The 60,948-nt window shown below is 42.8% G+C and overlaps 1 protein-coding gene across 1 annotated transcript; it reads right to left on the reverse strand.

Annotated features, from left to right (window-relative positions):
• Positions 1–3,992: 3,992 nt before the first annotated feature.
• On the reverse strand, positions 3,993–57,964 carry LOC139275756 (uncharacterized). The gene is made up of 13 exons (XM_070892955.1): positions 57,824–57,964; positions 54,123–54,536; positions 51,750–51,980; positions 44,478–44,549; positions 39,077–39,136; positions 33,743–34,009; positions 31,387–31,490; positions 25,826–26,807; positions 24,118–24,387; positions 22,509–22,889; positions 19,947–20,114; positions 12,336–12,583; positions 3,993–4,849 (listed from the first exon to the last, which is right to left on the reverse strand). The coding sequence occupies exons 2-13, from the start codon at positions 54,463–54,465 to the stop codon at positions 4,811–4,813; spliced, it is 3,165 nt and encodes a 1,054-aa protein (XP_070749056.1). The 5' UTR covers positions 54,466–54,536; positions 57,824–57,964; the 3' UTR covers positions 3,993–4,810.
• Between the last annotated feature and the right edge of the window lie 2,984 nt (positions 57,965–60,948).

Raw genomic sequence — 60,948 nt, forward strand, 5'->3', positions numbered from 1 at the left:
GAACCAACTAGGGGGGAGGCCATCTTAGACTGGGTGTTATGTAATGAGAGAGGATTAATTAGCAATCTCGTTGTGCGAGGCCCCTTGGGGAAGAGTGACCATAATATGGTGGAATTCTGCATTGGGATGGAGAATGAAACAGTTAATTCAGAGACCATGGTCCAGAACTTAAAGAAGGCTAACTTTGAAGGTATGAGGCGTGAATTGGCTGGGATGGATTGGCGAATGATACTTAAGGGGTTGACTGTGGATGGGCAATGGCAGACATTTAGAGACCGCATGGATGAACTACAACAATTGTACATTCCTGTCTGGCATAAAAATAAAAAAGGGAAGGTGGCTCAACCGTGGCTATCAAGGGAAATCAGGGATAGTATTAAAGCCAAGGAAGTGGCATACAAATTGGCCAGAAATAGCAGCGAACCTGGGGACTGGGAGAAATTTAGAACTCAGCAGAGGAGGACAAAGGGTTTGATTAGGGCAGGGAAAATGGAGTATGAGAAGAAGCTTGCAGGGAACATTAAGACGGATTGCAAAAGTTTCTATAGCTATGTAAAGAGAAAAAGGTTAGTAAAGACAAATGTAGGTCCCCTGCAGTCAGAATCAGGGGAAGTCATAACGGGGAACAAAGAAATGGCGGACCAATTGAACAAGTACTTTGGTTCGGTATTCACGAAGGAGAACACAAACAACCTTCCGGTTATAAAAGGGGTCGGGGGGTCTAGCAAGGAGGAGGAACTGAGGGAAATCCTTATTAGCCAGGAAATTGTGTTGGGGAAATTGATGGGATTGAAGGCCGATAAATCCCCAGGGCCTGATGGACTGCATCCCAGAGTACTTAAGGAGGTGGCCTTGGAAATAGTGGATGCGTTGACAGTCATTTTCCAACATTCCATTGACTCTGGATCAGTTCCTATAGAGTGGAGGGTAGCCAATGTAACCCCACTTTTTAAAAAAGGAGGGAGAGAGAAAACAGGGAATTATAGACTGGTCAGCCTGACATCGGTAGTGGGTAAAATGATGGAATCAATTATTAAGGATGTCATAGCAGTGCATTTGGAAAGAGGTGACATGATAGGTCCAAGTCAGCATGGATTTGTGAAAGGGAAATCATGCTTGACAAATCTTCTGGAATTTTTTGAGGATGTTTCCAGTAAAGTGGACAAGGGAGAACCAGTTGATGTGGTATATTTGGACTTTCAGAAGGCGTTCGACAAGGTCCCACACAAGAGATTGATGTGCAAAGTTAGAGCACATGGGATTGGGGGTAGTGTACTGACATGGATTGAGAACTGATTGTCAGACAGGAAGCAAAGAGTAGGAGTAAATGGGTACTTTTCAGAATGGCAGGCAGTGACTAGTGGGGTACCGCAAGGTTCTGTGCTGGGGCCCCAGCTGTTTACACTGTACATTAATGATTTAGATGAGGGGATTAAATGTAGTATCTCCAAATTTGCGGATGACACTAAGTTGGGTGGCAGTGTGAGCTGCGAGAAGGATGCTGTGAGGCTGCAGAGCGACTTGGATAGGTTAGGTGAGTGGGCAAATGCATGGCAGATGAAGTATAATGTGGATAAATGTGAGGTTATCCACTTTGGTGGTAAAAACAGAGAGACAGACTATTATCTGAATGGTGACAGATTAGGAAAAGGGGAGGTGCAAAGAGACCTGGGTGTCATGGTACATCAGTCATTGAAGGTTGGCATGCAGGTGCAGCAGGCGGTTAAGAAAGCAAATGGCATGTTGGCCTTCATAGCAAGGGGATTTGAGTACAGGGGCAGGGAGGTGTTGCTACAGTTGTACAGGGCATTGGTGAGGCCACACCTGGAGTATTGTGTACAGTTTTGGTCTCCTAACCTGAGGAAGGACATTCTTGCTATTGAGGGAGTGCAGCGAAGGTTCACCAGACTGATTCCCGGGATGGCGGGACTGACCTATCAAGAAAGACTGGATCAACTGGGCTTGTGTTCACTGGAGTTCAGAAGAATGAGAGGGGACCTCATAGAAACATTTAAAATTCTGACGGGGTTAGACAGGTTAGATGCAGGAAGAATGTTCCCAATGTTGGGGAAGTCCAGAACCAGAGGTCACAGTCTAAGGATAAGGGGTAAGCCATTTAGGACCGAGATGCGGAGGAACTTCTTCACCCAGAGAGTGGTGAACCTGTGGAATTCTCTACCACAGAAAGTTGTTGAGGCCAATTCACTAAATATATTCAAAAAGGAGTTAGATGAGGTCCTTACTACTAGGGGGATCAAGGGGTATGGCGAGAAAGCAGGAATGGGGTACTGAAGTTGAATGTTCAGCCATGAACTCATTGAATGGCGGTGCAGGCTAGAAGGGCCGAATGGCCTACTCCTGCACCTATTTTCTATGTTTCTATGTTTCTATGTGCACTGATCCCTGCGGCACCCCACTAGTTACAGTTTGCTGACTGGAAAATGACCCATTTATCCCGACTCTCTGTTTTCTGTTAGTTAGCCAAGCCGTTATCCATGTTAATATATTACCCCCAACCCAGTGAGCTCTGATCTTGTGCAGGATCACTTTACTGGGGTCTGGAACCACCTGAACATTTATGGAGTGGTACCCTTCGGTTTAATCTGTGGAATCCTGATGGCCATGTGGGTTCCACCTATAATGTCCAGACACTAGGAACGTCTGTCAGGTAGTAAGGATTTTGTGTGAGTAATTCTTTTCCACTCTAAAGTGATAATGCCTTTTCCTCTGGCAAACATGGCAGTTATTTATGCAGGGATGGACTAATTTATACAGACTGATTTATCTGACAGATGGCCTCGATGGATCCTGCTGCATAGAAGCTCAATGCCTCAATGATTAGCGAAGAACTGTCCCAGTCCTTGAAGTTATCAGTAAATCAGACTGCAGCAGGTGACATTGCTCGGTTACTGCTTCTCAGTCAGCTTTCCCGTCGAATACCAGTTAAGAGTGGCATGGTTTGTAAATGCAAATTCTTAAATATCGATGACAGCGATTATACCCTTTGAGTTACCCTCATCCAATTGATGCAATGAAATGGATTCTCATCCTCACAACTTGATTAGCTGCAACTTGTACTGCAGCAGCTGTTGTAAAAACTCTGAAGGTTTCAGCAAAAAGGCAAAAATATTGAAGGAAATAAAAGTGCGCAAAATGTTCAGTGCAAATCTAGAGAAATACTCACTGGCCAAAAAAAGCATTCAAATGAAACAACAGCAACCTTGCTTTAAGAAACAGTCCAAAGCTGGCCAGGCCTCTTTCCCTGTCCAGTACCGGGGGCAGAGCTTTGACTGAATTCATGAAAGTACACATGGAGTAGGATTTAAATGCTATCTTTGATGTGGGTTTTGTTTGCCAGTAGCACTGACTCGTTATTCTACCCAAAATTGCATATTGGAAAATTGGGCAAGATGTAAATTGGACGTGCGAGGTCAGGAGCCCAACTTTCTGACATACGCTCAACACCAGCAAGGCTTTGTGCTGCCAGACTAACCTCAGCAAATCAAGGCTTTGGTATCTGCGTCAGCAACAGATCTGATCTAACACAGATTACATAAAGAAAGTATTTAACTCTGTCCCAACAATTTGACATAACAACAGTGAGAAAGGGACTCCCAAGGACACCACTCTCAATGTCCCATTTTATACATTGCACATAACTGTGGCCTCGAAGTGAGACTATAAATTTAGTTGAAAATTTTGCTGTAGTTTCTGTTCCACTCTTGTACTCACAAGGGATTGGGCTGAAAGTCCCCAATTTATTTCTCATAAGGAGACTTACAGAGAGAATCTTTCACTCAGAATTCTGGGCTGCTTTCAATCCTAAGGGGTGGAATTTAACTTTCATCGGCAGGTGTTAAACCCAGCATTGTGAATCGGCCAGTTATACACCCCACCGGATTCCCTTTTCCATTGACTTCCGATGCACTACCATCAATTTCCTACCTTGGACAATGTTGAAAATATGTTAAATCACGTTAAATCACTGCACCATCCGTTTTAATCTGTTATAATCCATTTTACAATAATCATACAATATAAAGTGCGATTGCATTGTAACACGACCTAGGTTCAGCTCAATGTCACTTCACCATTTTGCAACTATTTAGTACTTAGAAATATGTTTCTAGTAAATCACTTTTACATACCAAACATAAATGAATAATAAATTGAACACTGATGAAGCATATTAAAGATTGTACTTCATTGGCTGTGAAGTGCTTTGGGATGTCCTAAGATCGTGAAAGGTGCTACAGAAATGCAAGCCTTTCTTTTTTTTATTATTAACTTTTATTGTAAATAAAAAAATTACAAGACTGGAAACAAATAATTGTCATTAAAAAAATTGTAAAGTTAATTCTTAAATTGTGATATTATACTGGAATATCAATCTTGAAAAAATGTATATAAATATATATAAAATCAGTCGTAGTGGATTTCACTACATTGCTGAGCTGTTATTATTTTAGAGGAAGTGTAAAATTTCATGTTAATAGCTGCAAATTTGCAATGTTAAAGTTGTGCAATCTTCCTGTCTCTTACATAGTCTCATACATATTTATGGCAATATATTTTATAAAAAAATGTTTAAGAGCATCAGAGTAATTCAGGTTGGAGCAAAAGTATTACTTTCCCACTTTGTTTAAAATAAATAGCTTTCAAGCATAGATGAATGCAATTGTATGCAATATATTCAAATTTCTGTTTAGTTCCTACTTGAAAAATAACACGTTGATTGTATTGAGTCACTAATGAATCCCAAGTCAGCAAGTCTGAATTCCAGGAGTTACAGATTTGAAGCAGAATCCATTTATTCTGTGGGAAATCCGAGCCTTAGTTCAGTTTGTACCTGTAGTAGAGGAAAATAATAATTTGATAAATTGTTAGTACACATAGATACTTGTCTCAGGTTCTGCAATGAGATGTAAGGTGTCATTGGTATTAGCATAGACTCATAGAAATTTACGGCACGGAAGGAGGCCATTCGGCTCATCATGCCTGCGGTGCTCAAAACAGAGCTATCCCGCCTAATCCCACTTTCCAGCTCTTGGTCCGCAGCCTTGAAGATTATGGCACTTCAAGTGCATATCCAGGTACCTTTTAAATGTGATGAGTGTTTCTATCACTACCAAACTTTCAGGCACCCTCTGCGTGAAAAAAGTTCTCCTCAACTCCCATTTAATTCTCCGAACAATTACTTTAAATCTGTGCCCCCTAGTTATTGACCTCTCTGCTAATGGAAACAGATGCTTCCTATCCGCTCTATCTAGGTCCCTCATAATTGAATACACCTAAATTAAGTCTCTCCTCAGCCTCCTCTGTTCCAAATAAAACAACCCCAGCCTATCCAATCTTTCCTTATAGCTGAAACTCTCCAGTCCTGACAACATCCTCATAAATCTCTGTACCCTCTTTAGTGCAATCATATCTTTCCTGTAATGTGGTGACCAGAACTGTACACAGTACTCCAGCTGCAGCCTAAGTAGTGTTTTATACCGTTCTAGCATAACCTCTCTGCTCTTATATGCTATGCCTCAGCTAATAAAGAAAAGTATCTTGTATGCCTTCTTAACCACTGTATCAGCCTGTCCTGCTATCTTCAGGGATTTGTGGACATGAATTTCAAGATCCCTCTGTTCCTCTCCATTTCTCAGTAACCTACCACTTATTGTTTATTCCCTTGCCTTGTTAAACCTCCCCAAATGCATTGCCTCACATTTCTCCGGATTGAATTGGGGAGTTCGAGCGTCGTTGGGAGGCAGAGCGGGGAGATCAAGGAGGCCCACAAGAGGCCCAACGTCGGTGAGCAGAGTCGGGAGTTTGAGCGTCATCGGAAGGCCAGCCGGTGCAACTGCAGCAGGGAGGCAAAAAAGTAGAAAGAAATCGAAAGGTGACGTCACAGCCAAGGGGGTAGGTGATTGGCTGGTGATTGGTAAGTAGTTTTTCTTTTTCCTTTCTTTATCAGTAAGTAACCTTTAGCATTGTTGTTGCCAAATTAAGTTTATCTAAAGGTTAAGTCATGGCAGGAGAGCTCAGACACGTGTTATGCTCCTCCTGTACTATGTGGGAAGTCAGGCATGCTTCCGGTTTCCCTGACGACTACGTGTGCGGGAAGTATATCTGCCTGCAGCTCCTGACGGACCGCATTGCGGCACTGGAGCTGCGGGTGGATTTACTCTGGAGCATCCACGATGCTGAGAATGATGTGAATAGCACGTTTAGTGAGTTGGTCTTACCGCAGGTAAAGGGTACATAGCCAGAGAGTAAATGGGTGACCAACAGGAACAGCAGTGCAAGAAAGGTAGTGCAGGGGTCCCCTGCGGTCATCCCCCTGCAAAACAGATACACCGCTTTGGGTACTGTTGGGGGGGATGGTTCATCAGGGGAGGGCAGCAGCATGCAAATTCATGGCACCGTGGGTGGTTCTGCTGCACAGGAGGGCAGGAAAAAGAGTGGGAGAGCGGTAGTGATAGGGGATTCAATTGTAAGGGGAATAGATAGATGTTTCTGCGGCCGCAACCGAGACTACAGGATGGTATGTTGCCTCCCTGGTGCAAGGGTCAAGGATGTCTGGGAGCGGGTGCAGGACATTTTGAAAAGGGAGGGTGAACAGCCAGTTGTTGTGGTGCATATAGGTACCAACAATATAGGTAAATATCGGGATGAGGTCCTACAAGACAAATTTAGGGAGCTAGGAGTTAAATTAAAAAGTAGGATCTCAAAAGTAGTAATCTCAGGATTGCTACCAGTGCCACGTGCTAGTCAGAGTAGGAATCGCCGGATAGCTCAGATGAATACGTGGCTTGAGGACTGGTGCAGAAGGGAGGGATTCAAATTCCTGAAACATTGGAACTGGTTCTGGGGGAGGTGGGACCAGTACAAACCCGATGGTCTGCACCTGGGCAGGACTGGAACCAATGTCCTTGGGGGAGTGTTTGCTAGTGCTGTTGGGGAGGAGTTAAATTAATATGGCAGGGGAATGGGAATCTCTGAGGGAGACAGAGGGAAATAGAATGGGGGCAGAAGCAAAAGATAGAAAGAAGAAAAGTAAAAGTGGAGGGCAGAAAAACCTAAGGCAAAAAGCAAAAAGGGCCACATTACAGCAAAATTCTAAAGGGGCAAAATGTGTTAGAAAGACAAGCCTGAAGGCTCTGTGCCTCAATGCGAGGGGTATTCGGAATAAGGTGGATGAATTAACTGCGCAGACAGCAGTTAACAGGTACGATGTAATTGGCATCACGGAGACATGGCTCCAGGGTGACCAAGGCTGGGAACTCAACATTCAGGGGTATTCAACATTTAGGAAGGATAGACAGAAAGGAAAAGGAGGCGGGGTGGCATTGCTGGTTAAAGAGGAAATTAATGCAATAGTAAGAAAGGACATTAGCTTGGATGATGTGGAATCGCTATGGGTGGAGCTACGGAATACCAAGGGGCAGAAAACGCGAGTGGGAGTTGTGTACAGACCACCAAACAGTAGTAGTGAGGTTGGGGACAGCATCAAACAAGAAATTAGGGATGCATGCAATAAAGGTACAGCAGTTTTCATGGGTGAGTTTAATCTACATATTGATTGGGCTAACCAAACTGCGGTGGAGGAAGATTTCCTGGAGTGTATTAGGGCTGGTTTTCTAGACCAATATGTTGAGGAACCAACGAGGGAGCTGTCCATCCTAGACTGGGTGATATGTAAAGAGAAAGGACTAATAAGCAATCTTGTTGTGCGAGGCCCCTTGGGGAAGAGTGACCACAACATGGTAGAATTCTTTATTAAGATGGAGAGTGACACAGTTAATTCAGAAACTAGGGCCCTGAACTTAAGGAAAGGTAACTTCGATGTTTTGAGGCACGAATTGGCTAGAATAGACTGGCAAATGATACTTAAAGGGTTGACGGTGGATAGGCAATGGCAAACATTTAAAGATCACATGGATGAATTTCAGAAATTGTACATCCCTGTCTGGAGTAAAAATAAAACGGGGAAGGTGGCTCAACCGTGTCTAATAAGGGAAATTAAGGATAGTGTTAAATCCAAGGAAGAGGCATATAAATTGGCCAGAAAAAGCAGAAAACCTGAGGACTGGGAGAAATTTAGAATTCAGCAGAGGAGGTCAAAGGGTTTAATTAAGAGGGGGAAAATAGAGTACGAGAAAAAGCTTGCCGGGAACATAACAACTAACTGCAAAAGCTTCTATAGATATGTGACGAGAAAAAGATTAGTGAAGACAAACATAGGTCCCTTGCAGTTGGATTCAGATGAATTTATAAAGGGGAACAAAGAAATGGCAGACCAATTGAACAAATACTTTGGTTCTGTCTTCACGAAGGAAGACACAAATAACCTTCCGGAAGTACTAGGGGACCGAGGGTCTAGTGAGAAGGAGGAACTGAAGGATATCCTTATTATGCGGGAAATTGTGTTAGGGAAATTGATGGGATTGAACGCTGATAAATCCCGGGGGCCTGGTAGTCTGCATCCCAGAGTACTTAAGAAAGTGGCCCTAGAAATAGTGGATGCATTGGTGATCATTTCCAACAGTCTATCGACTCTGGATCAGTTCCTGTGGACTGGAGGGTAGCTAATTTAACACCACTTTTTAAAAAGGCAGGGAGAGAGAAAGCAGGTAATTATAGACCAATTATCCTGACATCAGTGATGGGGAAAATGTTGGAATCAATTATTAAGGATGAAATAGCAGCGTATTTGGAAAGCAGTGACAGGATCGGTACAAGTCAGCATGGATTTATGAAAGGGAAATCATGCTTGACAAATCTTCTGGAATTTTTTGAGGATGTAACTAGTAGAGTAGACAAGGGAGAACCAGTGGATGTGGTGTATTTAGACTTTCAAAAGGCTTTTGACAAGGTCCCACACAAGAGATTGGTGTGCAAAATCAAAGCACATGGTATTGAGGGTAATATACTGACGCGGATAGAGAACTGGTTTGGCAGACAGGAAGCAGAGAGTCGGGATAAACGGGTCCATTTCAGAATGGCAGCCAGTGAGTAGTGGAGTGCCGCAGGGCTCAGTGCTGGGGCTCCAGCTATTCATAATATGCATCAATGATTTAGATGAAGGAATTGAGTGTAATATCTCCAAGTTTGCAGATGATATTAAACTGGGTGGCGGTGTGAGCTGGGAGGGGGATGCTAAGAGGCTGCAGGGTGATTTGGTTAGGTGAGTGGGCAAATGCATGGCAGATGCAGTATAATGTGGATAAATGTGAGGTTATCCACTTTGGGGGCAAAAACGCGAAGACAGAATATTATCTGAATGGCGGCAAATTAGGAAAAGGGGAGGTGCAACGAGACCTGGATGTCATGGTTCATCAGTCATTGAAAGTTGGCATACAGGTACAGCAGGTGGTGAAGAAGGCAAATGGTATGTTGGCCTTCATAGCTAGGGGATTTGAGTATAGGAGCAGGGAGGTCTTACTGTAGTTGTACAGGACCTTGGTGAGGCCTCACCTGGAATATTGTGTTCAGTTTTGGTCTCCTAATCTGAGGAAGGACGTTCTTGCTATTGAGGGAGTGTAGCGAAGGCTCACCAGACTGATTCCTGGGATGGCTAGACTGATATATGAGGAGAGACTGGATCAACTGGGCATTTATACATTGGAGTTTAGAAGGATGAGAGGGGATCTCATAGAAACATATAAGATTCTGACGGACGAGACAGGTTAGATGTGGGTAGAATGTTCCCGATGTTGGGGAAGTCCAGAACCTGGTGACACAGTCTTAGGATAAGGGGTAGGCCATTTAGGACTGAGATGAGGAGAAACCTCTTCACACAGAGAGTTGTTAACCTGTGGAATTCCCTGCCGCAGAGAGTTATTAATGCCAGTTCATTGGATATATTCAAGAGGGAGTTACATATGGCCCTTACGGCTAAGGGGATCAAGGGGTATGGAGAGAAAGCAGGAAAGGGGTACTGAGGGAATGATCAGCCATGATCTTGTTGAATGGTGGTGCAGGCTCGAAGGGCCGAATAACCTACTCCTGCACTTATTTTCTATGTTGCTGTGAATTCCATTTCCCACTCTTCTGCCCACCTGACCAGTCCATTGATATCTTCCTGCAGTCTACAGCTTTCTTCCTCACTATCAACTACACAGCCAATTTTTATATCATCTGCAAAATTCTTAATCATGCCCCCTACATTGAAGTCTAAATCATTGATATATACCTCAAAAAGCAGTGGATCTAGTACTGAGCCCTGTGAATCCCCACTGGAAACAGCCTTCCAGTCACAACAAAAACCTGTCGACCATTACTCTTTGCTTCTGGCCACTGAGCCAATGTTGGATCCAACTTACCACTTTCCCTTGGATCCCATGGGCTTTTACTTTTTTGAGCAACCTGCCATGTGGGACCTTGCCAAAAGCCTTGCTAAAATCTATGTAGACTACATCAAATGCACTATCCTCATCGACCCTCCTTGTTACCTCTTCAAAAAATTCAATTAGGTTAGTCAAACATGACCTTCTGATTATCCTTGATTAATCTGTGATTTTCTAAATGATAATTTATACGCCCTTCATAATTTTTTCCAATAATTTGCCCACCACTGAGGGCGGGTTGACTGGCCTGTAATTACTCTGTCTATCCAATTCTCCCTTTTTAAACAATGGCATATCATTTGCAGATCTCCAGTCCTCTGGCACCATGCTTGTAGCTAGAAAGGATTGGAAAATGATGGTCGGAGCCTTCGCTATTTCCTCCCTTGCTTCTTTTAACAGCCTGGGGTACATTTCATCCTGGCGTGGCGATTTATCTATTTTGAAAGATCTTAAACCTCAATACTTCCTCTCTCTCTATGTTTATCCCATCTAATATTTTACTCTCCTCCTCAACTACAATGTCTGCATCGTTGCTCTCTTCTGTGAAGACAGACGCAATGTATTGATTAAGAACCATACCCACGTCTTCTGTCTCCACACACAGGTTTCCTTTTTGGTTTCTGATAGGTCCCACTCTTTCCTTGTTTATCCTCTTGTACTTTATATATTTATAAAAACATCTTTGGGTTTTCCTTGATTTTATTTGCCAATATTTTTTCATGCCCTCTCTTGCTTTCCTAATTTCCCTCTTCATTTCATTCCTGCACTTTCTATACTCCTCTCAGCGTTCTGTAGTATTGAGCTCTTGGTATCTGACAAAACCTTCCCTGTTTTTCCTTCTCCTACCCTGTACGCTGCTTGACATCCAAGGGGCTCTAGATTTGGGAGTCCCACTCTTTTTCTTTGTGAGAACATATTTGCTCTGGACCCTCACTATCTCCAACACTGGAGCTGCAACATTGAATTTGAATATTTTAACTGTACATTTCAACTGAAAGATTTAATTGTAGATTTAATTGTCAATTACAACCTTGTGGGTAATCATGTTTTATTTAGTAAGTTAGATGTTATTGGATTAAATTTACTTGTGGATAGTATCAATAGCTACTCTGGTAAAAACTGGTTGGTTATTTCTGTTCAGTCACAGAATATTTTAGTTAATTGCACCCAGATTATTGTTAGTCCAGTTAAACAATTTGTTGTTTTTTTGACTGTAATTGCTTGTGACAGATATGCGTACAGAGGTTTCGAGTGCAACTTGTGCTGTTCATGTGACTGAATCTGATGCCTTGAGTAGTTGGATGAACACAGTAATGTTCCCACAGCAACTGTGACATGAAATGGGACACTTGTTTGTTAGTTATGTAAATAGAAAACACTTTGTGAGAATTGCTACTTCAGTTTAATTTTGGTATTTTACTTCTCGGTCAGGAAATCTCTCATAACTGATGGGCAACCACGTCTAAATTGGACTATGTAGGCCTGCTAGAGAAATACAATTTAAATAAAAGATTCCTATCAAGATTCTATTCAAAGTAGAACAGACCAACAAGATCTAGGGTAATTATTTCAGATTCCAGCTTGTGCAGTATTTTGCTTTTGAACAAGATCTAGGGAACTTGCTAACATAAAATTTCTATGATGAGGCCTATCATTTGCAGAGACTGAGGTAATCGTGGCTGCTATCATGGCTGCTGTTATGAAGCATCACTCCATATTGTCTGGTTTCACTTTGTGGGAGTGCAGAAATAGAAACAGAAATTAATTTCAATCACTGGAAAATCAGGATAACTGCAGCTTGAGTGTATTGACCCCTGCGCCTAATTCTTCGATCCGTGCTTTTGTCGAGCAGAAAGTAGAGACTGAAAATTTGCCCCATGTGCTCATGGAACAATGAAGTCCCAGTTACTGTATTATCCAGTCGTCGTGGGTCAACACAACACCCATTAGTTACAAGAACTGTTCACGAAAGTGAGCTTTTGTTACTTGACTTACCTTTCTAGTCATTTCATTGAAAGGATCTTTGTTACAGAAAATGCCAAGGAACATTCTGCAGGCATCTTCACCTTTGTCAAGCACGATTCTCAGCAATTCCCGGTTCTTTTCTTGGCAAGTTATTTTAGATGAAATGTTATTTACTTCCTCTGCATTCAGACACTTCTCAAAAAGCTTATCTACCACAGGTTTGTGAACACCGTCGCTCGTTGTCTGTACAAATTGACTAAAGTTCTTGTGTATCCAATCTGATGAGAGACAAACATGAGTACATGATAAATCAACCTCAACCAGAAAATATGAGGATGAATGTGCAGAGTGTTCATTACGCCCGCTGCTGACATTCGTGCTCGATTCTTTGATCTGCGCTCCTGTTGAACAAGACTCTGCATTGGGGGGCACAGAATTTTACAGTTTACCCTCATATTTTCAATAGACTAAATATATCAACTAACGTGGCGTGTGCAAGGAAACGTTATCGTCTGTTTGTGGTGTATGTAACTAAAGAGAGAGTAATAGCTGTTCACTATTGTCACTTGCCTGCTTCAGGATTATACATTTTTGTTAAGAAACTCAAGGAGATATTTTCATTATTGTCAAACAAATTAGGTTGTCCGTTTCTTTTTCGGGTAACCAGTGTCAGCCGGTGGCTCGGTGGGTAGCACACTCTCCGCTGAGTCAGAAGGTTATCTATGGAATTCTCTGCCCCAGAGAGCTGTGGAGGCTGGGTCATTGTATATATTTAAGGTGGAAGTGGAGCTGAGTCCATGATCAGATCAGCCATGATCTTATTAAATGGCGGAGCAGGCTCGAGGGCCAAATGGCCTACTCCTGCTCCTATTTCTTATGTTCTTACGTTCTTATGTTCTTAAGATTGTGGGTTCATTGTCCTATTCCAGGACTTAAGCACATAAATCTAGGTTGACACTCCAGTGCAGTGCTGAGGGAGCGCTGCACTGTCGAAGGTGCCATCTTTCAGATGAAATGTTAAACCGAGGCCCCATTTGTTCCCTCACATGGACATAAAAGATCCCATGGCACTATTTTGAAGAAGAGCAGGGGAGTTATCCCTGGTGTCCTGGCCAATATTTATCCCTCAATCAAAATAACAAAAAACAGATTATTTGGTCGTTATCACATTGCTATTTGTGGGAGCTTGCTGTGCGCAAATCGGCTGCTGAGTTTCCCATATTACAACAGTGACTACTCTCCAAAAGTACTTCATTGGCTGTAAAGCGCTTTGAGACATCCGAAAGGCGCTATATAAATGCAAAACTTTCTTTAACCCTTCGAGTTTTATTAATGAATGGGATGGGCTTCTTGTTATTAGTTTTGGTAGGATGAATGAATAGAAAATCTTCCAGCCTGTGGAGATCTATCGCATAGATTTTGTCCAAATTAGCAGTGAGGGTTTAACTTGAAAGGGAGGTGTAAAGGGAAGTATTTATGTTCAAAATATTCCCCCTTTTTAACAAAACAAAAATATTCCTTCAACTTTCTTAAATGCATAATATCTCTGTATATCTCATGAAACATTCTGAGCTCCTGACAACAGATCAAAAACCTTACGTCCTTGTTACACTTTTGTCACATTACTGTGCCAACTTTTTGCAATTATAAATAGTATATTAAAAAAAATCTTTGATGTGCACTTCCATTATAAATTCCCATGTGCACACTTATAATGGAGATTGCCCAGGAAACGTGTCAGGCTGTAATTTCACCCTCTGGCCTGTGGCACCTGTTTTGTGTCTCTCAGCCCCTCAGTCTGCATTGTGGAGAAACTCCTGTGGTGCAACCAACTGTATTTCTCCGCTTCTCAAACTGCAGCAAGATTTGCTATTTAACTATCAGTAACAATCTATAACAAAGTAATGTACAAAAATAAGGACAGAAGGTGTGGGAGGAATTTTAACCCCCCAAAACGGGTGGGTTTGGGTCGAGTGGGCTGTTAAAAATCTCAAACCATAACCCAACCCGCCTCGAACCCACTCACTACCGCTTTTAACGGAGGCAGGATTGGGGTGGGGGGGCAGGCGACCAATCTGGTACCAGCAGCAGGTCACTTATTTAAATATTTTAATGAGGCTGCATGTCTCAGATTTCACCTCCATTTTAAACTTAAATCTGGCCGATGGGGTTTCCTGGGCTTTAGGAAACCCGGCAGCTAAAGGGAGGTGAGGATTGCTGTATCCAGCAGGTAAGTGTCTTTCCAGCACTGCGTGTGGGCCAAGAGGTGCAGGATTATGCCCCACACCCCCCCTACCCTGCATCCCCCCTTCCCCATGACCAGCTGTTCCCACCCACGATTGTCCGGTCTCCCCCCAACACCAGCCTCCGACTCCCCCCCCCCCCCGCAACATCGGCCTCCGATCTACCCCCAACATCGGCTTCCAAGCTCCCCCCCAACACCACCCTCCAATCTCCTCCCGACACCAGCCTCCGATCACGCCTCCGACATCGGCCTCCAATCTAGCCCTGACACCGGCCCCCGTCTCCCCCCGACACCCAACCTCCCCCCGACACCAGCCTCCAATCTCCCCCCCCACCCCAACACCAGTCTCCGATCTTCCCCTTGACACCGGCCTCCGGCCTCCCTGACACTGATCTTCCCCCACCCACCCTAGACTTTCCGATCCCGCCCTCCCTCCTCTCTGCACCCTGGCTGCGGCCTGGTGCCGAAAGCCTATCCGCCCGACAGTCAGCCAGCCTCTCAATCTGGCTGGCTGTGGCCGGGAAATGGAGGCAGAAAATGTTAATCAGTTTCTGCTGTTAAATTCAGCAAGTCCTGAGGGAAACCCATTCTTCCAGGTTTCCTGAATGCAAAACTCCACAACCCCTTCGTTCCAATAAATATCAGGGCCTATGACTTTAAAATGGGGACTAAATTATATATGTATGCCCTGGTTGAATTATCTCCTCCCCTGTAACCCTGCTTCACCTGAAGACTGCAAATGGGGGTTGTAAGAATAAAAGTGTTTAATAATAAAATTGATTCTGTATATATATATCTTTATATATATATCTAAATGTTAAAAGTGTAGATTATCTCGAAAGACTGCAGTTAAAGAAACAAAATGGATAACTTCCCCAAGTTCATGTCTCCTCTGGCTGGGCAGAGCTCAAGGAAGAAAGGAAGCATGGCTTTGAAACTCACCAAACTAGAAAAGGTGTTAATTTTAAAGCCATTAACCTAATCAAGGAATGGCACCAGTATGAGGAGAAGCCATTCTGGAACGGTCCTGGAACCAAGACCCAATCCTGAGGCATTCTGAGAAACAATGGATTTAAGGGGTATAATAACCCGAGCAAAGATTGCTGGGTCTCTCTTCTCTTTAGCACATGGCAAAGCAAGAGCCTCCCTCCACAGCAGAAGCAAGGAAGAACGCCACGTGCTTGTGCTTTACCAGAGGGAAGTAAGAACATAAGAACATAAGAATTAGGAACAGGAGTAGTCCATCTAGCCCCTCGAGCCTGCTCCGCCATTCAACAAGATCATGGCTGATCTGGCCGTGGACTCAGCTCCACTTACCCGCCCGCTCCCCATAACTCTTAATTCCCTTATTGGTTAAAAATCTATCTATCTGTGATTTGAATACATTCAATGAGCTAGCCTCAACTGCTTCCTTGGGCAGAGAATTCCACAGATTCACAACCCTCTGGGAGAAGAAATTCCTTCTCAACTCGGTTTTAAATTGGCTCCCCCGTATTTTGAGGCTGTGCCCCCTAGTTCTAGTCTCCCCGACCAGTGGAAACAACCTCTCTGCCTCTATCTTGTCTATCCCTTTCATTATTTTAAATGTTTCAATAAGATCACCCCTCATCCTTCTGAACTCCAACGAGTAAAGACCCAGTCTACTCAATTTATCATCATAAGGTAACCTCCTCATCTCCGGAATCAGCCGAGTGAATCGTCTCTGTACCCCCTCCAAAGCTAGTATATCCTTCCTTAAGTAAGGTGACCAAAACTGCACGCAGTACTCCAGGTGCGGCCTCACCAATACCCTATACAGTTGCAGCAGGACCTCCCTGCTTTTGTACTCCATCCCTCTCGCAATGAAGGCCAACATTCCATTCGCCTTCCTGATTACCTGCTGCACCTGCAAACTAACTTTTTGGGATTCATGCACAAGGACCTCCAGGTCCCTCTGCACCGCAGCATGTTGTAATTTCTCCCCATTCAAATAATATTCCCTTTTACTATTTTTTTTTCCCAAGGTGGATGACCTCACATTTTCCAACATTGTATTCCATCTGCCAAACCTTAGCCCATCCGCTTAACCTATCTAAATCTCTTTGCAGCCTCTCTGTGTCCTCTACACAACCCGCTTTTCCACTAATCTTTGTGTCATCTGCAAATTTTGTTACACTCTACATTCTGTCCCCTCTTCCAGGTCATTTATGTATTTTGTAAACAGTTGTGGTCCCAGCACCGATCCCTGTGGCACACCACTAACCACCGATTTCCAACCCGAAAAGGACCCATTTATCCCAACTCTCTGCTTTCTGTTAGCCAGCCAATTTTCTATCCATGCTAATACATTTCCTCTGACTCCGCGTACCTTTATCTTCTGCAGTAACCTTTTGTGTGGCACCTTATCGAATGCCTTTTGGAAATCTAAATACACCACATCCATTGGTACACCTCTATCCACCATGCTCTTGATATCCTCAAAGAATTCCAGTAAATTAGTTAAACATGATTTCCCCTTCATGAATCCATGTTGCGTCTGCTTGATTGCACTATTCCTATCTAGATGTCCTGCTATTTCTTCCTTAATGATAGCTTCAAGCATTTTCCCCACTACAGATGTTAAACTAACCGGCCTATAGTTACCTGCCTTTTGTCTGCCCCCTTTTTTAAACAGAGGCGTTACATTAGCTGCTTTCCAATCCGATGGTACCTCCCCAGAGTCCAGAGAATTTTGGTAGATTATAACGAATGCATCTGCTATAACTTCCGCCATCTCTTTTAATACCTTAGGATGCATTTCATCAGGACCAGGGGACTTGACTACCTTGAGTCCCATTAGCCTGTCCAGCACTACCCCCCTAGTGATAGTGATTGTCTCAAGGTCCTCCCTTCCCACATTCCCGTGACCAGCAATTTTTGGCATGGATTTTGTGTCTTCCACTGTGAAGACCGAAGCAAAATAATTGTTTAAAGTCTCAGCCATTTCCACATTTCCCATTATTAAATCCCCCTTCTCATCTTCTAAGGGACCAACATTTATTTTAGTCACTCTTTTCCGTTTTATATATCGGTAAAAGCTTTTACTATCTGTTTTTATGTTTTCGCAAGTTTACTTTCGTAATCTATCTTTCCTTTCTTTATTGCTTTCTTAGTCATTCTTTGCTGTCGTTTAAAATTTTCCCAATCTGTTAGTTTCCCACTAACCTTGGCCACCTTATACGCATTGGTTTTTAATTTGATACTCTCCTTTAGTTCCTTGGTTATCCACGGCTGGTTATCCCTTCTCTTGCCGCCCTTCTTTTTCACTGGAATATATTTTTGTTGAGCACTATGAAAGAGCTCCTTAAAAGTCCTCCACTGTTCCTCAATTGTGCCACCGTTTAGTCTGTGTTTCCAGTCTACTTTAGCCAACTCTGCCCTCATCCCACTGTAGTCCCCTTTGTTTAAGCATAGTACGCTCGTTTGAGACACTACTTCCTCACCCTCAATCTGTATTATAAATTCAACCATACTGTGATCACTCATTTCTAGAGGATCTTTTACTAGGAGATCGTTTATTATTCCTGTCTCAATACACAAGACCAGATCTAAGATCGCTTGCTCCCTTGTAGGTTCTGTAACATACTGTTCTAAGAAACAATCCCGTATGCATTCTATGAATTCCCCCTCAAGGCTACCCCGTGCGATTTGGTTTGACAAATCGATATGTAGGTTAAAATCCCCCATGATTACTGCCGTTCCTTTTTCACATGCCTCCATTATTCCCTTGATTATTGCCCGCCCCACCGTGAAGTTATTATTTGGGGGCCTATAAACTACGCCCACCAGTGACTTTTTCCCCTTACTATCTCTAATCTCCACCCACAATGATTCAACATTTTGTTCATTAGAGCCAATATCATCTCTCACAACTGCCCTGATATCATCCTTTATTAACAGAGCTACCCCACCTCCTTTCCCTTCTTGTCTATCTTTCCGAATTGTCAGATACCCCTGTATGTTTAATTCCCAGTCTTGGCCACCCTGCAACCACGTTTCTGTAATGGCCACCAAATCATACCCATTTGTAATGATTTGTGCCGTCAACTCATTTACTTTATTTCGAAAGCATACCGTTTTATAAATCATTATGGTAACATCATTGTAACTGCTGTAACTAAGTAGATCCGTAGGATAGCTGACGACTGCTGATAAATGTGCATGCGTGTGTGTTTAATAAACTATTCCCAATTGTTTTAAAATAATTTGTCTTGCTGTAAATTTAATGCCAGAGATTTAGAAATCTTACAGGGGTGAATTTCATTGGGTATTCCCGCTTGTCCACCATAACTTCTGTTGTAAAGCCCTGGAAACTCCAGAAAATGAGACTGAATGGCTAAAAACGGCTGTTTCCCCAAGGATTTTGATGTTCTTCTGTCGAAGTTACAGTGCGAGATTGGGGAGAACCCCCCGGAAATTCTTTCCCCTCGTTATCTACCTCCAACTGGTTTCTCTTGCATACTATCATGCAATGTATTTTCAGCTTTTAAAATTAGGCAAAAAATTAAATACATAGCTCAAGGAATGGACATAAAAGAGTCGGAACTCATTTCCACAGAATAATGGACACAGTTGCGGGCTCCAATCCCCAAAACACTATGAAAAATCGCAAAATAACACTTTGTTAAAATGGAATTTGACTGGTTCAGTTACTGTAAATCAGTAGCACTATTACCTGCTATATGGCATAAGCACCTTCATTGTTATAAAGCAGCGATCCTGTGACTCAATGAGAATAATGCCACTAGTTTATCAAAGTTTATTTTTGTGTATCGTTGTTAAATTTCTCCCTTCCTCTGAAGATTTGGACATGCTGTGAAGCATGTCATCTTTCTCCCCGTTAGTGATGTAGAAACCCTCTTCATCCCTGGAGTGCAGCATTGCTAGGGGAGGTGGAGTGTGATCTATTGCATAGGCGAGGTGCAGTTTTTCAAAATTAAAAAAAATTCAACTTAATCAGGTAGTACAGAACCCGCTGGCCATGCTACACCAATGCAGAGTTCCAGAGCCAGCTGTAACCAGCACTGGGCTGAACGCCACAATCATACAACAACAACCTGTATTTACATAGTGCCTTTAATGTCCCAAGGCGCTTCACATGAGTAGTATAAGACAAAATAAATCATGGAAATGAGCAGGCAGCACGAAGTTCACATGCTGGCAGCAGTCTTCCAATAGGGCGCTGGTTGTTAGCGTATTGCAATCTGCGCATTCGTTTTCAGGGGCTAACGAATTTCTAGGCTACAGGCTCTTATATCTTGTGACTGAGATAAAGAGACCTGTACCAGGCTCAAACTAGACAAAAGTGCTTCATTTTTGTCACAGTGAAGATATATTACCAGGGAGATTGAAATTTACAGCAAGAGACTGTTTCTTACCTCTGCAGTGTGTGCTTTTATGGGTTGATTTTCTTGCTTCAGTTAATTTAAGTTGTTTGTTTCTGAGTGCACCAAGTTCCTTTTCAGATTCTACATAGCGTAGGTAGCTTTTAAAGTACAGATTGCTAATCGACTCCTCCAAGCATGTCTCTTTTGCACTTTTTCCATCTGTGAAACAAAATACATACTGCATGTAAAAATGAAGACTCCACAAGATGTTAGAAATAGCAGTGGTTCAAACTAAAGATTGCGTAAAGTTGATGGAATATAGGAGGGAATTACAGCTTGGGGTGTTAGGGTAATAACAGTCCTGGGTACCTGGTATTATACCGTGGGACACTGCAAGGTAATAGTTCTAATTTGCTGCAAAAAGCCAATGATTTGTGTTCTTAGATTGTTAAGTCCTGATTTTAACTCGGGACAGGAATTGGGCGGGCAAGGCTGAGGCTAGTGGAAAACCATGCTGTCGGCAGCATGAGGCCCAGGAAATTTTAACCCCTGGGCAGTATCTGCATCTCCCAATTCAGTCTCCTGTCTGCAGCCTGGCCGGCAGGTGGTAGCGCAATGTTGGCACTAAAGTAAGTCACGGGAGAGGGTTTTGGGAGGACCTTGTGATTTGGGACTGAAGCCCGGGCCAGAGAAGCCTAAACTTTCTTTGTGGGGCCTGGAGGAGCTCTTCCTGACCCCACTAGGAAAGTAAAAGAAAAATGTTAGAAAGCCTTACCTGTTTGGGCTCCTCTTCCTGCTAGACTGACCTGGCAGGAAGGGCACAACCACTTGCCTGCTCAGGCCCATCATTAAAATAGCAGTCGGGCCCCAGTGACTTCATCAGTGCCTCCCTCCCTTCCCACGCTCATCCATTAATTATAGAATGAACCCCCTCCCCGCTTTCAGCAACTTTCAGGACAATCATCAACATAACTGATTGAAATTCACCGAACAGTTGCAGAGATTGGTGAAACCCATCCCCCCTATCCAAATACAAATGGGGACTAGCGATTCAGCAACCTCCCCAAGCAAAGATTGGTCCAACCCTCCCTCCAATGAGTTTAGCTCGAGCCCTCAACCACCATGAGAAGTCTGACAACCCCCTGCTACTGAGTAGAAAGTCTGCAACTACCAGTGAACAGAAATATCACCAGAAGCCCCCATGAGCCCGCTGAATAGACATCAGGAATTAAACCCCCACCTCCCACTGAGGGCTACCCCTATCCCCAGTGAAGGCAAACTTGGCTTTTCCCGCTGTGGACAAAGACCCGCACTGAAGAAAAAATAATTCTCTTCCTCCAATGAGGACAAGCTATGCTTTCTCTCGCACACCCCCGGAGCAGAAATGCAGCCTCCTCTTTTCCTAGGAACAACTTCTTCTCCCCCACTGTGCTAAAGGTTGCTCTCCCCTTTCCCCACTTACAACAAATTGGGGTCTACTCTGGCCTCCCCTGAGCAGTAACTTACCTTCCACACAATATGAAGCAAATCTCCCGCTCCACCACCGCACACACATTGAGAAATAATTCATGTCTCTTCCAGCCCCTCATGCAGATGCAACTCAGCACCAAACCCCACCTCCCCCCTCCCATCCTAAGCCCAAAACCTATTCTCTGTAATGTTTACCTCCGCTCCCCTTTGTGAGAAGAAAAATAAAAAAGCTCTCTCCTCCCTCCATGCAAATTGAATTGGGGCCTGCCCCAGTGCAGCTCCCCCCTTCCACTGAGAGGAAAATTGCCCTGCCCAAGTATCAACTCTTCTCCATCCGCCAGCCTCGATCTCCTCCATTCCCTGTGCCCCTCCTCTTCCACTTCTCCCCTTCCCTCTCCCTGTTCAGTTAACCCCTCTGCTCCCTGTCCACCTTCCCCCCACCTTGTCTACCCCCTGCTGTCTCTGCTACTGCTGCCACTCCCCCCCCCCCCAATGTGAAGAAATGGGCCTTGGTCCAGTGCTATGCACTGTAGCTCACTCTCCTCCACCCCTCTTCCTGCTCAGTCCCCTCCCCCACTAACCATCCCTCTCCCCATTTTCTTTCTCTCCCTCCCCTCCTCTCTTCCCTTCTGCCTCTCCTGACCTCCCTTCTCCTGCCCAGGTCCATTTGCTGGACTTGGTCTTGATTCCCATTTGGAACTACATGGGAGACTGACGAAAGTGCCAATACGACTAGAACTTTTCAAGTGTCACCACTTTAGCGTGCATTTGTCTTGTTCCATAATCCTTGCACATAATCCTTGCACATACGAAAACATACAGATGGGAACAAGAAAAGCATATTTAACCAATCAAGCTGATTCCCCACTTTATTTAAACCCTCTTCCAACAGCTGCGAAGAATGTTTTTATTTCCTTCCTGTCTGCCCTGGCACCCAGCTGATATTATATTCCCTGTTAAATCAAGTAATTATCAATATGAAGTATGTCTAGTTGAAATTTCCTGCTAATAATAACACATTTGGGAAAACTCCCTGTGAGTGTTATTTCTTTATTATTGTTTCATCAGGGACGCACACACACATGCACGCACACCCAGAGTGACAGGGAGAAAGCATTGAATTGCCTCAATTAAAAGACCTACCCACGCACTTGACAAAGACCAGTTTCACAATCCAGAACAGGCGGTGTATGCTTATCGTGAGTTTCTCTGTGAAATCCTCAGGCATGATGGACTCATCTAGTATTGAGAAATCGTCAAGATGCAGGATGTCTCTTATGGCACTTTCTGGAATTCCAGGCTGAGCTTTTTCAAACATTTGGCAAGTGTCCAGAGTTTGGATTTCACTGTAGCCCGCAGGTTGGTTTGCTGTGTCCAGCATGCACTGGATAACACAGCACTGAAGGATTTCTTTTACATTATCGAGGACGTATCTCCTGCCCTCAATGGAATTGCTGTGTAATTTCCTCAGCAGTTCACACAAGTCGTTTACCAGCTCTGTGCCTTTTGCAAAGAAGTGAGCCACTATAATACAACAAAAAAACTATGTCAGGTTTCAAGAAAACCTACACCATTATCGCTAATCTATTTTCAACGATGGTTCATTATGATCAGATTTATGTTTTCAAGGGGATCATTTTGTATAAAAAATGCTGGCTACAACATACTTGAACAAAATATTTGAATATTTGATTTGTGCTTTCCCAGATTATATATCCTGAGTGTGAAAGAAAGAAAAGTACTGTATGAGTTTTAAGTCAGTTATAAAAGGCTAATAAAGCTTCTAATATCAAATATAATAGATGTGTAAAAATTACATATTTTTACTACAGGTTTTAGATGAGGATTTCTAACACTGATTCTGTACTATAAATTGTCTTTAAGAAACCAAAGGGTGCAGGTACTTATGGATGCGGAAGGCCATCTGGCCCACTTTAATGCAGCCATCTGGCCTGTTTTAATACCTTCATTCAGAACACCCCTGCACTCCCACTGTTGCTGCATTTAATTGTTTCTTAAATGATTCCAGAGTTTTTGTCTCCAGCACTATGCCTGGAAGCCCATTCCAAGTGCTGATCACTCTCTGCATGATGAAGAACCACCCGATATCAGTCGTGAAGTTACCTTTCACCAGTTTGAACCTGCATCCCCTTGTTACATAAGAACATAAGAAAATAAGAAACAGGAGCAGGAGTAGGCCATTTGACCCCTCGAGCCTGCTCCGCCATTTAATAAGATCATGGCTGATCTGATCATGGACTCAACTCCACTTCCCCGCCCGCTCCCCATAACCCTTTATTCCCTTATCGCTCAAAAATCTGTCTATCTCCGCCTTAATGACCCAGCCTCCACAGCTCTCTGGGGCAGAGAATTCCATAGATTTTGTTTTATTCCCACAGTTTAAAGAAGTATTCTGGATTAATCTTATTGCAAAGCAGTTACAATTTTCCGTACCTCTGTAGGATTCCCTCTCAGTTGCCATTTTTCCCAGCTGAAGAGCCAAGTTGGCTGATTTTAACTTTCAGTGATGATGGAATACAGGCCTCAATGGAAAGGAAAATCAGACTGGGCGTGTATTTGAATATGGACTGCTGAGGATTTGAACTCAGTCGTACTGATTATGAAATCATTCCAGCCAGAGTTTCAGACACTGTGACCCCAGGTGGTGCATTTCTAGAGGGGGAGGGGGAGTGCTGTGGGCTTTCTCCATCAGAAAATGTAGAGTTTTGATATTAAAATTCAAAATATTAACCTGGTAAAAGTTCGAGCTTTTGCCTGCATATCGCCTCTGCATTAGGCCCGTGGAATCGGTTGAGTTCTGCCAAAGCTTTTATCAGCATTCTTTCTTCAATCATATCCACCATATTTTCTGGTGTTGTATCAAATCTGATGTCAATTAACTGGTCCCTGAAGAAAATATCCATTTGTTTTTCTGGTTGATCTTCCATAAAGATCTTCACTATATTCACCACCTCCACGTTTTGTCTTATGCTGTGCCTGACCTGAAGAAAGAGTTCAATTGCTGGAAACAGAAATGAACAACCAGAAATGAACCATAAGATAAATATGCAAATACAGCATTCAATTTAATATGTAGGTGATTCATTTGTTTTGTTTCTCTCACCCACTCTCCTTTTGTTAAAGAAATTTGTAATTAAAATAGACTTTTTTTTAAATAGGAACATACATTCATTCTACTATACTTATATTTTTCTCCAAATTTCTGCCCTTTTCTCCTAAACAGCCCCAGTTTAGAGAATGAGTATTAACAGGCTATTCAATTATGGGGAGAGTCACAGCCAGGTAATCCTGTCATCCCCCAACATTCAGACACAAGGTGGTAGATCTTCACTTTGTGCGACAGTGTAAAACAGGCGATAGCGAGCTGGCAGCCCGATTTACATCTCTCCCGATTTCTATTTCCACAAAGCTCAATGGCTGCCAACTCGCGATCACCCATCTTACACTATCACACAATGTCAAGATCTACGCCAATGCACTTTTCTGTCTGGGTCAGTGTTTAAAGATTGGATAAGAGCTGGTTTTTCTCTTCCCTAGGCAATTGGTGCTGCCACCCCGGCTGACTTGAGCTAATTCAGTTCAGAACCCGGATCAAACCTGGGATCCTTCCTGGTTCAATACCATACCAGTCCAGTCAGTGCACTAAACCGCCAGGGGCACAGCCACATTCATTTACACCAGAAGTTTTGTTATAATGTCAACAATACTATATTAACTTTATTATAAACATATTCTTAAGATGTTCTCCTATTATCACAAGACATCTTCTTCCCTGCAGTAAATGATTGTGCTCAATATGTAGCTCAACTCATTCTACTGCACATGCAATAGACTCAATGTGGAGAATATTAATTGCAAATTAACTCTGCTAATTGGTAGAGAAAATAGAACAGCAATTAAATTGTGGCTTGAAATTGAGTCACTGCAAATTACTGGAGAGGTTAAGATAGAGAACAATTGGGAGGTACTACTACCAAGAGTGAGAGAGAAAAAACTGAGGTAGTAATCAGGATTGACATCTGCGTAAAGTAAAAGAGTGGATGAGATCATACTGCTAGTGGGAACCTACAGTGACAAAAACGCTTGAAGGGGTAGTGTTCTACAATGTCTCAGGTGGGATGATGGTCTGATTCAAATGTAGGTGAATAAATGGGAAGTAAAAAGATTGTTCCATTCTTCACCACTGACTTCCTTCACCTTGATATGTACAAAAAAGGATCTTAATTAAAATTAATGAAGTGTAACATAAGAATTTGTATTTTTCTTGTTAGGATGATGAGCACATTTATGGTTTTGTGCTCACAAATTATGAAACGGTCCTTATCATTCAAATACTAAATACTTATTTCACAATTTGCCTGATATATTTATTTATGGATACAGATATATTTAGTGCGCAATATTATGGAGATCGCATTAATTTATTGAATTGTTCTTACCTTTGTAGGGGCTGCCATCCACAAACAAACAAAGTGTCGGGTACTGCTTCTGCATATACTCCACAATGGAACCAACTTTATACACAAAATCATCGTGTTCAAACTCATTTTTATTCACAAGGAGTACTTTGTCATGAGTTAATTCCAGATGTATTTTATAATCGGCATTCTTTTTCTTTTCGAGTAGAACAAAAGTAGCATCCAGGGATTCAATGTAAGGCCATTCTTTTTGAAACATTGGTATCAATTCATTGAAGACATCTTTCCGGAAGGCAGTCATAACTTGATTCTCATAAAAACACAGAAATATCTCTCTCTGTTTACGCTTGAACCAAAGATGGTAACACTTGGACTCTGGATTGGCTTGCACGACTAAATTTAGGCTTTTCAGAATGTCAAGTAACTCATCCTTAAGTTTCAGTGTTTCATTCGACCAAATATATTGCAACAGGTTCTCTGAAAACCTCCCAGTATTGAGGAGGTTCATCCACTCACGTTGGATTGGAAATGGTGCAGTTTGTATCTTTGGTGGTAGCATACAGTTGATTGGAATCAAAGCAGCCATGAGATCAATAAGCCACTGAGGATCCAAGACCACGATTGGGTCGGAGTAGTAAGCAAACTTCATGCAGTTCAAAACTTGCAGTGCAGTCTGCACTTGATGTTTCTTGTCAGAACTGCTCATCTCTACACCTTGGGGGCTGCCCATTATCTCATACCACCGCAAGTACATATCCGAGCACAACAGGTATTTCTCAGTACAATGGAGAATATGATAGTACAATTTTGCATGATACATAACAATGTTGTCTTCAAATGCTACCTGCCTGGAAAGTTTGTCAATGGCTGAGCGTAGCTCTGTGTATCCGGCTCCCTGGCCATGGTCAACAGAGTTGTCAACAGCGAATTTCTGAGCATAAAGTACAGTGGTTGGGAAATATTTCTGAAGGTAACTGTAAATGGTGCTCAAAGCCTCTTCAGCCTTAGGAAAAATCAAAAAATGAGAAAACAAGAAAATTTAAACTATGTTAAATAAAATTAAAAACAACATTGAAGAACAGTACAGAATTAATTGCAATCAGATTCCGTCTGTTTCAAAAGACCTAGATTTACATAAAATTACATAGAATCTACAGCACAGGCCATTCGGCCCAACTGGTCCATGCCGGTCTTTCTGCTCCACATCAGCCTCCTCCCTACTTCATCTAACCTTATCACCATACCTTCTATTCCTTTCTCCCTCGTGTGCTTATATAGCTTCCCCTTAAAGGCATCTATGTTATTCGCCTCAACTACTCTTGTGGTACTCCACTTAACTTACAGCATCCAAACCAAGTGACTGCTTACAGTAAAATATTGCTTGAACACGGAAACAAATTATAAATCAATAACACTGCCATTTGCACTACCAGCTCTTCCACTGCCAACAAAGCACACCACACAAAGACAAGCTAAAGTATTAAAAAGCACTGAAGCCCACCAAAGTTTAAATGCAGCATGTTGTAGTGGAGGGATACTGAATTCTTGACTTCAGTGATGCTGTGAGGTGAGGCATACATCTTACCATCCCATAAAAAAGGGGGAAAAAGCAGACAAAATTGTTCCATTGGGATGTTCGCTCACAGTTATTGTTGTCAGCTAACAGTGACATTAAAGATATATGCAACGCACTCAAACACAAAGATATGTGCAACTAGGGATTGGGGGAATCTGCATCAGGGGAAACCATGGAATTGAAAAGGGGATGTATGCTACTATTGGATGGTAACATACTTCACAAAATAAAACAGTATATTGATAGAGAATTTCATATCAGCTTTCAAATGCAGACAGTAATTCAGCCTCAGAAATAGTGCAGGATCTAACAATTTACTGAGCCAGAATTCTTTGTTTGAGGGGGAGATGACTGCAAAGTGTTCGGCTCAGACAGAACCCCTTCTGGCTCCACAAGTATCACTAAAAACCCTGCCTGCCCATTTTTGGAATGACCTCCAGCTGTCCCTTTAAGGACTGGTGGTTAGGCTGCTCGATATCCGATATAACTGGGTGGAGCATGCGCAGCACATGCTCTGCCATTGGTGCTTGAAACTTCTATTAGGGTCCTACTGACGACATAGAATCCCAATTTTCCAGAACTCCGACATGAACAAATTGAACAAATTGAAGTCCTTCCTCGCTGCCGACACGTGCAATCGCAGGCCTGACCCCGCGATCTATTGTCCCCCTACCCCCCCCATTTTCTCTACCGCACTCCCAGTCCCAAGCCAGCCAGCCCCAATATCCCCTTGCACAGTACCTGTACCATCCAATTTAATGTGACCATCCCTCGTCCGCCAAAATCCCTTATCTGGCACAGGCCAGGTCCTGAGGGTGCCGGATAAGAGAAGTTCAACCTGTATCATGATTGTTCTTACTCAAGCAATGTTTGAGATGTTAACTGTCACAATTTTATATCTACACCAAAACTTTTATCATTGGAGGTGAGGATTTAAAAGATATTTCATGTGGGTTTACGTTAGTGAGCAAGCCAGAAACAATTTTATATTCAAGGCATTGTAAAATATTCGAGTGAACAACTACTGTGTAGAAACTTCATGTACATACTGCTAAGAAACCTTTACGCTGAAGTTTTTAATTAAGTTCCTCTAGCTTCCTGTCATGAATAGGATCCCCACTTCTATCTCCTGTCACTCGTTCCTCCTTCAGGCAAGGTACCAGAGCAGGGATGGGCAATTATTTGGGCTGGAGGGCCACTTACTAGTTTTGGTGAACTGCTGAGGGCCGCCCACCAATGTTCCCCCCATCGTGTGGTCCCGCGCAGGCCGCTCCCCAGCTCCTGCCGCTGGAAGAGATACCGCGCATGCACAGCTGCATAGTGGCCAACCGCGCAGCAAATTTAACGGGACCACCCGTGAAAAAAATTAGACGGAACATTGCATAAACACAAATACAAATAGTAGTCTGATGCTATCATACATAAGCAACATGGATTCGGTACTAATTAGAAATGAATCAAAGATAAAAGTTGAAAATGTTGTGGTATCTTCTGGTCTCTGTAAATCAGATCTGTGAAGTAGAACTGTACACTCTTCAGAGCCTGTGTCAGCATCAATTTTCCACTTAATTCATCCTTGCAAAGATTACTGATGCTATCCCAATTGGTGCCAGATGAGAACTTTCCTGCCGTCGTACTCTGGATACCAGGAGAGGAAAGATGCAGCACACGTCACTTTCTTTGGTAAAAGGTTTGTGGAGATGAGCAGCCATGACTTCACTCTAAAATGGATAGGGCATATTCGAGTACGCAGTGCATTCTGGGTACGGACGTCCGGCATTGAGTCCCAGAATCACAGAACGGATCCTTTTAAGATCGAGCCAGTGAGAATCGCTTTGCGAATGATCAATTTGAGTGAAATATTACTATGTTTTTTCCTTGGCTGCAGTTCGGGTCTGTCTCTGACCCATGAGAAGTGAAAGTGTATAGATGAATGTACAGCTTGAGCTGATGCTCGTGTTCTATTTCTGTCCCATGCAGCGGGCCGGATAGAATGACTTGGCAGGCCGGATATAGCCCGCGGGCCGTATTTTACCCACCTCTGTACTAGAGGCATGAACTCCTCCAAAGCACATGTCCAGATCTACTTTCTGCAGGTGTAGTTTTTCTGGGGGCAGGTTTTCCTTCCTTTTCCTCTCATTCACATGGATTCTACATCTACCAGGCAGTCTCTTTACAAATATAGTATTAGGTCCTCACATATTTATATTTTCCTTCCACTACAGATTGACAGGCTGTCTCTCCTTTCATAAACAATCTTCTTTTTTCTCTTATCTCATGAGTTGATAAGAAGAGAACAAAGCATGCAACAAGGACAGTCAGCACGGATTTATTAAGGGAAGATCATGTTTGACTAACTTAATTGAATTTTTCGAGGAGGTAACCAGGAGGGTAGATGAGGGTAATGTGTACGATGTAGTGCACATGGACTTTAGCAAAGCTTTTGATAAGGTCCCACATGGCAGACTGGAAACGAAGGTAAAAGCCCATGGGATACAGGGCAAAGTGCCAAGTTGGATCCAAAATTGGCTTAGAGGTAGGAAGTTGATGGATGTTTTTGTGATTCTAGTGGGGTTCCGCAGGGCTCAGTACTGGGTCCCTTGCTTTTTGTGGTATGATCTAGATTTGAATATAGGGGGTATGATTAAGAAGTTTGCAGATGACACAAAAATTGGCTGTGTGGTTGATACTGAAGAGGAAAGTCGTGGACTACAGGAGAATATTAATCTACTGGTCAGGTGGGCAGAACAGTGGCAAATGGAATTTAATTCGGCGAAGTGCGAGGTAATGCACTTGGAGAGGGCTAATAAGGAAAGGGTATACGCATTAAACGGTAGGCCACTTAGAAGTGCAGATGAACAAAGGGACCTTGGAGTGCTTGTTCACAGATCCCTAAAAGAAGCAGGCCATGTGGATAATGTGTTTAAGAAGGCACACGGTATGCTTGCCTTTATTGGCCGAGGCATAGAATACAAGAGTAGGGAGGTTATGCTTAAATTGTATAATACACTGGTTAGGCCACAGCTGCAATACTACGTGCAGTTCTGGTCGCTGTATTATATGAAGGATGTGATTGCACTAAAGAGGGTGCAGAGGAGATTTCCGAGGAGGCTGCCTGGAATGGAGAATCTTAGCTATGAGGGCAGATTGGATAGGCTGGGTTTGAACTCCTTGGAACAGAGGAGGCTGAGGGGAGACCTCATTGAGATGTATAACATTTTGTGGGGCCTGAATATAGTGGATAACAAGGGCCTATTTCCTTTGGTGAAGAGGTCAATAACGAAGGGGCTTTAAGATGGTTGATGGAAGGTTTAGAGGGGATTTGAGAGGAAGTTTCTTCACGCAGAGGGTTGTGTGGGGGTCTGGAATTCACTGCCTGGAAAGGCGATAGAGGTAGAAAACCTCACCACATTTAAAAGGTGATTCGATGGGCACTTGAAGAGCTGTAACTGCAGGGTTATGGACCTAGAGCTGGTAAGTGGGATTAGATTGGATAACCTCTTGTTAGCTGGCGCAGATACGATGGTAAGTACCTCAGGGAATCTAATTCGGCCAGAGTGATCTCCTGGACTAGTTTCGATTGCCTGGATGGGCCGGGGTGGAATTTTACCAGATTTTTTTTCCCCAATTGGCCTGGGTTTTTATCTGATTTTTTGCCTCTCCCAGGAGATGGCATGGCTCCGGGTGAGGTGGAGTGTAAAATGTTGCGATACGTGGGGTAATGCAGCTATGGAGGGCGGACTGGTTGGGCCGGATGCTGTTACCTGTCCACCTTTGTTCATTGTTCATAGGTTTATATGTAACCTTCAGGGCTGCTGACCGAGGGCCGTATGGCTCTTTGTCGGCCGGCATGGACATGATGGGCTGAAATGGCCTCCTTCTATGCAGTAAATTTCTATGTTTCTAACAAGAATAGCCACTCAAGCCCATTCCTTGTACAGACCACATGTGAGTTGAAGATCTGAGGAATTCAATTCAATAGCGGGGCATAAAAAACAATACTTACATTTCTGCAGGCATTGGCAAAAGTCCCAACCAGAATGACACGTTGTGTAGTCTTACTATCTCTACACAGGGAGGAAATGCACTTGATCCAGTAGTCGAGGTATTCTAAAATTAGGTGCAATATACAGTTGAATTAATATTGAACCTTTATCAACGCAATAAGAAACCTCACTTACCCCATCGAAATAATTTCAATGGAGCTGTCCTGTAAATTCTGCTGATGATAAAGGTTAGTTCTTGAAGTCCGATAACATCTCTGGGGCAAGAGATTCGGTATTGCTCGCTTTCAGGCGGTGATGGTGCCGGGCGCTACCTTTAGCACCAGGCAATGTCTACCGCCTCAAAGTGCGATATTCACTTGAATCGCCCCAAGAGGAGAAAGGAGCACTAAGAGAAGCCAACGGAGAAGCTAACGGAGCGATAGCGCAGGATGCCTACTCAAGTTTTTTGGCGGCATCCTAGCACCAGAAGATGAAAAAAAAAATCCTTGTGAAAATTTCATTAAACTTCACCCACAGTTCCTCACTCCTGCAACAATTAAATAGAAGTTGAAAAACTGAAATTTCATCACTTAACTTGCACTCCGGGTGATATCGCCCCGGCATCGATGCTGTGCCGACTGCTTTCCCCTGTCGGTCTCAGTGCTAGGCCCTACCGCAGGCAAAAGAGTGAATTTTGCAAACGTGGGACTATGGAGGCGTTGCACACTTGGTGACATCACCGAGTGGGCGGCACCAGCGAGTGCAGCGCAAAATGTCAGCGTCGCCGCTAAACCTTCCCTGAAGTTTGCGGCAGGAGCTGACAGCGCCGTGCTCGGGCGGTTGGTGTTTAGCGGTCCCTTAGCGCCTCTCTCTGGCGCTAATGGTGGCGCCAAACAACCGAATTCCTAGCCCTTGGTCTTTTCAGTTTCAGCAATATCTTTAAAATACATTTTATTCTGGTTAATTTTATTGTTATATTGAACAATTTGGGATTTAAATTATTCAGTTGAAATCACACTGTGTTATATTAGTAATGAATGGATTAATCCACTGGTAGTAAATTCCTTTATCTACTGGTTAAAAAAAAGTAACCCTGTTTATTTTAAATTAGTTAACACCCCTCTAAAAATAGAAAAGGAAATTCATACGAATGCAGTAATGCATACCCTTAAACTTAGAAAAGAGAGGGAGAAAAGTCAGTTCATATTTAAGTACTTCATTCAGAGGGTGGTGAATGTATGGAATGGACTGTCGCGGGAGGCAATGGCAACTGTTGTAGCAGTAAATTCAAGAGCGAGTTGGATAAGTACCTGGAGAAATATTTGACAGAGGAGCATGAGGGAGACTGAGTTGATAGTAATGCTATTTGTCTGTTTTTTTATTGATTGTATTTAGGTTTAAATTTACAGGCAAAACTGCAAAGCTTCCAACCTAAGAAACATTTTTTGAGCATGAAGGTTCAGCCAATTGCTGAGGCACGAGATTCAGCCAAATATGTTGGGGATTCAGGGTCTGCTTTAGGTTCCAGAAACTTTGATTTGTACAATTTAAAACTAAATTCTGATTATAACAAAATAATATAAAGCTAACCAATCTCCTGCGGCCTTGCTAACAGTTAGATGGAGGAAATGTCATATCCTTTAGCTGTCTTTCTTGGAATGAGCTGATAGATAATGGCAGCATCACCTCTGAAGGAAGTAAGAACAGGCATTGCCTTTACTATTACAGAGTCTCTCATCGATTTTAATGGATTGTGGCATTTACAGAATGAAGGTTTGTTGGTGTCTGCATTGATGCCATTCTTTATTAACAACAACAATTTTATTCAGAGCAGTATGAGAAAAATTTGAATCGTTTTTAACAATTCCATGTATTTATAGTTAGAGCGGAGGTTTTGCTAAAGTGCTTTCACATCATTTGGATATGCAAAGTAGGCCCAAGTATTTACTGAACAGAACACATGCTCCAGGAATTTCCTCATGGCTTCTCCTACTCCATAGCTTTGATGAAAGTTTAACGGAAACCCTGTTTACAGGCGTAAGTGGGTTTCCACTAAAGTTACCCCTACGAAATGGGAGGAGTCCCAAGGCAATTCCTGGCAATAGTAACAATTAGAATTGTTTAACTTCCAGAAGAACCCATTTCTTAATCAGAAGATCCCCCTTCAGGGGTAATTCACCCCAATGTTGAAAGACAAACAACAGACTACTCAAAGAAGAGAGATTGCGAATTTTTGTTTTTAATCAAGATAGCATTTTAATAAAACTTGGAATGTAAATAGTTGAAAACATTACTTATTGCTGGTAATAATTTAGTTTGTAACAATTCTGATCAGCGGCTTAAAATAATTACAGGAAGCATGACACCATAACTTACCTTTCACAGTAAATCCACAGGCGTCTATTACTTTTTGACCTCTAAGCGGCCTTTCCTTCGCTGGTACTGTATCATTTAATTCTAGATTTAGGTTAACGACCAATAGATAGACGGCATTGGTAGGCAAAAAGGGCATGTGCATCTGCTGATATTCCACATGTCCTCCAAAATCATAGTATCTAAATACTGAGAATTCTTCAGGGACTTTGCTGGTGTCTTTAACTTTCATCAGTATCTCATTAGTAAATGGTTCATTCATAACAACACCTGCCACAAAGAACAATAACAAATGTAATTATTCTGTACACTCATCCTTGCATAGTATTTCCTGGACAATGTATTTAACGGGAAGCAAAAGATGCCGTAAATCCAAAATAAAAGTAGTAAATGCTGGAAAACACTCACTGGGTCAGACAGCATCGGTGGACTTATCTGGAATGTACGCTTTTATTAAAGGTAATAGGATAGATTTAGTTACATTTGAAATTTAAAATTAGTTTGACTTTATGAGCCAAAATCCAGCTTTGGAAGCTGCATTTCCTTTCTGCATATGGTTGAAAACTTATTGAGTACTATGCTTGTTCACTGCTGATTTGCTAGTTTTAGAGATTGAATATTGAGATAAAAACTGCATCTGTGCAGATCTTCCAACGGAAGGAAAGTTTTATGAGGGTGCTGATAATCAAATGCTGAAAGCACGCATGTTGCTAAATGACAAAATAAGATGTAGTGCTGTGTACGGTGGAAAGGATTCTCGATTGGTATTACACATGTTGCATGAATTTGAAGTCTGCACTATTTGACCCTGTAAATAAAACTTTGAAAAGATTAAATGAAATGTGATCAGGTTCTTTTACACACTAATGAAGATATTGGATCTCCTGACTATCTAGCAGTGTAATATCTATTATATATTAAAAAGGCTGAGTGGAAAATTCCATCCTCAAAATACATTGAAAGCTCCTATGTCAGGCTTTTTCAATGGGAAAATCCATTTCAAGGGTCAGCATTTACCTGCAGTTATCTGTTATGCCTGTAGATGGTGCTTTGACATGAGTTTTTAACATTAAAGGGGCGAAATTGTCCCTTCTTATAAACCCCGTTAACGCCTCTGGAGGTCTCCCGGAGGTTTGGGAGGTGCTGCCTTGGCAGCGTCGTGCCCTGCGGTTAGCGGCCAGGCCCACAGCGCAAACGCGATGATGTCATTGACGTGTGCAGCAACCCCTCACCTCCCCGCGCCAACCCCTTAACGCCCCACAGGAGAAACTGCCCCATGGGTCGCAAAGCTGGCGGACATCCGCTTCCGGGGCGCTGTTTAAAGGGGCGGCCGACTCTTGGGCTATGGTGGGCCTCGTGTGGACCGTGCCGCTATCGTGCAGCTTGGGCACTCCGCTTTGGGTGCCAGTTGCTGGCCCGGTCTCACTCTGCCCTGGTGGTCCAGTGGCAGCCACCAAAGGGCCATGCAGAATGTACAGCGGCCCTCCCCTTTAATCCAAGGGGAGGGGCGTCAGCATCGCAATACCGCCCTGGGAGCGCCCCTCAAATGAAGCAGAGCGCCGGAGACAGCGCTCCACTTCCTTTGAGGGGCAGTAGGCCTAATTCCGGGTCAGGTCGGGACTTCCGGACCGGGCAATAAATATAGAAACATAGAAAATAGGTGCAGGAGTAGGCCATTCAGCCCTTCGAGCCTGCACCACCATTCAATATGATCATGGCTGATCATGCACTTCAGTACCCCATTCCTGCTTTCTCTCCATACCCCTTGATCCCTTTAGCCGTAAGGGCCACACCTAACTCCCCTTTGAATATATCTAACGAATTGGCCTCAACAACTTTCTGTGGTAGAGAATTCCACATGCTCACAACTCTCTGAGTAAAGAAGTTTCTCCTCATCTCGGTCCTAAATGGCTTACCCCTTATCCTTAGACTGTGACCCCTGATTCTGGACTTCCCCAACATCGGGAACATTCTTCCTGCATCTAACCTGTCCAATCCCATCAGAATTTTAAATGTTTCTATGAGATCCCCTCTCATTCTTCTAAATTCCAGTGAATATGAGCCTAGTTGATGCATAAGAACATAAGAATTTGGACAGGAGTAGGCCATCTAGCCCCTCGAGCCTGCTCCGCCATTCAATAAGATCATGGCTGATCTGGCCGTGGCCTCAGCTCCGCTTACCCGCCCTCTCCCCGTAACCCTTAATTACCTTATTGGTTAAAAATCTATCTATCTGTGACTTGAATACATTCAATGAGCTAGCCTCAACTGCTTCCTTGGGCAGAGAATTCCACAGATTCACAACCCTCTGGGAGAAGAAATTCCTTCCCAACTCGGTTTTAAATCGGCTCCCCCGTATTTTGAGGCTGTGCCCCCTAGTTCTAGTCTCCCCTACCAGTGGAAACAACCTCTCTGCATCTATCTTGTCTATCTCTTTCATGATTTTAAATGTTTCTATAAAATCACCCCTCATCCTTCTGAACTCCAACGAGTAAAGACCCAGTCTACTCAATCTATCATCATAAGGTAACCCCCTCATCTCCGGAATCAGCCTAGTGAATCGTCTCTGTACCCCCTCCAAAGCCAGTATATCCTTCCTTAAGTAAGGTGACCAAAACTGCACGCAGTACTCCAGGTGCGGCCTCACCAATACCCTATACAGTTGCAGCAGCACCTCCCTGCTTTTGTACTCCATCCCTCTCGCAATGAAGGCCAACATTCCATTCGCCTTCCTGATTACCTGCTGCAAACTAACTTTTTAGAATTCATGCACAAGGACCCCCAGGTCCCTCTGCACCTCAGCATGTTGTAATTTCTCCCCATTCAAATAATATTCCCTTTTACTGTTTTTTTTCCCAAGGTGGATGACCTCACACTTTCCGACATTGTATTCCATCTGCCAAACCTTAGCCCATTCGCTTAACCTATCCAAATCTCTTTGCAGCCTCTCAGTGTCCTCTACACAACCCGCTTTCCCACTAATCTTAGTGTCATCTGCAAATTTTGTTGCACTACACTCTGTCCCCTCTTCCAGGTCATCTATGTATATTGTAAACAGTTATGGTCCCAGCATCGATCCCTGTGGCACACCACTAACCACCGATTTCCAACCCGAAAAGGACCCATTTATCCCGACTCTCTGCTTTCTGTTCGCCAGCCAATTCTCTATCCATGCTAATACATTTCCTCTGACTCCGCGTATCTCTATCTTCTGCAGTAACCTTTTGTATGGCACCTTATCGAATGCCTTTCTTTCCGAGAACCAGTCTTTCCGGGAAGCCCTGGAAGGGTACAGCCTCCAATCAAGGCGTGGGACAATTTCACCTCCTAAATGTGCTATAACATCAGTTGATAAAACAATAACTGTTGTATTATAATGAAGTTAATGATAAAGAAAATTGGTTGTGTCTACGTGTAGTTACAGGCTCTGGCCACCGAGTGTTAACATAGAAACATAGAAAATAGGTGCAGCAGTAGGCCATTTGGCCCTTCTAGCCTGCACCGCCATTCAATGAGTTCATGGCTGAACATGCAACTTCAGTACCCCATTTCTGCTTTCTCGCCATACCCCTTCATCCCCCGAGTAGTAAGGACTACATCTAACTCCTTTTTGAATATATTTAGTGAATTGGCCTCAACAACTTTCTGTGGTAGAGAATTCCACAGGTTCACCACTCTCTGGGTGAAGAAGTTCCTCCTCATCTCAGTCCTAAATGGCTTACCCCTTATCCTTAGACTGTGACCCCTGGTTCTGGACTTCCCCAACATTGGGAACATTCTTCCTGCATCTAACCTGTCTAAACCCGTCAGAATTTTAAACGTTTCTATGAGGTCCCCTCTCATTCTTCTGAACTCCAGTGAAGTGTTGCTGTTGAGCAGCCTAATTCAATGTTGGTATAAATAAATAAAGGTGACAAGTAGGATTGTTTACATCTAAATGTTGTACTTTTTTTAATATTGTGCCCACTTACAGGTTTCCTGATCCCCTCACCCCTTAAGCTGGAAGCCTTTCATTGCAGCTACTTTTTGCCCTTTTTCTGCTCTCACAGCACTGCAGCCCCCAAATCCTACTGCATCCACTGAGATCCTCTCAGCACCTTCAGCCCAAGCCCTCCCCGGCTATCAGTGGCCCCATTGCTGCTGATGGTGGTATCTTGCCCCACCAACCCCCCTCTCCTCTGCACAAATATGAATTTATGTACATGTGTGAAGACAGAGTGTACATCACTGCTTCTCCCCTGAAAGGAAATGCCAGAACAGGCAGAAAGGAAGGTGCAACTCGCCAACACATCACACACACCCTCCTCCCATCAGTGGAAATTTTAGGCCCATCCCACTCAGATGAAAATCCTGGTTGTCTCTCCCTGCTTAGGCCCAGATTTTCACTGTGGGGCTTGGGGAAGCACTCCTGCTCCTCTTGGCTCCACAAAGACAGGTTTTGTACTTAGCTTTTGGGACTCCGGTTTCTGCTATGGAGGTTATACTGGTCAGAGCATCCACAGCACACACACTCCAGCCAGTAGGCCATTAAAATTGCCCCAGACTACTAACTGAGCAATCGGACCCTGATTTGCATATATTTATGAAGCGTCTGACTGAGTCAGGCAGACAACTCAAACACTTGCCATTAAAGCAGCCATGAGTCGGTATTCGAGCGGCAAATGCACTGCATGGCTCTAATTCCTGCTCTGCTCAGTTTCCAAAGGACGAAGGGAGTTAAAATTCCCCCTTATGCCTCCTATTTTAGTATCTGCAAATCTGGATACCCCTTCTTCTACCCTAGGTCCAAATCATTGATGCAAGCACATGCGGTCTCAGAACAGTACACCGTGGGACATACCTAACTACCTCCAATCACTATGAGAAACTGCTCTTAACTCCTACTCTCTCTTTCCTCCCTTATAAACAGCTTTTAATTCAATTTGCAACCATTTCCCCAATTTCCTTTTTTTTAATGCTTTTTTACAAAAACCTGCATTTGCTTCTGAGAGCCAGCCCACCAAGAGACTGTCGGACTTCCTACACCTGCAGTCATGGTATCTCAGCAGCAGGTATGGCTACTCCTGCTCCTATTTCTTATGTTGTTATGTAACGACAATCTGAGGATCTTGCATTTCATCACCCGAAAACAGGAACTGCCACAATGCTTTCATCCTCCATTATTCAGCTCTTCCTGATCTCTTCAGGGAAGAGAATCAGACCCATGAATGGCTTCTGAGTGACAAAGCATCTCCCATGGCTAATGACCTCAGCTATTCCAGCTTGACGTCTGATATTTTGCTTTTGTGATTTCGGGAACCTTGTACAAGTCTTTTAGAAATAAGTGTAAACATGTACCTTCATTAGTGCCTTTTTGTTCTTCTCCTGAACCAGTGTCACTTTGCTCTGTAAGTGTTCCTAGAAGTTAAGAAATAGTTTGTGACTCACAAGCACATTACACCTTTTTGTTTTTATACAGTTTGTCCCCAACTCTATATTGGCTCATCTACATTGAGTACATGCGGACTAAAAAAGCAAATCTCATTCAAACTTGCAGTCAGGCTCTTTCTCTGACATGGGCCAATGTTTTTCTCTGCTAATTGAGCATCTTGTGTTGAAAGTGGAATACACTTTATATTGAGCAAATTATACTGTACAGCAATATTAAAACTGCTAAAAACCAACTGCTGTTCTGCTCACTACTTTTCTCAATCTATTTAATTACCGCTCTTCCTTTGGTCCTGTTCCCTACTGTATCAAAGCCTCAGAAACAAAACCAATCAGAAATGACTATTTTGGTTATTATTGTACAGTCAGATTCTACAGAGAATTTGTTACATTCCTTTTGAAATTGGATTTGGTCTGATAAAGTGAAGATTTAAGTTGAAACATCAAGTAAGATATAACTATTGAGCAGATTGGCGGGATTCTCAGTCATAATGGTTGCCTTGCTTTTATCATGAGTACATCCCAAAATCCCAGAGAATGTTGGCTGTTCTGTGTTCAATATATTAACAAAGTGCAATGTTTAACTCAGCTTTTTGTTGTGTGTTATTTTTGTGCTCATCAAGCTGAGTGATATCAGTGATAGAAACAGAAAATGCTGGAAAGATCAGCAGGTCAGGCAGCATCGATGGAGAAAGGAAGGTGCAGTGTATTTGCTTCATGGATTCTTTGCCTAAGAATTCATAGCAACACATTGCTATTAAGAACTAGTTACATAGAAACATAGACATAGAAACATAGAAAATAGGTGCAGGAGTAGGCCATTGGGCCCTTTGAGCCTGCACCACCATTCAATATGATCATGGCTGATCATTCACCTCAGTACTCCTTTCCTGCTTTCTCTCCATACCCCTTGATCCCTTTAGCCATAAGGGCCATATCCAACTCCCTCTTGAATATATCCAATGAACTGGCATCAACAACTCTCTGCGGTAGGGAATTCCACAGGTTAACAACTCTCTGAGTGAAGAAGTTTCTCTTAAATGGCTTATCCCTTATCCTTAGACTGTGTCCCTTGGTTCTGGACTTCCCCAATATCGGGAACATTCTTCCTGCATCTAACCTGTCCAGTCCTGTCAGAATTTTATATGTTTCTATGAGATCCCCTCTTATCCTTCTAAACTCCAGTGAATAAAGGCCCAGTCGATCCAGTCTCTCCTCATATGTCAGTCCAGCCATCCCGGGAATCAGTCTGGTGAACCTTCGCTGCACTCCATCAATAGCAAGAATGTCCTTCCTCAGATTAGGAGACCCAAACTGAACACAATATTCCAGGTGAGGCCTCACCAAGGCCCTGTACAACTGCAGTAAGACCTCCCTGCTCCTACACTCAAATCCCCTAGCTATGAAGGCCAACATACCATTTGCCTTCTTCACCGCCTGCTGTACCTGCATGCCAACTTTCAATGACTGATGTACCATGACATCCAGGTTTCGTTGCACCTCCCCTTTTCCTAATCTGCCGCCATTCAGATAATATCCTGCCTTCGTGTTTTTGCCCCCAAAGTGGATAACCTCACATTTATCCACATCGTACTGCATCTGCCATGCATTTGCCCACACACCTAACCTGCCCAAGTCACCCTGCAGCCTCTTAGCGTCCTCCTCACAGCTCACACCATCACCCAGTTTAGTGTCATCTGCAAACTTGGAGATATTACATTCAATTCCTTCATCCAAATCATTAATGTATATTGTAAATAGCTGGGGTCCCAGCACTGAGCCCTGCGGTACTCCACTAGTCACTGGCTGCCATTCTGAAAAGGACCCGTTTATCCCGACTCTCTGCTTCCTGTCTGCCAACCAGTTCTCTATCCACGTCAGTACATTACCTCCAAAACTATGTTCTTTAATTTTGCACACCAATCTATTGTGTGGGACCTTGTAAAAAGCCTTTTGAAAGTCTAAATACACCACATCCACTGGTTCTCCCTTGTCCACTCTACATCCTGAAAAAATTCCAGCAGATTTGTCAAGCAAGATTTTTCTTTCATAAATCAATGTTGACTTGGACCGATCCGGTCACTGCTTTCCAGATGTGCTGTTATTTCATCTTTAATAATTGATTCCAACATATTCCCCACTACTGATGTCAGGCTAACCGGTCTATAATTACCTGTTTTCTCTCTCCCTCCTTTTTTAAAAAGTGGTGTTGCATTAGCTACCCTCCAGTCCATAGGAACTGATCCAGAGTCGATAGGCTGTTGGAAAATGATCACCAATGCATCCACTATTTCTAGGGCCACTTCCTTAAGTACTCTGGGATGCAGACTATCAGGCTTCAGGGATTTATCGGCCTTCAATCCCATCAATATTCCGAACACAATTTCCTGCCTAATAAGGATATCCTTCAGTTCCTCCTTCTCACTAGACCCTCGGTCCCCTAATATTTCCGGAAGGTTATTTGTGTCTTCCTTCGAGAAGACAGAACTAAAGTATTTGTTCAACTGGTCTGCCATTTATTTGTTCCCCATTATAAATTCACCTGAATCTGACTGCAAGGGACCTACATTTGTCTTCACTAATCTTTTTCTCTTCACATATCTATAGAAGCTTTTGCAGTCAGTTTTTATGTTCCCGGTAAGCTTCCTCTCATACTCTATTTCCCCCCTCTTAATTAAACCATTTGTCCTCCTCTGCTGAATTCTAAATTTCTCCCAGTCCTCAGGTTTGCTGCTTTTTCTGGCCAATTTATATACCTCTTCCTTGGATTTAACACTACACTTAATTTCCCTTGTTAGCCACGGTTGAGCCACCCTCCCCATTTTATTTTTACTCTAGACAGGGATAGACAATTGTTGAAGTCCATCCATGTGATCTTTAAATGTTTGCCATTGCCTATCCACCGTCAACCCTTTTAAGTATCATTTGCCAGTCTATTCTAGCCAATTTATGTCTCATACCATCGAAGTTACCTTTCCTTAAGTTCAGGACCCTAGTCTCTGAATTAACTGTGTCACTCTCCATCTTGATAAAGAATTCTACTATATTATGGCCACTCTTCCTCAAGGGGCCTCGCACAACAAGATTGCTAATTAGTCCTTTCTCATTACACATCATTCAGTCTAGGATGGCCAGCGCTCTAGTTGGTTCCTCAACATATTGGTCAAGAAAACCATCCCTAATACACTCCAGGAAATCCTCCTCCACCGTATTGCTACCAGTTTGGTTAGCCCAATCAATATGTAGATTAAAGTCGCCCATGATAACTACCGTACCTTTATTGCACGCATCCCTAATTTCTTGTTTGATGCTGTCTCCAACCTCACTACTACTGTTTGGTGGTCTGTACACAACTCCCACTAGCGTTTTCTGCCCTTTGGTATTCCGCAGCTCCACCCATACAGATTCCACATCATCCAAGCTAATGTCCTTCCTTACTATTGCGTTAATTTCCTCTTTAACCAGCAATGCTACCCCACCTCCCTTTCCTTTCTGTCTATCCTTCCTGAATGTTGAATACCCTTGGATGTTGAGTTCCCAGCCTTGGTCACCCTGGAACCATGTCTCCATGATGCCAATCATATCATATTCATTAATTGCTGCCTGTGCAGTTAATTCATCCACCTTATTATGAATACTCCTCGCATTGAGGCACAGAGCCTTCAGGCTTATCTTTTTAACACACTTTGCCCCTTTAGAATTTTGCTGCAATGTGACCCTTTTTGAATTTTGCCCTGGGTTTCTCTCCCCTTCACTTTTACTTTTCTTCTTTCTATCTTTTGCTTCTGCCCCCATTCTACTTCCCTCTGTCTCCCTGCATAGGTTCCCATCCCCCTGCCGTATTAGTTTAACTCCTCCCCAAAAGCAATAGCAAACACTCCCCCTAGGACATTGGTTCTGGTCCTGCCCAGACCATCTGGTTTGTACTGGCCCCACCTCCCCCAGAACCGGTTCCAATGTCCCAGGAATTTGATTCCCTCCCTTCTGCACTACTCCTCAAGCCACGTATTCATCTGAGTTATCCTGTGATTCCTACTCTGACTAGCACGTGGCACTGGTAGCAATCCTGAGATTACTACCTTTGAGGTCCTACTTTTTAATTTAACTCCTAGCTCGCTAAATTCAGCTTGTAGGACCTCATCCCGTTGGTTTATTAGCAACGGTTTATGAGCAACGGTTTATTAGCAACGGTTTAACAATCACACTACACATTACCAGTTCATCCAGCAGGCTCACAATCACCTGCCTCATCGTGGATCCCTTGAACCCAACTGGCTGGGGTTTTATTGAGTCTTGTGAACATCACGTGACTAGCTATGCCATTCACAACTCAACAGCTCTACAAACCTGTGAGCATACTCACAGTTGCATACATTACAGAAGGTAGAATTAACGTTACAATTCTGTGATCCTTTGTCAGCACCAGTTAATGTCTGGAGCACCACCCAGATGCCTCAGTTGCCTTATGGGGAAGTTAGTTAAATTAAATGAATAATGAGGCATTAATGAGTTGTATACACATTTTGTGTGTACAGGTTGCCACACTGGATGCATTGTACAGTATACTGAAATGAGCTGTGTATATTGGGAACATAGTAGACCTCAAGTCTTTGGGTCCAGTATTACAAGGATGCAGTGCCCAATATACATCAGTACAACATGCACCAATTAATGCATTATTAGTTCCATAGAATGTAAACAAATAACCACTTTTTGCTGTCAATTTATTGGTACATTTGTGCCTTGACAGTTCATCGTTTGCCGATTGAGCTTCCTCAATGATTATTGATGTTAAAGGCTCAAGCAATCTGAGCCATGTTTTGGGCAGTAAGGATTGAGTAGTGCTACAACTTCAGTTTTATACAGAAAGTGTTCTTTTAGGATATGGCACGGTTTGGAGCTTATGTCTATCTTCAAATAGGTAATGAAGGTTAGTATTATTGTTATTAGTGGCTACTGACCTGTTTTATCAGATGGGTGTGACCTGCATTTGTACATTTGATAATGATAATGGGAGCCATTCAAAAAGAAATTCAAGCTTTAACTCTTATCCTAATAACCTCTTCAGCAACACTGGGTAAAATAGAGGGAACTGGAAGCTTTAAAACATACAGCATCAGTATGAAAGTTGGTAGAAGATCAGGACATGTACCAGTTGAAAACAATTTCGAATGTAATCCAGGTTAAAATGCATTAAGGAAATTGTTCTAATAGCATAATCAGTACAATAATTTATTTTTAAAACATCCTTTCTATTGAAATCACTTGTTATGGTACTTAAAAGAAAAGCAATCCATAAGTACTTGCTTACCTTCAAGTGGCTGTTTGTCAGAATTTAAAACACAAGATGCAATTGCTGACGTTAAATCATCACTTGGATTATCTATACATGAGAGAAGAAAGAGATGAGATTTGAAAATGATTAAGGACATGCTTGGAAGATTATACTGTCAGATCACATCAGTTTGCAAAAGTGTTTGCTCATTCAAAGCCCCCCCACCCCCCAAGCTCAGACATTTGGTGCATTTATATCTGAATGTAGGAGCAGAAAATGAAATATTGCTTGAAGTAGAACTAAACTATTTGAAATTGGTAGCTTTCAAAAAGAAGAAAAAAAGAAAAAATATGCAAATGCAGGAATTCTGAACTTGAAACATAAAATGTTGGAAATATACAGCAAATCAATCAGCATCTGTAAAGAAAACAGATGGGTTAATGTGTCAGGTGTGAGACCATCAGGAAGAGTCTACACCCAAAATATGAACATCCCTGTTCTCTTTACAAATATCGACTGACCTGCTCTGTTTTCCTGCATTTTCTGTTTTTACTTCAAGTTTGAAGATCTGTTAGAGAAGCATTATATTTAATTTGGCTAATATTTTCTCCCTATTTTGAAAATACCTGTATGTAAAGAGAAAGTGCCAATAACATTATTTGGGGAATTAGTTTGGAGTCCTTAACTGGGATGAACAATTGCAAAGGAGTTTGATTAACATGTGTAAATACAGTTAAGAACTCTTTCAAACAATAATTATCTAACATTGTTGGTCTCAATAATTCAGGGCTCTCGTTAACTCCCATAGTGTTATCATGACTCAGGAACCTTACCAGGGTCAACAACACAACAGTCGGGTGGGAGGAAGACATGTTCCACCATGCTTACAAAGAGGAAAATCTTGTCCATAATGTCATCACAAAAAAGGGGAGAGTACTGCATGGTATCACCACAAGGAAACAGTATGCAACAATAAATAAAGAATTCTGACTGCTGTGACAAATATGATCCCAATAACCATATTCAACTGAGTACCTCATTAGACTCTGCATCCCATGCATTAATGGTGGCAAGCACCAGCTCTTTGGGAGACCAGGTCATCGAATGGGTTTTAGGATGGATTTGGAGGAGATGTTACTGCTAGCCTAAGGGTCAGTTCTAAAGCTCCAACAGCTGCTGAGGATTCAGAATGCACAGGGCTGCCTACAAATTTAGTTTGATAACTTGACATCAGAGTAATGTTTGGGGGTGTCTATGGAAGATATGGGACTAGATTGTGTTCATATGGACCAATTATTTAAACTGGATAGGTCAGGGAGGTTTACAAGTTATGTAAGGGCAAAACAACATTGGATGATAAGGGGTTTTCTTTTCCCAGAGAATAGTGGACCTGTGGAACAGGTTGTCGACATGTGCAGTGAATGCTGATTCACTGCATAAGGTGAAGAGAGAATTGGACCTGTTACTAGCTGGATCACCTCATACAAGAGGCAAGTAGCCTCTAATATCAACCAGGATCAATGTGATCTCCTGGAATACTTGCGATCACCTCAAAGGATTGGAAAGGAATTTTCTTTTTAATCTGTTTTTTTGCCTCGCCCAGGCGATTACATGGCTCTGTGTAGGTAAGAAGTGCCTGTATTGTGATGTTTAGGGCACCATAACTGTATGGGGCGGGCTAGATGGACCAATGGGTAATGTTCTGACTGCCTGGACTTTTCACACACAAATCTAAATACATCGGTTTTGCCCCACTGCTTTCCTCCTCAGTACTATAATTAGGGGATTATGTATCAAATGCTTGCATAACAACATAAGAAATAGAAGCAGAAGTAGACCATTTGGCCCCTCGAGCCTGCTCCGCCATTTAATAAGTTCATGGCTGATCTGATCATGGACTCAGCTCCACTTCCCTGCCCGCTCCCCATAACCCTTTACTCCCTTATCGCTCAAAAATCTGTCTATCTCCGCCTTAAATATATTCAATGACCCAGCCTCCACAGCTCTCTGGGGCAAAGAACACCACAGACTTACAACCATCTGAAAGAAGAAATTCCTCCTCATCACAGTTTTAAATAGGCGACCCCTTATTCTGAGACTATGTCCCCTAGTTTTAGTTTCCCCTATGAGTGGGAATATCCTCCCTGCATCTATCCTGTCAAGCCCCCTCAGAATCTTATATGTTTCAATAAGATCATCTCTCATTTTTCTAAACTCCAATGAGTATAGGCCCAACCTGCTCAAACTTTCATAATAAGACAACCCCTTCATCTCAGGAATCAACCAAGTGAACCTTCTCTGACCTGCCTCCAATGCAAGTATATTCAAGTATATTCTTCCTTAAAGACGGAGACCAAAACTGTATGCAGTACTCTAGGTGTGGCCTCGCCAATAAACTGTACAGTTGTAGCAGGACTTCTCTGCTTTTATACTCCATCCCCCTTGCAATAAAGGCCAACATTCCATTAGCCTTCCTGATTACTTGCTGTATCTGCATACTAACTTTTTGTGTTTCATGCACAAGGACCCCAGGTCCCTCTGTACAGCAGCACTTTGCAATTTTTCTCCATTTAAATTATAATTTGCTTTTCTATTTTTTCTGCCAATGTAAATAACCTCACATATTCCCATATTATACACCATCTGCCAAATATTTGCCCATTCACTTAGCCTGTCTATATCCCTTTCCAGATTTCTTTGTTCTCCTCACAATTTGCTCCCACCCATCTTTGTATCATCAGCAAACTTGGCTAAATTACACTCGTTCTCGTCATCCAAGCCATTAATATAGATTGTAAATAGTTGAGGCCCCAACACCAATCCCTGCGGCACTCTACTACTGTTTGCCAATCGGAAAATGACCTATTTGTCCTGACTCTTTGTTTTCTGTTAGTTAGCCAATCCTCTATCCATGCTAATATATTACCCCCAACCCCATGAACTTCTTTCTTGTGCAGTAACCTTTTATGTGGCACCTTATCGAATGCCTTCTGGAAATCCAAATACATCACATCCACTGGTTCCCCCTTATCCACCCTGCTCGTTACATCCTCAAAGAACTCCAGCAAATTTGTCAAACATGATTTCCTTTTCATAAAACCATGTTGACTCTGCTTGATTGAATCATGCTTTTCCAAATATCCTGCTACTGCTTCCTTAATAATGGACTCCAACATTTTCCCAACGACTGATGTTAGGCTAACTGGTCTATAGTTTCCTGCTTTTTGTCTGCCTCCTTTTTTAAATAGGAGTGTTACATTTGCGGTTTTCCAATCCACTGGGACTGCACCAGAATCCAGGGAATTTTGGTAGATTACAACCAATGCATCCACTATCTCTGCAACCACTTCTTATAAGACCCTAGGATGCAAGCCATCAGGTCCAGTGGACTTGTCTGCCTTTAGTCCCATTATATTACCAAGTACTACTTCTTTAGTGATAGTGAGTTCCTCCCTCCCTATTGCCCCTTGATTATCCACTATTGGGATGTTTTTAGTGTCTTCTACTGTGAAGACCAATACAAAATATTTGTTCAACGTCTCTGCCGTTTCCTTGTTCCCCATTATTAATTCCCCAGTCTCGTCCTCTAGGGGACCAACATTTACATTAGCCACTCTTTTCCTTTTTATGTACCTGTAGAAACTCTTACTATCTGTTTATATATTTTGTGCTAGTTTACTTTCATAATCTATCTTCCGTCTCTTTGGGCTCAATTTTTCCCAAGCCCGTTTTCTGGCGTATTGCCAGAGTTGCGTCGCTTATTTAGGTCAAGAAATGCACGAGAAAAACTTGTTGGAAGTTTCCCTGATGTTTGTGCTGTAATCTGGAACCGTGCAGTGTGGCCAGTCGCCTCGGGGGGAGTGGAGCCTGCGGTCTGCGCTGGAAAAAGGAGCCGGGCCTTCTGCGCATGTACAAGGAAAAAACCTGATGTTCTTGACGTTGCTGGAATGGCCGCGCATGCGCAGTAGTGACCTCTCTCTCCCTCCCCCCTCCCCCTGCCCGAGCACCAAGCATTCTGATCGGCTGTCTGCAACCCTCTCCGGTTCCCGAGTGAGGTGCCCTCCTGGTCTGCTGTGGTGAGTACCTTCCTGGTCCGCTGTGGCCAGTTTGCTACCACCCCCGCCGAGCCTCTCCGGTTTCAAGTGTTCTCTTCCCGGTCTGTGGCCCACTAGTGAGTGCCGCTCAGTGCAATCCCTCCCCCACCGAGCCTCTCCGGTCCCGAGTGCATGTCGGTCCAGGTCTACTCCACTTCCCACCCCTGGCCCAGGCCGAATGGCCTCCGATTTACTTACCTGCACTGATTTCTTTAACTCTCCGCAAGGGTTTTCTCGAGAGGCCACACACACTGGCCTTAGCAGAAATGGAGAAACTATCAGCTGGCCAAAGTTCCTTAAATGACCAGAATTGGCGTAGGTGGCTTGTTACGCCCCCTTTTGAGGAAAAAAAAATGTACCTAAAACAAATGTAACTAAATTAGTTACGCTGGTGCAAATTGATTGGGGAAACTGTGGATTTTTAAGTTAGGCCAGAAAAAGCAGCTTGCTCCAAAAAAAACGTGCAAATACTGGGGAAAATTGAGCCCAAAATTATTCTTTTAGTCATTCTTTGCTGGCTTCTAAAAGTTTCCCAATTCTCTGGCCTCCCACTAATCTTGGCCACTTTGTATGCCCTTCTTTTCAATTTGATACTCCCTTATTTCCTTAGTTAACCACGGATGGTTATCCCTTCTCTTACAGTGTTTCCTTCTCATTGGAATATATATTTTTTGAGAGTTATGAAATATCTCCTTAAATGTCTGCCACTGCTCATTAACCATCCCACACTTTAATCTATTTTCTCAGTCCACTTTAGCCAACTCTGCCTTCATACCTTTGTAGTCTCCTTTGTTTAAGCTTTGGACACTGGTTTGAGATGCAACATTCTCGCCTTCCAACTGAATTTGAAATTCAAGCATGCTATGGTCACTCATTCCTAGAGGATCCTTTACTAGGAGATAATTTATTAATGCTGCCTCATTACACAGTACCAGATCTAAGATAGCCTGCTCCCTGGTTGGTTCCGCAACGTACTGTTCAAGGAAACTATCCCGGATATACTTTATGAACTCTTCGTTAAGGCTACCCTGGCCAATTTGCTTTGTTCAATCAATATGAAGGTTAAAATTACCCATGATTATTGCCGTTCCTTTTTTACAAGTCTCCATTATTTCTTGATTTATACTCCGTCCAACAGTGTAGCTACTGTTAGGGGGCCTATAAACTACGCCCAGCAGAGACTTTTTCCCTTTATTATTTGTTATCTCCACCCAAACTGATTCAACATCTTGATCTTCTGAGCCAATATTGTTTCTCACTCACGCACTGATCTCATAAGAATATAACATAAGAAATAGGAACAGGAGTAGGCCATACGGCCCCTCGAGTTTGCTCCGCCATTCAATAAGATCATGGCTGATCTAATCATGGACTCAGCTCCACTTCCCCGCCCACTCCACATAACCTCTTATCCCTTTATCGTTTAAGAAACTGTCTATTTCTGTCTTAAATTTAGTCAATGTCCCAGCTTTCACAGCTCTCTGAGGCAGTAAATTCCACAGATTTACAACCCTCTGAGAGAAGAAATTTCTCCTCATCTGTGTTTTAAATGGGCAGCCCCTCATTCTAAGATCATGCCCTCTAGTTCAAGTCTCTCCCATCAGTGGAAACATCCTCTCTGCATCCACCTTGTCAAGCCCCCTCATAATCTTATACGTTTCGAAAGATCACCCCTCGTTCTTCTGAATTCCAATGAGTAGAGGCCCAACCTACTCAACCTTTCCTCATAAGTCAACCCCCTCAGCCCCGGAATCAACCTAGTGAACCTTCTCTGAACTGCCTCCAAAGCAAGTATATCCTTTCGTAAATATGGAAATCAAAACTGAATGCAGTATTCCAGGTGTGGCCTCACCAATACCTTATATAGCTGTAGCAAGATTTCCCTGCTTTTATACTCCATCCCCTTTGCAATAAAGGCCAAGATACCATTGGCCTTCCTGATCACTGCATACTATCCTTTTGAGTTTTATGCACAAGTACCCCCAGGTCCCGCTGCACTGCGGCACTTTGCAATCTTTCTCCATTTAAAGCTTGGTCTTTGATTTTTTCTGCCAAAGTACATGACTTCACACTTTCCGACATTATAGTCCATCTGCCAAATTTTTGCCCACTCACTTAGCCTGTCTAGGTCCATTTGCAGATTTTTTGTGCCCTCCTCACACATTGCTTTTCCTCCCATCTTTGTATCATCAGCAAACTTGGCTTTGTTACACTCAGTCCCTTCTTCCAAGTCATTAATATTGATTGTAAATAGTTGGGGTCCCAGCACTGATCCCTGCGGCACCCCATTAGTTACTGGTTGCCAACCAGAGAATGAGCCATTTATCCCGACTCTCTGTTCTCTGTTAGTTAGCCAATCCTCTATCCATGCTAATATATTATCCCAACCCCGTGAACTTTTATCTTGTGCAGTAACCTTTTATGTGGCACCTTGTCAAATGCCTTCTGGAAGTCCAAATACACCACATCCACTGGTTCCCCTTTATCCACCCTGTTCGTTACATCCTCAAATTCTCCAGCAAATTTGTCAAACATGACTTCCCCTTCATAAATCCATGCTGACTCTGCCTGACCGAATTTTGTTTTTCCAAATGTCCTGCTAGTGCTTCTTTAATAATGGACTCCAACATTTTCCCAACCACGGATGTTAAGCTAACTGGTCTATAGTTTCCTGCTTTTTGTCTGCCTCCTTTTTTAAATAAGGGCGTTACATTTGCAGTTTTCCAAACTGCTGGGACCTCCCCAGAATCCAGGGAATTTTGGTAAATTACAACCAATGCATCCACAATCCCTGCCGCTACTTCTCTTAAGACCATAGGATGCAAGCCATCAGGTCCAGGGGATTTATCTGCCTTTAGTCCCATTATCTTACTGAGTACCACCTTATCCTTTATTAACAGAGCTACCCCACCGCCTTTTCCTTTCTGTCTGTCCTTCTGAATTGCCAAGTACCTCTGAATATTTAGTTGCCAGCCTTGGTCACCTTGCAACCACGTCTCTGTAATGGCTCTCAGATCATACCCATTTGCATATATTTGTGCCGTCAACTTATGTATTTTGTTACGAATGCTGCTTGCAATAAGATAAAGAGCTTTCAAATTTATTTTTTCACCATTTTTACCTGCTTTTCCTACATGCTGTCCTCCAGCCTGGTTCAGTCTGATTCACGTGAGAATTCAAATCTACCACAGACTCTATCGGAAAATGTATTTACCTATCTTTTTTTCCCAGTTTTTAATATCTATCTGTCCAATCCGTATTCCATCTGTTATGGGCTCATCCTCCCGAAATGATTCATTCAGTAACTTCCGAAGCAGAGTTGTTTTCCCAGCACTCCTGTAGCCGCAAACAGTCAATGTCCTGACATGAAATGAAACTTTTCCTTGCTGGAATATATTTTGAAGCTTTATTTTGAGTTCATCCATCATTTTTTCTTTTTCGGTTTCTGCCAATAAATAAAACCTTACGTCAGACTAAATAAGCAACAAATATGAGACGTTGATAAAGTTGATGTCATTTAATACGACGAAGCAGAGGTCTTAGGAAATGCCACATGTTGTGCCTGAAGAAGCAGTAATTCACATTATAAACTGAGCTTAAAAAATATAAATGCCCTGAAGATCTGCAAGCCTACTTGACAGACTCCTGCCATAACTCCTTCGGGAATGGGGCAGAAGGCTGATGAATTAGTCAGGCACACTAGGTCTCAACCTGTGCTGCTAGTTTCCAGGGATCTTGTTTTGGGGCAGAACCTCTGTCCACCCCAGATACGGTCCTTTGTGTCAGAGGCAACATGACCAAGAGATGGGACCCTCAGGTGGGGATATCCGACGGTCCTTACCTCGGATTGGCTTGCTGGAGTAGTGGCACTGGTATGCCAAGAGGTGCACCAGCCCTCATGGAACAGTGTAAATGGGGTCCACCTTGGGGGCGAGAGTCATCACCTGGACTTCCACAGAAAGAACTGATAGAGATTCCAGCAATTTAATCTGCCGATGAGCTGTATATTCTTGGTTTCTGGAATGACCCTCCCTGGAGTGGAACAACTTTAGAAAGGATCCCTGGCCTGTGGGCCGGGTGGGTACCGGAGATAGGCACCTAATGGTGTGGGGCCTAACCTAGTGATGCAAATCAGGGATTTCAGTGAGGTCAGCAGTGGAGGTTCCCATTGGGAATAATCCCAGAACTGCTCAGTTTGCTGGCCTGCACATTTTCCAGGCCATATTAACCCTCCCTAACATTGCCAGCAGTACCATGAAGAATTAGGATTTCAGGTTGCCCGGCTACAAGTTTAATGCATCTTTTGCCGTTAAGTGATGGAATCCTGGGGCATAGAATAATTTTCATATCAGACACCTTGGGGTGAAATTTCCTCAGGAAGGGGGTTGGGAGGGAGGGTTCCCCAGAACTGCAACAGAAACACCGGAGCGATGGGTTAATCAGCCATCCAGACCGTTTATGATTTTTATCCATCCCCCACCGAAGTTTCAGCAGAAGATCAGGACAAACCCTGCAGAAAATCCCGGCAACAATGCCAGCATCAAGTGCTTTCAGATCAGAGAGACACACCAATGAGCCTTTGTTCCTGGTAGTAACACCATATTATATCTTTGTTCTTAAAAAAGAGTTTTAAAAGACAAAATCTGTTGCTGTAAATTGTTGTGAGTTAGCATTCCAGTGGATTTTTAGTTCCGCTCCGCTGGCCGGGCCACATTGTCCGCAGACATGAGACTCCCAAAGCAAGCGCTCCACTCGGAACTCCTTCATGGCAAACGAGCCAAAGGTGGGCAGAGGAAACACTACAAGGACACCTTCAAAGCCTCCCTGATAAAGTGCAACATCCCCACTGATACCTGGAAGTCCCTGGCCCAAGACCGCCCTAAGTGGAGAAAGTGCATCCGGGAGGGCGCTGAGCATCTCGAGTCTCATCGCGGAGAGCATGCTGAAATCAAGCGCAGGCAGCGGAAGGAGCATGCGGCAAACCAGTCCCACTCACCCTTTCCCTCAACAACTGTCTGTCCCACCTGTGACAGGGACTGTGGTTCTCGTATTGGACTGTTCAGTCACCTAAGGACTCATTTTTAGAGTAGAAGCATGTCTTCCTCGATTCCGAGGGACTGTCTATGATGATGATGATGGATTTTTAGTTTAAAAAAAATTGGGCAGCAAAAAAATATAATTTCTTCAATTAAGAAAAACAGTGTGATAACTATGACTTCTTATAAAGATTTATTCCAGTTTAATAATTTTAAATCCCTCCCTAAAGAAAAAGGATTCAAATCGGTCAACAAATATTGTTTCAAGTCAGTTACTATCATAGACATGCCCATGTACTTTGACTTATGGGAAGCTTATTGTTTACACTTGTGAAATCTGATGCCAACAGCAGTCTCAGAATGATTTCCCCATTGTACTATGAACATTCTGATCTGAGTACTTTGCTCTCAGGCACTCCCAACTGCCCAAGTGAAGAAAACACAAATATTAAACAACAGAAACATTTTTACATTCCAGAATTTTTCAGCACCTCCTTATATTGTTGAATTTGAATTGCTGTGAATGTAATGAGGGGAAAAAAGATGCTCACCAGCTTCTGTTTCTGTTGAATTAGCTTCACTTTGGCAAGTGTTCTCAATGGCATTGTTTGGCACGTCACCATCACTCTCAGGCCCACCATTATGTGGTTTTGTCTCGAGCTTTTGCCCCACAATGTTTTGAAACAATTTTTCCAGGTTTTGCTTTCCAATTATCTCCAGTTGCCTTCCTGTTGATTTTGTTAGCATCTCGTCAGCAGCATCTTTCTGGTCACCGTCATGTGTTGCACCATCTCCTAATACTCCTATTTGCTGCACATCTTTAATAAAATTTTCCAGGTTTTCTTTTCCAATTTTCTCTAGCTGTCTTCCTGTGGCTTTGAAAAATCTGTTCATTTCTTTTAAAACTTGATCGCAGCACAACAGCAAGGCAATCAATGATCTGTTTTATTAAACAGATTGATAAGCTGAAGGAAAAGGAAATAGGTCAGACCATGAGGGAAGGACATAATGAATGCAATGTAAACAGTGTTAGTAACTGCCTGATTTTCAGTATAGTTAGCAGAACTGATTAAATATTAAGGAGCTTAGGATGGTTAACTACATTTACAAGTGGATAGTAATTGATACCTTTGGCTTTGGATATGACGTGTGTAAGTGATATATCTCTATTTTATAGTTAGAAAATCCAAAACTGACTGGGAAACAATAGAATAGCAAAAGCAAAATACTGCGGATGCTGGAATCTGAAATAAAAACAGAAAATGCTGGAAATCTCAGCGGGTCAGGCAGCATCTGTGGAGAGAAAAACAGAGTTAACGTTTCAGGTCAATGACAAAGGGTCATCGACCTGAAACGTTAATTCTGTTTTTCTATCCACAGATGCTGCCTGACCCGCTGAGATTTCCAGCATTTTCTGTTTTTTTAAATTATTATTGAATAAGCAAAACACCTTGAGCATATCATTTAGGTTGACATGCCAGTACATTACTGAGTGAACAATGCATTGTTGAAGATACTGCCCTTTGGAAAATGATGTTTAACTAAACTCTTTATACTTATTCCAGGGATCAGAGAATATTAATGATCCCATAGCACTATTCAAAGAGGAGCAGGGAGTTATCCTTGTGTCCTGGCCAACACCTTTGCTTTCCCTCTTTGTCATACAATGAAGACTTTTGAACAAAGGGGCATTGCATTAGGATGCTGTACACAATTCCTGAGGATGGGACAGAATTCCCCTCCTCCTGTGAGCCTCTGGTAAAAGTATGATGATAGATGAAGGTAGGAGTGGACTTAGCTTATTGAACAGCAACTGCACTGTCCATGGGCACACATGAATAAAAGCCACTCATTTGATTTTGATTTTTTACTCTGCCTACTGTAGGTGCAGAGATTGGAGTTTTTATTGCAACCGTGGAACTTATGGGTTGCCTAAGTCCACAGCATCTCTACATATGTCATCACTAATGATAAACAGGAGAAACAACATTCATGGGCATAATACGACTGAGTAGTATTGGAAAATAATAGCTATACCATACCATTATCTATCCTACTGAAGATAGGTACTTGGAATAAGTACAGGGCTGTTCCCAGGATAAAACAGAATTTCCCTCAAAACAAAATTATATGTGCCTAATTCCACTTCATATGAACCAGATTTTAAAAAAACTTCCAAAATGTATCCAACTCGGGAGCATTTTTAAGGTAATTTTTGGTAATTGCTTGTTTTGATCAATTGTGATTGTAGCTATACAGTAGTCAGTCAGTACAACTGTAGAATAGCCTGTAAGTTCACCATCCCCTAAGTAGATTAGCAAGACTACAAATTGTAGTACACAACAAAATGTATTGAAAGCTGGTTTCAAATGGACCAAATTTTGTTATTAAGATGTACAAAAACTGGTGGGTAAGGTAATACCCATCGTTGCCCTGGACATAAACGTACAAACTTTAGGTTTGTACACTATGTTTCGATATTCCCTCTCTTCCTTTAAGACCCTCCTTAAAACATATCACTTTGACCAAACTTCAAGTAACTCCACCTAATATCTTCTCCTTGGGTTCGGCATCCATCTTTATCTGATTATGCTTCTGTGAAGCACCTTGAGATGTTTTTTCTACATTAAAAGCTCTATATAAATGCAAGATATTGTTGCTAGCAAACACTAAATTTAACATGCAGGGCAGAGGGAAATCTTCCTTTATGGTACTGAATTAAGTTAAACTTTTAAATTTATTAGGTTAGAAGTCAGACCTAAAAAAGGTCCAATATAAAAGACAAGTCTCTAATGAAGGTGTTAGTTTAAGATAGCAGCAGAGTTTAGGGGATTGTTATAGGCGATAGAGATATTTCAGCTTAACAAAATCATCTGTGTAAGGAAATCAAAGTGCCTTGACCCAAAACAATTCCCTGTGCTTTGCCAGAAATAAATATGTATTAATATTACTCATTTAAGCAGAAAATACAAATGTTGAAATAAACAATATTCCAAATCCTAAGAATCTAAAATAGACCCATGAAATATGTCAGTTAACATGTCCATCAAATTGTGTAAAAATTTATTACAACACATTGGTTAACATATCCCATTAACATTTGTGCATATCTTTGTGTCCCTTTGCCATCTGTATTTTCCAGTCGACCTGGTCCCACGTATTGAGCAGGCTGGGTTCTCCCCATCTCCACTTTAGATTTGCAGGGCACTTTATGAACTTAAGCCAAGTTTTTGGTAAAGTCAAGAGTGCAGGTGCTCCCTACTGCTTCCCGAATACACTGTACGTTAAAATCTTCCAGATGAACCAGGATCTCCGCATGTATGTATACATTTGAACACAGAGCTTTCTCCTAGTGAGGGGAGGCAGATTCACATTCAGCCAGCATATATCAGTATATAATGCAGCCACTGATCCAAATTAATATTGTAGCTACCAATCAGGTACAATATTCCCAACCATATAATGGTGCACATGGGTGCAGAGAATAAATTTGAAAGCATACACATTTCTTCCAATGGCACGCAACAATATACAATTCTATGAGAGATCTGAGGGCATCTGTGCAGCTAGTGCTAAATAAGGAAGTACCTCCAGGTCTATGATTTATTTAGGTCTCTCTTTACATGGGAACATTGGGCCATTCAATCAGATCTAGGCTGACTGGACCTCAACTCCATTTACCTGCCTTTGTTCCATATCCCCTGATACCCTTACCTAAACAAAGTTTATCCATTTCAGTTCTGAAAATGTTATTTGAGCTATTCTGATCACACGTTTAATTATATTTCTGACTATATTTCTGTATTCATTACTCTCCAATTTCCCTTTTCTACCTATTGGATTTTTACAGGTTGTTTTCCCTCTTTATGTCACTTTTAGTTTAACTGAAGGACATTGAGTAACTGTCTATCCGGTGATTGAGCCCATTATTTTTAGTAATGCTCCCTGGGGGTCGTCTCTGATAAATAAATACAACTTTAATATTCTTTAGTACCAAGTTGTCCTCATCTCTCCTGACTTTCATTACAAGGATCACCATTCTTTCCTTCATTCAGTATCTATGTTTATTTTCTCTCTCTGCTCAATACGACATCTTGGAATATTCCAACGTGAAGAATACATGTAATTGTTCTTATCGACTTAGATGGTAGTATACGCGGCGTAATTTGTTAAGCAACATAAAACAATTGGTCGAAACAGCAACTGATATTAGCTAACATTCGGTTGAAAAACGGTTATAAAAAATACTTACCGAGAGGAAGAAGCGAAAGTGAAAGAAGTCGGGAAGGAGGCTCCTCACACGGGGGAAGTGAAGTGAAAGGTTACTGGCAAAGGATGGCCAGTTTCAGCGGAAGATACTTTCCCAACTTCAAGCAATCTTCCCGTTAGCTCCGACCCTCCTATTTCCGTTCAGCCAATGCCGCCGGCGCCTTCTGGAAATACCCTGTGAGCTCATTCATTACTGTACATGATCTTAAACAATATGCAATATCGCAATTCCCAGCTTGTACTTTCTGGCACGAGTCGCCCAATCAGAATGCGAGGATACTCAGCAATGTCCATTCCACATAGAGACTGTCTGCCCCCTTCTCTCTTTCCTCTCTCTCCTCCCCTTTCTATTGCCTCTCCTTTAGAACTCAGCAGAGGAGGACAAAGGGTTTGATTAGGGCAGGGAAAATGGCGTACGAGAAGAAGCTTGCAGGGAACATTAAGGTGGATTGCAAAAGTTTCTATAGATATGTAAAGAGAAAAAGGTTAGTAAAGACAAACGTAGGTCCCCTGCAGTCAGAATCAGGGGAAGTCATAACGGGGAACAACGAAATGGCAGACCAATTGAACAAGTACTTTGGTTCGGTATTCACTAAGGAGGATACAAACAACCTTCCGGATATAAAAGGGGTCAGAGGGTCTAGTAATGAGGGGGAACTGAGGGAAATCTTTATTAGTCGGGAAATTGTGTTGGGGAAATTGATGGGATTGAAGGCCGATAAATCCCCAGGGCCTGATGGACTGCATCCCAGAGTACTAAAGGAGGTGGCCTTGGAAATAGCGGATGCATTGACAGTCATTTTCCAACATTCCATTGACTCTGGATCAGTTCCTATGGAGTGGAGGGTAGCCAATGTAACCCACCTTTTAAAAAAGGAGGGAGAGAGAAAACAGGGAATTATAGACCGGTCAGCCTGACCTCAGTAGTGGGTAAAATGATGGAATCAATTATTAAGGATGTCATAGCAGTGCATCTGGAAAATGGTGACATGATAGGTCCAAGTCAGCATGGATTTGTGAAAGGGAAATCATGCTTGACAAATCTTCTGGAATTTTTTGAGGATGTTTCCAGTAAAGTGGACAAAGGAGAACCAGTTGATGTGGTATATTTGGACTTTCAGAAGGCTTTCGACAAGGTCCCACACAAGAGATTAATGTGCAAAGTTAAAGCACATGGGATTGGGGGTAGTGTGCTGACGTGGATTGAGAACTGGTTGTCAGACAGGAAGCAAAGAGTAGGAGTAAACGGGTACTTTTCAGAATGGCAGGCAGTGACTAGTGGGGTGCCGCAAGGTTCTGTGCTGGGGCCCCAGCTGTTTACATTGTACATTAATGATTTAGACGAGGGGATTAAATGCAGTATCTCCAAATTTGCGGATGACACTAAGTTGGGTGGCAGTGTGAGCTGCGAGGAGGATGCTATTCGGCTGCAGAGTGACTTGGATAGGTTAGGTGAGTGGGCAAATGCATGGCAGATGAAGTATAATGTGGATAAATGTGAGGTTATCCACTTTGGTGGTAAAAACAGAGAGACAGACTATTATCTGAATGGTGACAGATTAGGAAAAGGGAAGGTGCAACGAGACCTGGGTGTCATGGTACATCAGTCGTTGAAGGTTAGCATGCAGGTACAGCAGGCGGTTAAGAAAGCAAATGGCATGTTGGCCTTCATAGCGAGGGGATTTGAATACAGGGGCAGGGAGGTGTTGCTACAGTTGTACAGGGCCTTGGTGAGGCCACACCTGGAGTATTGTGTACAGTTTTGGTCTCCTAACTTGAGGAAGGACATTCTTGCTATTGAGGGAGTGCAGCGAAGATTCACCAGACTGATTCCCGGGATGGCGGGACTGACCTATCAAGAAAGACTGGATCAACTGGGCTTGTATTCACTGGAGTTCAGAAGAATGAGAGGGGACCTCATAGAAACGTTTAAAATTCTGACGGGTTTAGACAGGTTAGATGCAGGAAGAATGTTCCCAATGTTGGGGAAGTCCAGAACCAGGGGTCACAGTCTGAGGATAAGGGGTAAGCCATTTAGGACTGAGATGAGGAGAAACTTCTTCACCCAGAGAGTGGTAAACCTGTGGTGAACTACCACAGAAAGTAGTTGAGGCCAATTCACTAAATATATTCAAAAGGGAGTTAGATGAAGTCCTTACTACTCGGGGGATCAAGGGTTATGGCGAGAAAGCAGGAAGGGGGTACTGAAGTTTCATGTTCAGCCATGAACTCATTGAATGGCGGTGCAGGCTAGAAGGGCTGAATGGCCTGCTCCTGCACCTATTTTCTATGTTTCTATGTTTCTCTTTGCTTCTCCCCTCTGTTCCTCCTGTCGCTTCCTCCCCCACCATCTCTCCCTCTCCACTCACCTTCTCCACTCTATCTCCTTTCACTCCCTTCACCTCTTCCCTTCCCACCCCTCTGCCTCTCCTCTCCCCTTCCCCTACCCTCCTCTCCTCCAGCCAGTACACAATGCTATTGATGGGAGCCATGCAGCATTGAAGACTCTGTATGAAAACACCATCAATTTTATCTACAGTAAGGGATCTCTTTTTATTAATGTGATCGATATGAATCATCTAACTTTACATGTGAATGCTTGCTACCCTGGAAAGAGATCTCTCCTAGACTACCACATGCTCTGCGATCATGTGCATTGCCTTGAAAACGTCCTCCATTGGCCTGGATTTTGCACTCAGTGGTGAAGGAATGGCGCTTGCCATTCATTATGCTGACAGCTGCCCACAGATGTGCGGGCTTTTGAGCGGCAACTTACTGGCATTGGGTGTCCGATCCAGTGCGGCTTCCTCTACAGATTATCTGTGCATGTGTGAGCAGCACCCACACCAGCATGGCTCTGTAACCAATCAGATGAGACACGCAGAGTTTAAAACAGGAAATATAACTTAGAATTAATTCATTGTAAAATCATGTGCAGAAGGCAAAATAAATAGAGGGAAATAAAGATGGGAATAAGGGAGATAAAAGACAGAAAGAAAAAAATGTTTAAAAAAATGTTAATTAAAAAAATCTGCAACAAAAATTTAATTCTGAAGGAATGCGACCCCATGGTTATAAATAAAATTTTCAGTGACATAGAGGTTGTTT

Source organism: Pristiophorus japonicus, chromosome 11 (genome assembly GCF_044704955.1).
Source record: "Pristiophorus japonicus isolate sPriJap1 chromosome 11, sPriJap1.hap1, whole genome shotgun sequence".
Taxonomy (NCBI): Eukaryota; Metazoa; Chordata; class Chondrichthyes; family Pristiophoridae; genus Pristiophorus; species Pristiophorus japonicus.

What these genes read in the sequence shown, in the direction of transcription:
- LOC139275756 (XM_070892955.1), bottom strand. Translation starts at nt 54,465, where the DNA reads ATGAACAGATTTTTCAAAGCCACAGGAAGACAGCTAGAGAAAATTGGA. An exon ending in TTCAACAGAAACAGAAGCTG is followed by an intron (nt 51,981 to 54,122) that starts GTGAGCATCTTT and finishes ATTTATTGGCAG; the next exon opens with AAACCGAAAAAGAAAAAATG. An exon ending in ACAAAAAGGCACTAATGAAG is followed by an intron (nt 34,010 to 39,076) that starts GTACATGTTTAC and finishes TCTTTGTGGCAG; the next exon opens with GTGTTGTTATGAATGAACCA.